Source organism: Psammomys obesus, unplaced genomic scaffold (assembly GCF_907164565.1).
Source record: "Psammomys obesus unplaced genomic scaffold, mPsaObe1.curated_primary_1811, whole genome shotgun sequence".
Lineage (NCBI taxonomy): Eukaryota > Metazoa > Chordata > Mammalia > Rodentia > Muridae > Psammomys > Psammomys obesus.
In genome coordinates this window covers 4,267-76,355 of record NW_026596117.1, presented here as the reverse complement: position 1 = coordinate 76,355, position 72,089 = coordinate 4,267, and the positions used below count along the sequence as shown (strand labels likewise).

The 72,089-nt window shown below is 39.8% G+C and overlaps 1 protein-coding gene across 2 annotated transcripts; it reads right to left on the bottom strand.

The window, feature by feature from the left end:
* Window positions 1-22,743: 22,743 nt before the first annotated feature.
* LOC129692795 (UDP-glucuronosyltransferase 2B17-like) lies at window positions 22,744-62,872 on the bottom strand. Of its 2 annotated transcripts, XM_055629286.1 has the most exons (7): window positions 62,790-62,872; window positions 34,522-35,307; window positions 33,475-33,623; window positions 32,080-32,211; window positions 28,339-28,426; window positions 27,695-27,914; window positions 22,744-23,387 (listed from the first exon to the last, which is right to left on the bottom strand). In XM_055629286.1, exons 2-7 carry the CDS (start codon window positions 35,303-35,305, stop codon window positions 23,108-23,110), a joined length of 1,653 nt encoding a protein of 550 aa, XP_055485261.1. In that variant the 5' UTR covers window positions 35,306-35,307; window positions 62,790-62,872; the 3' UTR covers window positions 22,744-23,107. The 2 variants fall into 2 exon arrangements, with proteins under 2 accessions (XP_055485261.1, XP_055485262.1); XM_055629287.1 differs by lacking the exons at window positions 27,695-27,914; window positions 28,339-28,426 and having other exon boundaries at window positions 23,314-23,387.
* Between the last annotated feature and the right edge of the window lie 9,217 nt (window positions 62,873-72,089).

The following is a 72,089-nucleotide window of genomic DNA, read 5'->3' as shown; positions in this document are numbered from 1 at the left end:
GGGAAGTTGTGATTCAACACACAAGATTTGTATGTTTCAAAACCAGACCAAATCCTAGCACAGTGTTGGGCATGAAAGTCCACCTGTAACCAAAGAACTATTGGTACCTCTTAGGTACTAGAAGAGGAAGGGTCAGTTGCCCCTTCCCTCACTCCCACCCAATCCCACCCTTCCTTCTTCACACATCTCCTCCCATGACCCTCCCCAAGTCCACTGATAGGGGAGGTCCTCCTCCCCTTCCATGTGACCCTAGCTTATCAGGTCTCTACAGGACTAGCTGTATTGTCCTCCTCTGTGTCCTTGTAAGGTTGTTTCTCCTCAGGGGAAGTGATCAAAGAGCCAGCCACTGAGTTCATGCCAGAGACAGTCCCTGTTCCTCTAAATAGAGAACCCACTTGGACAGTGAGCTGCCATGGGCTACATAAGAGTAGTGGTTCTAGGTTATATCCATGAATGGTCCTTGGTTGAATATCAGTCTCAAAAAAGACTCCTGTGCCCAGATTTTTTTGGTTTCTGTTGCTCTCTTTGTTCCTGTCCTCTCTAGGTCTTACCATCTCTCCGTTCTTTCATAACATTACCTGCATACTGTCCAAAGTTTGGTTATGAGTCTTTTTTTAATTTATTTTTCTCATTAGTTACATTTTGTTAATTCTGTATCCCTCATTCCCTCCCCAGTCCCACCCTCCCTCCCTCATCTCCTCCCTGCCCCTTTACAAGTCCACTGAGAGGGGAGGACCTCCTCCCCTTTCATATGACTCCGTTTTGTCCGGTATTTTCAGGACTAGCTGCAAAGTCCTCCTCTGTGGCCTAACAGTACTGCTCCTCCCTTGGGAGGTGGGGAGGTCAAAGAGCCAGTCATTGAGTTCCTGTTAGAAATAGTCCTTGTTCCCCTTACTATGGGAAACCAATTGATTACTGAGCTATCACGGGTCACATCCAAGCAGAGGTTCTAGGTTTTATCCTCTCATGGTCTTTGGTTGAGTATCCATCTCAGAAAAGACCCTATGCCCAGATATGTTTGCTCCTATCCTTTCCACATCAAACTCCCCTTCTTTCATATGATTCCCTGCACTCTGCCGAGGGTTTGGTTATGAGTCTTAGTATCTACTTTGGAACACTGCTAGGTAGAGTCTTTCAGATGCCTTCTGCGGTAGACTCCTGTCATACGTTCAATGCATATCCCATTTGTCTTTCTAAATGAGGATTGATTATCATACCCTGTGTCTGCTTTCTTGATTAACTTCTTCAGGTGTATAGATTTCATTATGTTTAACATATCTTTTAGGTCTATATAAGTGAGTATATTCCATGTTTGTCTTTCTCCTTCTGGGATACTTCACTCAGAATGATCTTTTCTAGATCCCACCATTTGCCTGCAAATTTCATGATTTCCTCTTTTTTGATTGCTGAGTAGTATTCCATTGTGTAAAAATACCACAATTTCTGTACCCATTCCTCCACCGATGAACATCTGGGTTGTTTCCAGGTTCTGGCTATTACAAATAAAGCTGTTGCAAACATGGTTGAGCAAATGTCCTTATTGTGTACTTGAGCAAATTTTGGGTATATGCCCAGCAGTGGTATAGCTGGTCTTGAGGAAGCACTATTCCTAGTTGTCTGAGAAAGCACCAGATTGACTTCCAAAGTGGTTGAACCAGTTTACATTCCCACCAGCAATGGAGGAGGGTTCCCCTTTCTCCACAACCTCTCCGGCATGTGTTGTCACTTGAGTTTTTCATCTTGGCCATTCTGATGGGTGTAAGGTGAAATCTCAGGGTCGTTTTGATTTGCATTTCCATGGTACCTAATGAGGTTGAGCATTTCTTTAAGTGTTTCTCTGCCATTCAATATTCCTCTACAGAGAGTTCTCTGTTTAGCTCTGTTCCCCATTTTTTAAGTGGATTACTTGGTTTGCTGCTTTTCAGCTTCTTTAGTTCTTTGTATATACTGGATATTATCCCTCTGTCAGATAAAGGGTTGGTGAAGATTCTTTCCCCATCTGTGGGCAGTTGTTTTGTTTTGATGAGGTGTCCTTTGCTTTACAGAAGCTTTTCAGTTTTATGAGGTCCCATTTATTGATTGTTGCTCTTAAAGCTTGTGCTGTTGGAGTTCTGTTCAGGAAGTTGTCTCCTGTGCCAATGAGTTCTAGGCTGTTCCCCACTTTTTCTTCTAACAGATTTAGCGTATCTGGTTTTATGTTGAGGTCTTTGATCCACTTAGACTTTAGTTTTGTGCAGGGTGATAAATGTGGATCTATTTTCATTTTTCTGCATGTAGACATCCAATTAGACCAGCACCATCTGTTGAAGATGCTATCTTTTTTCCATTGAATGGTTTTGGCTGCTTTGTCAAAAATCGAGTATTCATAGGTACATGGGTTTATTTCTGGGTCTTCTATTCGGTTCCATTGATCCTCCTTTCTATTTCTATGCCAATACCATGCAGTTTTTATTATTATTGCTCTGTAGTACAGCATGAGATCAGGGATGGAGATACCTCCAGATGATCTGTTGTTGTACAGGGTTGTTTTGGAGATTCTGGGTTTTTTGTTTCTCCATATGAAGCTGAGAATATTTTTTTCAAGGTCTGAAAAGAATTGAGTTAGTATTTTGATGGGAATTGCATTGAATCGGTAGATTGCTTTTGGCAGGATGGCCATTTTCACAATGTTAATCCTACCAATCCATGAGCATGCGAGATCTTTCCATCTTCTGAGATCTTCTTCAATTTCTTTCTTCAGAGACTTGAAGTTTTTCTCAAGTCTTTCACTTGCTTAGTTAGAGTCACCCCAAGGTACTTTATGTTATTAGTGGCTATTGTGAAGGGTGTTGTTTCCCTAATTTCTTTCTCAGCCCTTTTGTCTTTTGTGTACAGGAGTGCTTCTGATTTTTTTTGAGTTGATTTTGTACCCTGCCACTTTGCTGAAGGTGTTTATCAGCTGAAGGAGTTCTCTGGTTGAATTTTTGGGGTCACTCATGTATACTATCATATCATCTGCGAATAGTGACACTTTGACCTCTTTCTTTCCAATTTGTATCCCCTTGATCTCCTTTAGTTGTCTTATTGCTCTGGCTAGGACTTCAAGTACTATGTTGAAGAGATATGGAGAGAGTGGGCAGCTTTGTCTTGTCTCTGATTTCAGTGGGATTGATTTAAGTTTCTCTCCATTGAGTTTGATGTTGGCTGTAGGCTTGCTGTATATTGCCTTTACTATGTTTAAGTATGTGCCATGTATTCCTGATCTCTCCGAGACTTTAAACATGAATGGGTGTTGGACTTTGTCAAATGCTTTTTTGGCGTCCAAGGAGATGATCATGTGGTTTTTTTCCTTCAGTTTGTTTATGTGGTGGATTACATTGATGGATTTCCGTATGTTGAACCACCCTTGCATGCCTGGGATGAAGCCTACTTGGTCATGGTGGATGATATCTTTGATGTGTTCTTGGATTCGGTTTGCAAGTATTTTATTGAGTATTTTTGCATCAATATTCATAAAAGAGATAGGTCTGAAGTTCTCTTTTTTGTTGGGTCTTTGTGTGGTTTGGGTATCATAGAATGTGTGGCTTCATAGAATGAGTTTGGTAATGTTCCTTCTGTTTCTATTTTGTGGAATAGTTTGAGGAGAATTGGTATTAGCACTTCTTTGAAAGTCTGGTAGAATTCTGCACTGAAACCATCGGGCCCAGGGCTTTTTTTGGAGGGGAGACTGTTAATGACTGCTTCATTTTCCTTGGGGGATATAGGGTTATTCAGTCTTTCTACCTGATCTTGACTTGATGTTGTTAGATGGAATCTATCAAGAAAATTGTCCATTTCATTTAGATTTTCAAATTTTGTGGTGGATAGGCTTTTGTAGTATGACCTAATGAATGTTTGGATTTCTTCATTGTCTGTAGTTATGTCCCCCTTTTCATTTCTGATTTTGCTGATTTGGATAGATCCTCTCTGCTTTTTAGTTAGCTTGGCTAAGCGTTTGTCTATCTTGTTGATTTTCTCAAAGAACCAGCTTTTTGTTTCATTGATTCTTTGAATAGTTTTATTTGTTTCTAATTGATTGATTTCAGCCCTGAGTTTTATTATTTACAGCCTTCTCCTCCTGTTGGGTGTATCTGCTTCTTTTTTTTCTAGGGTTTTCAGTTGGGCCATTAAGTTACTTGTATGTGATGCCTTCTTCTTGAAGGCACTTAAATTTTTCTCTGAGCACTGCTTTCAATGTGTCCCATAAATTTGGGTATGTTGTGCCTTCATTTTCATTGAGTTCTAGGAAGACTTTAATTTCTTTCCTTATTTCTTCCTTAACCCAGCTGTCATTGAGTAATAAGTTGTTCAGTTTCCATGTGTGTGTAGGTTTTTGGTTATTTACATTGTTGTTGATGTCCAGCTTTATTCCATGGTGGTCCGAAAGAATACACGGGATTATCTCAATCTTTTTATATCTGTTGAGGCTTGCTTTGTGACCAACTATATGGTCTATTTTGGAGAAAGTTCCATGCGGTGCTGAAAAGAAGGTATACTCTTCTGAGTTTGGGTAGAATGATCTGTAGACATCTCTTAGGTCCATTTGATTTAGGGACTCTGTAAGTGCTTTTATTTCCCTATTTGGTTTCTGTCTAGTTGATCTGTCCCTTGGTGAGAGTGGGGTGTTGAAGTCACCCACTATTAGGGTATTGCGATCAATGTGTGGTTTAAGCTTTAATAATGTTTCATTTATGAATGTAGGTGCTCTTGTATTTGGGGCATAGATGTTTAGGATTGTGATGTCTTCTTGGTGAATTTTTCCTTTTATGAGAATGTAGTGCCCCTCTATGTCTTTTTTGATTAGTTTTTGTTGAAAATCTATTTTATTAGATATTAGGATAGCCACTCCTGCTTGTTTTTTGGGTCCATTTGCTTGAAAAACTGTATTCCAGCCTTTTACTCTGAGGTAATGTTTATCTTTGTTGCATAGGTGTGTTTCTTGGATGCAGCAGAATGTTGGTTCCTGTTTCCGCACCCATTCTGTTAGTCTGTGTCTTTTTATTTGAGAGTTGAGTCCATTGATGTTGATAGATAATAATGACCATTGCATGTTATTTCCTATTATTGTGGAGTTGGCGATGTTACTGTGAATCATTGCTTGTTTGCTTTTGATTTTTGTTGGGTATTATCTTTACCCTATGTTTTCTTGGGTGTATTTGTTTTCATTGGATTGGAATTTTCCTTCTAGTATCTTCTGTAGGGCTGGGTTGCTGTTCAAATATTGCTTAAATTTAGTTTTGTCGCGGAATATTTTATTTTCTCCATCTATGTTTATTGAAAGCTTTGCTGGGTAAAGTAGTTTAGGTTGACATCTGTGGTCCCTTAGGGCCTGCATGATATCTCCCCAGGCCCTTCTGGCTTTCATAGTTTCTGATGAGAAGTCCGGTTTGATTCTGATAGGTTTGCCTTTATATACTTGGCCTTTTTCCCTTGCTGCTTTTAGTATCTTTTCTTTGTTCTGTAGATTAAGTGTTTTGACTATGATGTGGCGTGAGGAGTTTCTTCTCTGGTCTAGTCTATTTGGTGTTCTGTAGGCCTCTTGTATGTTTGTGAACATCTTTCTTTAGTTTGGGAAAATTTTCTTCTATGATTTTCTTGAAAATATTTTCTGGACCTCGTAGCCTGGACTCCTCTTCTTCTTCAATTCCTATTATTCTTAGATTTTGCCTTTTCATGGCGTCCTTGATTTCTTGGATGGTTTGTGTTTGAGATTTTTCTGATTTTGTTTTTGCTTTGAGAGAAGTATCAATTTCTGTGAGTGTATCTTCAGCACCCAAGATTCTCTCTTCCGTCTCTTGTATTCTATTAGTGATGCTTACCTTTGTGATTCCTTCTCTTTTCTCTAAGTTCTTCAGTTCCAGGGTTTTCTCGGTTTGTGTTTTCTTTATTGATTCTAATTCTGTTTTCATGTCTTGCAACATTTCCTTTATCTGTTTGAGTGTGGATTCCTGTGTCTCCAAGATGGTCTCTATTTTTTTGTTTGTTTCCTCTCTTAGTGCCTGTGCTTCTGCCTCCAATTGTTTGGCTATATTTGCATGTATTTCTTTAAGAGCTTCTTCGTTCACTTCATTTTTCTTTGTTTCTATTTGGGAGGCCAAATCTTTAAGGGATTTTTTTGTATCCTCTTTAACTGTTTGAATCTCTATGACTATTTCTCTGGTTTCCTCTTTATGTGCCTCAATTAACTGAAAAATCACAGCTTTAAAATCATTTTCTTGTGTTTCTGCTGAGTTGGAGTGTCCAATAATTTTGGAGGTTGCCGGTGAAGCCATGATATCTTGATTTGCGTTGGTTGTGTTCTTTTGCCGACCTCTGGCCATTTGGTTATCCGTAGTGTTCACTGTCTGTTCCTGGATTCTGCAGGTCAGACTGGTTTTTCCCTGGCATCTGGAGAATTCTTCAGGAAAATGGGTGAGGTCTAGTGGTTTCAGTGTGTGCGTTGGTTATTCAGCTATACCTATAGAAGGAAAGTTCGCAGGCGCAGAAGGACAAATGCGGGATAGCATGTGTTTGAGCGTGTGCTTGTGGGTGTGTCCTAAGGGACAGGGTGTTGGTGAATGAAGAGGCCTTCAGTGTGTGAGAGGGGTGCCCTGCAGGCACTGAAGTTGTTGCAGATGCTAAGGGATTGCAGGCACTAAGGGATCGCAAGCACATTGAAGAATGTGCACACGTATTGATTTTACAAGTCTGCTGGTCTTTGGTGTCTATTCAGCTGGTTTTCTGCCACTGAGGGGTTGGATGGCCCATACAATCACTGGCTGGGCAGCTCTGTGTATTCTGTGCTGCCACTTGCAGACTTGGGGCCTGGGAAGGGTTGTACTGTGGATCTGAGTCTCTGTGGCTAACACTGTATTGGGCGTACGCTCTGGGGGGGTGGCGTTTTGGTGGTGCGTGCACTCCTGCAGAGCCGGGTGGTGGTGGTAGTGGGTGGGGGGGTGTTCCGAGGGTCAAGAGTTTGGCGAGAGGGCCCTAGGTGGTGTGTGTTCTGTTCTGAGTGGTGGCGTTCAGCAGGTCCTTACTACTCTCCGCTGCGGCTGCGGAATCTGGAGCCCTGCCTCCCTGCCTCCAACTGTCTTGGGTCCCAAACACTGAGCTTTGAGGCTTTGGTATCCAGGAAGAATTGTATTGTGGATCTGGGTCTCTGTGGTTAGCACTCAGTGGTTGGAGCTCTGTGAGGAGCCTGTGCTCCTCCTGTGAGAAGGTTTCTGGGGTTATTGCACTCTGGCCGCTTGGGACGTGAGCTCCACTGCACTTCCCGCTGCGGTCTAGCTTGTGGATTGCGTCAGCGGGATGGGGGAGGGGACACTCCGCGGGTCCGGAGGGCCCTGAGTGGGACGTGTGTCCAAGGAGGGGATGGGTGTTCAATGGGTGGTTACAGTAGCCCGCAGCTGTAAGGGGCTCGGAGCACTGTCTCTGCTGCCTTGATCTCCCGGATGTGAGCTTTGCACTCAGCTGCCTGGTGCTGTGTGCAGGTTTCCTCTCGGGAGGCCCGGACAAGGGAAGCGCCCTATCTCCTAGTCCGCGCCAGATCTAAATCTACTAGCATTCCACGCTTCTGTGGTGGCCCCTCTCCTTTAGAAAGCCCAAAAGTCCAAATTCTAGCTTCGATTGACTCTCCACTCACCAATTCCGGAGATTCATGTCTTCTGCCTCTCCAAAACGGTGCGCTCTGCTCGCCACCATCTTGGAGTCTTGGTTATGAGTCTTATCATCTGCTTTGATACACTGTTGGATGGAGTCTTTCAGAGTCCCTCTGTGTTAGGCTCCTGTCCTGTTCCCTGTTTTATCCTTTGTTCAATGTCCATCCCATTTGTCTTTCTGAGTGAGAAGAGGGTCCTCCTTCTTGCTTAGCTTCTTTAGGTGTACAGATTTTATTACATTTATCCTATAACCACTTATAAGTGAGTATATACCATGTGTGTCTTTCTGCTTCTGTAATACCTCAGTCAGGATGATCTTTTCTATATCCCACATTTGCCTGCAAATTTCATGATTTCCTCCACTGAGGGACATCTGGGTTATTTCCAGGTTCTGGATATAAAAAATAAAGCTGCTACAAACATGGTTCGTAAATGTCCCTGTTGTATACTTGAGCATATTTTGGATATATGCCTAGAAGTGCTATATTGGATCTTGAGGAAGTGCAATTCCTAATTTTCTGAGAAAGCGCCAGATTTATTTCCAAAGTGGTTGTATAAGTTTACATTTCCTCCAGCAATGGTGGAAGGTTCCCCTTTCTCCACATCCTCTCCAGCATGCATTGGCACTTGAGATTTTTATCTTAGCCATTCTGATGGGTGTAAGGTGAAATCTCAGGGTTGTTTTGATTTCTATTTTTGTTTATTGTTTTAAGAAATCCCCAGACTGGTTTCTATAGTGGATGCACTAATCTACTATTCCACTTAAAGGGTTCTTTTCCCCCCACTTTCTCACCATTTATTTTTAATTTTATTCCTGATGATATCCATTCTGACTGGAGTGAGATGAAATGCCCAAGTAACTTTAATCTCTTTTTTACTACAGAGGCTAAGCATGCTATTCACCATTGCTCATGTTCATTAGTTGGTTCTGTGGACTCCTCCAGTTTTTTCATTCCTTCCTCCATTATGTTTGCTTACATTGTGAACATAAACAACACAACTCTCATCAAAAGGGGACAAAACTTTATTCTGGAGCCAAATATTTGTGAAAATAGCCCAGGAACTCAGAGTTGTGTAGTTGGAATTTTATGTCCCAAAACTGTAACAGTTTCATGATAACAGGAATAATCAAATTACAAACCATCATGTTTTTCAAATAGAAAAAATATAACAATATGAGTGATTGCAACTGAGAAAATGCCACACAGAGAATACTATCAGAAGATTTGTATCTAAGGATTGTAGGCAGAAAAAAGAATCAAATTATGATATGAAAGTATTGTTTATGTTCTCACAGGGGAACACTCCTCTGTGAAAACAAAACTGACCTGAAAAGAAAAAGATGAATTTTAACTATTGAAAGTGCATTCACCAGTTGTGGGTGGTATAGTTAAATATGCAAATTTAAGAGGAACAGAAAGAATAATAAATAATTATAAACTTGGACTGGAGAGATGGCTTAGTGGTTAAGAGCACTTACTACTCTTGCAGGGGACTGAGTTTGATTCTCAGCTCCCATGTTAAGCTGCTCACAACTGCTTGTAACTGTGACTTCAGAGAACCTGATGTCTCTGGCCTCTGTGGGCACCTTCACTCACATGTACACACTAACCCAAACACATCATTAAAAATAAATAAATCTTAATGCAAAAGGATGAACAAGAGTATAGTAAGGAATATTAATTTTCTACCTCACTGAATCTCAACTTCAGAAACTCCCAAGAGCCAGCCACGTGCCTTGGAATTGGCAGTGAAAAGTCTCAAAGCATTGTTACCACCTTACATTAGGCCCCTTACATTAGGCCCATCCTCATCCTGACTTACAGAAAGAATCCTCTTTTTTCTGATTATTTTCTCAGTCATAGTCACCCATTTTATTTAAGTATTTGTGATTCACCATGTTTGTGTTCATTTTATCATAGCATTATCGTGCAAGCTGCATGTAGTTATGATTGACCTTTCTACCTAGAATTTCTAGTTAATTATCATCATTGATTGTTTCAGTTCTTTGTCAGCACTGAGTTACACTGATTATTGCAGGGGATTCTAGATATTTTAAGGTCACCAAACTAGACTTTAGCACAATCTGTCCACAAGAGGTCAGTGTAACCTGTGAAAAGGGGAAAGAAACAGTGCATCACAAACTTAAAAGATGACCAAGTGTAGTCAAGGTTTTTACTGATACATTAATGCTGTTAAAATAAAATTATGTGTTACATTTTCTTTCTTTACTTTACTTTTATGTTACCTTTCTTCATGGTGGGGTAAGTATGCACCACATATAAGTATAATCAGTTTAACAAAAATAATCACTGTGTATTTCTTCTCTGGCCATTATCATAGTACCATAACTAGTTTTATTGTCCATAATTTACAATTCATCACACATATGAATATATTCAAATGGATACCATTTTTAAAGGAACAATGGGCACTTAGTCTTATTGAACTTCTCAAATGAACAAGCTGGTGTTTTAATGAATTTAATGTTACGTGAAAATAACGTTCCTATGTCAGCCCTAAATAAACTATGAGTAAATACTTAATTAGAATTGTACATTTATTGAAAATATTTTCTTTTTTATGTTTTACAATTTATTTACTTTGTATCCAAATTGTAGCCCCCTCCCTCATCTCTTCCCAGTCCCACCCTCCTCCCTTACTCTTTCTCCCTACCCCTCTCCCCTAGTCCAATGGGGGAGGCCTACCATTTGACCCTAGCTTATTGAGAGTCATCATGACTGCATGGGTCCTCTTTCTCTGTGGCCTGGCAAGGCTGCCCCACCAGGGTGAAGTGATCAAAGAGCAGACAACCAAGTTCATGTCAGAGACAGCCCCTGCACCCCTCACTAGGGAACCCACGTTGAGACTGAGCTGCCTATCAGCTACATCTGAGCAGGGGGTCTAGGTTTTCTCCATACATGGTCCTTGGTTGGTGCATCACTGTCTGTAGGTTCCCCCTAGTACCAGATTTGTTGGCTTTATTGGTCTTCTCGTGGAGCTACTGTCCCCTCTGGGTCCTTTTATCCCCCTTCTTCCATAAGACTTTCTGCACTGTGTCCAAAGTTTGGCTGTGAGTCTCAGCACCTGCTTCAATCCCCTGCTGAGTGGAGAGGACATTTATGATAGCTCCCATCTTGTTTCCTCTCCTCTACCACTTACAGTGTCTATCCTGTTTACCCTTGTGAGTGAGAATTAAGCATCCTCCACCATAAAACAAGGACATCTGTTCAACTGCCACGGACCAGCCCAGTCAGGTTCCCTTCGTCCACGGGAGAATCAGGGTTTGGATATCAGGAAGGCACAGTTTCAGGCGAATGACAGTCAGAGACACCGAGATGGTTTTGACCCTGCTTTAATTTTACTGAAGTCAGGCTAACAATTTTATAGTGATTTCATAAGGAAGCACCTTAAAGTTGGCATGTTTTCCAGAACATTCAAACTTTTACCAAATATACAAAGTTTATGTTTTAACTCTCAAGTGTAGCAAGCGTAAAGCAGTGCCCACAAGAAATCTCAGCCTAGAAACTTTCTGATCAATGCAAACAAGAAACAAAAACCTCAAATTGTGGTTTCATTATCACTGACTAGTGAAGGGAAAAGTCAGGAGCTGTAATAGTCCTCCAAGCCAAGTCAAATACCTGCCAAAGTCTTTTTCTACATTAAAGTCTAAATACACCTTGGTCAACCATCCTCCCATATGTCTTGCTAAAGATTTATAACCTTCCTTAGAAACAAGACGCTAAAGGGAGGCATGCTCAAGCCTGCTGTACTTGCTTATGCTATTTTTTCCTAAAAAGAAGCCCATTATTTTTCACTATTCTTGTAATGCTTTCTAATAGTAAATCTGATTCATTACTTATTTTTCTTTTACTCTATTCTTGCTAAAGCTTTTATTAATCTATCAAAAATATATTTCCTTGAATAGTTAGTTGTGCTGTACCAGGAATCATAGAGAAAAATCAAAAGGCTCATTTAATCCTTCATCTGAAAAAGCAGGATTTTCAGAGTACATCTTTTTTGCATAGATGGCCTGGGGGAACATCCAGGGACTTCCAGGGAGCAGATTCCCGTAGGAAACGTGTCTCCTCGTTTTAGCAGCATAATTTTATGCTTATATAGCACATTTTTATGCTCATATAGACTCTTGAGTCAGAGTGGCACTCAACTATGTTCATAGCAGCTTTATTCATAATAGTTAGATCTGGAAACTACCCAGAAGTCCCTCAACCAAAGAATGGATACAGAAATTGTGGTATATTTACACAATGGAATACTGTTCAGCTGTTAAAAACAAGGAAATCATGAAATTTGTAGGCAAATGGATAGAACTAGAAAAGATCATCCTGAGTAAGGTTGCCCAGAAGCAGAAAGACACAAATGATATGTATTCATTTTAAGCAGATATTAGCCATGTAATACAGGATAGCCACACTAATAGGTTATTCCACTCTATATTATTTATCAGAATGTGTAATATGTGTGAAGACATACACTTCAAGGTTCAGTGTTTAAAAAGACCAATGTTTAGGTATTTTGGATATAAGTAACATTGTGAGAGACTTCACTTGATATTTAGCAAAGCAAAATTTTAAACAGAGAGAAAATTAAAAATTAAAGCAAATAGCATGATTTCAAAATTCTCATTCGGGGGAGATTCAATATGGCAGCAACTAGCATGCACCTTATCTGAGGGGCAAAGGACCTGAAATGCTGAAACTAGTGAAGGAGCTACTAAACCTAGAACAGAGTTATCTAGGCTTCCAGAGAGAAAGAGACTAACCATGAACTGAGTCCATCTAGAATCAGTTCACTGGCAGACTCCTCTGGGGACTTGATCTTTAAGCACTTCCCCGTATCCAACTCCCTATTCTTTCTGTGGAGGAGGCAGAGGAGGCAGCCAGCAGAATCCGCCACAGACCACACCGACCGTGCCCCAGAGACAGTGGCAGTCCATACCAAAGAAACCCTGGCTCAGGATCTGGATCTGAGAATACCCAACCCTTCCTGGCACTCCCCTGAGACTGCTACCATAAGCTTGCCCTGGTGGAGGTGAACAACAGAGAGGTGGTCCCCAGATTCCACCACAGTTCACAGCGCCTGCGCTCCAGTGCAGCCAGTGGCCCCTGGCTAAGAAACCCCAGACTTGGGACCTGGGACTGAGGTCACTCAACCTTTCCTGGCACTCCCCCAGGACCAGACACAATAAGTTCTAGCACTGGCAGCTCCTTGCAGAGAAACCCCGGTTCTGGATCTGAGACTGAGGACAATCTACCCTACCTGTTACTCCCCCTGGACTAGCCTCCATAAGCTCTAGTGCCAGGTGGCTTCTGGCAGAGATACCCGGGTCCAGGATCTCAGACTGAGGACACTCAACTCAACCCTTTCAGGTACTCAACTCAACCCTTTCAGGTATTCCCCCTGACCAGCTGCCATAAGTCTTCCCTGGTGGAGGGGAAGGACAGAGAGGTGGCCTGAAGATTCCACCACAGACCACAGTACCTGGACCCAAACCTCAGGATCTGGGACAGAGGAGATTCAGTCCCCACTCTCCCCACCTACCCCCATCCCAGCACTTCCTTAGAACCAGCCACCAAAATTATTCCTGGTGGAAGTGAAAGATACAGAAGGGGCCTGCAGAGTCTGCCACAGACCACACTGCCTGGGCCCCAGCATGGTCTGTGCCTAGCACAGCACACAGTGCAAGACCTGCTGCTACAGCACCACTGAGATGACTGTTAGCCTACAACAGCATTTGCACCAGAAGGATCAAATTGAAGAGTAGAGAGTAAGGGAAACCCCTGTGCTTTCCAACTCATCCTGCAAGGGAGTGAGTGTGCCTTCAAGGGAGTGTTTGAAGAGCCCCAAATCCAGGGCCCCTCTAAGAAAGTCACCAGACAACAGATCCTGAAGTACAGAATCTAGGAAGAAAGAGTGAGTGTTACAGATTAAGCAGATGGCCAGAGGCCAATGTAAGACACACCCAACAAAAATCAGGACATCATGGCTTCACCAGCAATCCCCCAAGTCAATGGACACTTCAATCCACTAGATATACAAGAAAACAACTTTAAAACTATGCTTTTCCAGCTATTAGAGGCTCATAAAGAGGAAATGAACAAATCTCTCAGAGAAATGGCCACATGAATTGAGGCAAACAAAGAGGAAATGAACAAAGTTCTCAAAGAAATAATCACACAAGTGGAGACAAAGAAAGAAGAAAGGAACAAAGCTCTCAAAGAAATACAGACAAATACAGTCAAACAAGTAGAGGCACACTTAGTGGCATATAGAGAGGAGTCAAACAAAAAAAAAAATAGAAGCCTTCATTGAAAAGCAGGATTCTACATTCAAACAGATGAAGGAAATGGTGCAAGACATGAAAACAGAATTAGAATCAATAAAGAATACACAAAAAGAGAAAAACCTGGAGCTGGAGAGCATAGAGAAAAGATTAGGAACTACAAAGGTAAGCATCACCAACAGAATACAAGAGATGGAGGAAAGAATCTCAGGTGCTGAGGATACATTTGCAGAAGTTGATACGTCTTTCAAAGAAAAAATAAAATGAGAAAAGTTCCAAATACAAAACATCCAAGAAATCAAAGACACCATGAAAAGAAAAAAGATCTAAGAATAATAGGAGTAAATGAAAAAGAAGACATCAGGTTCCAAGGTCCGGAAACTATTTTCAAAAAAAATCATAGAAGAAAATTTTCCCAACTTAAAGGAAGAGATGTCCATAAACATTCAAGAGGCCTACAAAACACTAAACAGACTAGACCAGAAAAGAAAATCCTGTCACATCATAGTCAAAACACTGCACCTATAGAACAAAGAAAAAATATTAAAAGCAGTAATGGAAAAAGGCCAAGTAACATATGAAGGCAGACCTATCAGAATCACACTAGATTTCTCAACAGAAACTATGAAAGCCAGAAGGGCCTGGGCAGAAGTCATGCAGACCTTAAGGGACCACAGATGCCAACCCAGACTACTATACCCAGCAAAACTTTCAATCATGTAGACAGAGAATTCAAAATATTCCATGACAAAACTAAATTTAAACAATATCTAGACAGTAACCCAGCCCTACAGAAGTTACTAGAAGAAAAATTCCAACCCAACAGAAACAACTACATTTAAGGAAACATAGAACATAGATAACCACACAACAAAAAAATCTAAAGAATACAAGCAATGAAACACAGCAACACTACCAACCCCACATCAAAAGAAAGTAACATTCATTGGTCACTAGTATCTATCAACAGCAATGGACTCAACTCTCCAATAAAAAGACACAAACTAACAGAATGGTTGTGGAAACAAGACTCAACATTCTGTTGCGTCCTAAAAAATACACCTATGCAACAAAGATAAACACTACCACAGATTAAAGGGCTGGAAAAATGATTTTCAAGCAAGTGGATCCAGAAAACAAGCTGGAGGAGCTATCCTAATAGCTAATAAAATAGATTTTTAACCAAAATTAATCAAAAAAGATGAGGAGGGGCACTACATTCTCATCAAAGGAAAAATCCATGAAGAGGACATCACAATTCTTGAACATCTATGACTGAAATACAAAAGTGCCTACATTCATAAATGAAACATTATTAAAGCTTAAATCACACATAGATCCTAATACCTTAATAGTTGGAGACTTCAACATCCCACACTCACCAAAGAACAAATCAACTAGATAGAAACCAAATAGGGAAATAAATGCATTTACAGAGTCTCTAAATCAAATCTTTTCACCCAAACTCAAGAGTATACCTTCTTTTCAGCACCTCATGGACCTTCTTCAAAATAGACCATATAGTTGGTCACAAAGCAAGCCTCAACAGATAAAAAAAGATTGAAATAATCCCTTATATTCTATCTGACCACCATGGACTAAAGCTGGACCTCAACAACAATGGAAGTAAAAGGCCTACACACACATGGAAACTGAACAACTTGCTACTCAATGACAGCTGGGTTAAGAAAAAAATAAAGAAATTAAAGTCTTCCTAGAATTCAATGAAAATGAAGGTACAACATACCATAATTTATGGGACACAATGAAAGCAGTGCTCAGAAGAAAATTCATAGCACCAAGTGCCTTCCAGAAGAAATTTGCAACATCACATACAAGCAACTTAATGGCCCACAATTGAAAACCCCAGAAAAAAAAAAAGAAGCAGATACATGAAAGAGGAGCAGACACCTGGAAATAATCAAACTCAGGGCTGAAATCAATCAATTAGAAACAAATAAAACTATTCAAAGAATCAATGAAACCAAGAGCTGTTTCTTTGAGAAAATCAACAAGATAGAAAGTCCCTTAGCTAAACTAACTAAAAGGCAGAGAGAATCTATCCAATTCAGTAAAATCAGAAATGAAGAGGCAGACATAACTACAGACACTGAGGAAATCCAAACAAGCATTAGGTTGTACTACAAAAGCCTATTTGCCACAAAATTTGAAAATCTAAATGAAATGGACAATTTTCTGGACAGAGTCCATCTACCAAAATTAAGTCAACTTGAGGTAGAAAGACTGAATATCCCCCAAGGAAATTGAAGCAGTCATGGACACTCTCCCCTCCAAAAAAAAAAAAGCCCTGGGCCCGATGGTTTCAGTGCCAAATTCTACCAGACCTTCAAAGAAGTGCTAATACCAATCCTCCTCAAATTATTCCACAAAATAGAAACAGAAGGAACATTACCAAACTCATTCTATGAAGCCACAATCACCTTGATACCTAAACCACACAAAGACCCAACAAAAAACAGAGATCTTCAGACCTATCTCTCTCATGAACATTAATGCAAAAATACTCAATAAAATACTTGCAAACCGAATCCAAGAACACATCAAAAATATCATCCACAATGATGAAGTAGGCTTTATCCCAAGCATGCAAGGGTGGTTCAATATATGGAAATCCATCAATGTAATCCACCGCATAAACAAACTGAAGGAGAAAAACCACATGATCATCTCCTTAGATGCCGAAAAAGCACTTAACAAAATCCAACACCCATTCATGTTTAAAGTCTTGGAGAGATCAGGGATACAAGGTAAATACCTAAGCATAGTAAAGATGATATACACCACGCCTATAGCCAACATCAACTCAATGGAGAGAAACTTAAATCAATCCCAGTGAAATCAGGGACAAGGCAAGGCTGACCAATCTCTCCATATCTCTTCAACATAGTACTTGAAGTCCTAGCTAGAGCAATAAGACAACTACAGAAAATCAAGGGGATACAAATCAGAAAGAAAGAAGTCAAAGTTTTACTATTCACAGATGATATGATAGGATACCTGAATGACCCAAAAATTCAACCAGAGAACTCCTTCAGCTGATAAACACCTTTAGCAAATTGGCTGGAGACAAAATCACCTCAAAAAAATCAGAAGCACTCCTGTATACCCAAGACAAAAGGGCCAAAAAAGAAATCAAGGAAACATCATCCTTTACAATAGCCACTAATAACTAATAAAGTACCTTGGTGTGATTCTAACCAGGAAGGCGAAAGACCTGTTTGAGAGAAACTTCAAGTCTCTGAAGAAAGAGTTTGAAGAAGTTATAGGAAGATGGAAAGATCTCCCGTGCTCATGGATCGGTAAGATTAACATAGTAAAAATGGCTATTCTGCTAAAAGCAATCTACAGATACAATGCAATTCCCATCAAAATACCAACACAATTCTTTAAAGACCTTGTAAGAAAAATTCTCAACTTCATATGGAGAAACAAAAAAACCGAGGATTTCCAAAACACTCCTGTATGACAACAGATTGTCTGGAGGCATCTCCATCCCTGATCTGAAACTGTACTACGAAGCAATAGTAATAACAACTGCATGGTATTGGCATAGAAACAGAAAGGTGGATCAATGGAACTGAATAGAAGACCCAGAAATAAACCCACACACCTATGAATACTTGATTTTTGACAAAGAAGCCAAAACCAAAGGAAAAAAGAGCATGTTCAACAAATGGTGCTGGTCCAGTTGGATGTCTACATGCAGAAAAATGCTAATAGATCCATATTTATCAGTCTGCACAAAACTAAAGTCCAAGTGGATCAAAGACCTCAATATAAAACCAGACACACTAAACATTTTAGAAGAAAAAGTGGGGAAGAGCCTATAACTCATTGGTACAGGAGACAACTTCCTGAACAGCACACCATCAGCACAGGTTCAGTCAATAAATGGGACCTCATGAAACTGAAAAGCTTCTGTAAAGCAAAGAACACTTTTTTTCAGAACAAAATGAGAGCTTACAGATGGGGAAAGGATATTCACCAACCCTACATCTGACAGAGGGATGATATCCAGTATATATAAAGAACTAAAGAAGTTAAAAAGGAACAAATCAAGCAATCTGATTAAAAAATGGGGTATGGAGCTAAACAGAGAATTCTCTGTAGAAGAATATAGAATGGCAGAGAAACACTTAAATAGATGCTAAACATCCTTAGCCATCAGAGAGATGCAAATCAAAACGACCCTGAGATTTCATCTTACACCCATCAGAATGGCTAAGATGAAAAACTCAAGTGACAACACATGCTGGAGAGGTTGTGGAGAAAGGGGAACCCTCCTCCATTGCTGGTGGGAAGGTAAACTTGTACAGCCACTTTGGAAATCAATCTGGTACTTTCTCGGACAATCAGGAATAGCGCTTCCTCAAGATCCAGCTATACCACTCCTAGGCATATATCCAAAAGATTCTCAAGTACACAATATGAACATTTGCTCAACCATGTTTGTTTGCTTTATTCGTAATAGCCAGAATCTGGAAACAACCCAGATGTCCATCAACAGAGGAATGGATACAAAAATTGTGATACATTTTTCTCCTACTGATCCATTTTTGTAGTACTTAAGATCTTTTTGTAATAGATTAATAAAACAAATGACTAAAAAATGCTACTGTGTGTGTGGAGAAGGGAGACCACGTACCGACTATGGATGGGAGTGTAAACTGCTACAGCCATCAGGGAAATCAGTATTCAGTTTCTGCAAATGGCGAGAAATAGCTCTACCATATGATCCAGCAAGGAGATCTTTCTTTTTTTATTATTAATTATACTTTATTCATTTTGTGTCCCCCCATAAGCCCCTCCCTCTTCCCCTCCTGACCCCATCCTACCTCTCCTTTTTTCATGTATGCTCCTCCCCACATCCACTGATAGGGGAGGTCCTCCTCTCCTTCCTTCTGATCTTAGTCTATCAGATCACATCAGGAATGGCTGCATTGTCTTCTTCTGTGGCCTGGTAAGGCTGCTCCCCCCTCAGGGGGAGGTGAACAAAGAGCAGGCCAATCAGTTTATGTCAGAGGCAGTCCCTCTTCCCATCACTATGTAAGCCACTTGGACACTAAACTGCCATGAGCTACATCTGCAGGGGTTCTAGGTTATCTCCATGAATAGTCCTTGGTTGGAGTATGAGTCATTGGGAAGTTCCCTGTGTTCAAATTTTCTTGTTCTGTTGCTCTCCTTGTGGAGTTCCTGTCCTCTCCAGCTCTTGCTATTTCCCACTTTTTACATAAAATTCCATTCACTCTGCCTACCAGTTAGCCATCAGGCTCAGCATCTGCTTTGATAGTCTGCAGGGCAGAGGCTTTCAGATGCCCTCTGTGGCAGGTTCCTAGGTTGTTTCCTGTTTTCTTCTTCTGGCTTTCAGAGGCCCTCTGTAGCAGGTTCCTAGGTTGTTTCCTGTTTTCTTCTTCTTCTGATGTCCATCCTCTTTGCGTTTCAGGATGGGGATTGAGCATTTTAGTTAGGGTCCTCTCTTTTGCTTAGTTTGTTTAGATGTACCGATTTTAGTAGGTTTATCCTATGTTGTATGTTTATATGAGTGAGTATATACCGTGTGTGTCTTTTTGCTTCTGGGACAACTCACTCAGGATGATCCTTTCCAGGTCCCACAATTTACCTGCAAATTTCATGATTTCCTTATTTTTCATTGCTGAGTAATACTCCATTGTATAGATGTACCACAGTTTCTGCATCCATTCTTCATGAGGGGCATCTGGGCTGTTTCTAGCTTCTGGCTAATACAAATAAAGCAGCTACAACCATGGTTGAGCAAATGTCCTTGTTGTGCCTCTTTTGGGTATATGCCACCCAGGGAAGTCCTGAGGACAGCTGCCCTGTTTCTGGGTTTCTTGCTGTAAATTTAATGATCAGCTGCTGTGACCCAGTTGGACATCTGGCACGCAGCAACTGTTTGTGCCTGTGTCTGGAGCACAGCTGAGTGATGGCGGCTCGGCCCCGCCAGTTTTTGCTAGACTTTTTCCAGGGAAGGATTGGGTGATTTAAGTCAGTACAGTTTCCTTCCTTCCCTGTGGGTTCTCTGGAGACAGGGACTCCCAGTCTCTCTTTTTGCCCTGGTGCACACTGCTCAGTCTCCACCAGCTGGCTGGCTGCAGAAACTGTGTCTGGAGCACAGCGGAGATGGCGGCTCAGTCTCTGCCAGCTGTCTGGTGCACAGAAACTGCCTGTGTCTGCCTTTCTGGCCTTTGGGAGCCTAGGTGTCTGCCTAAACTGGGTAATTTTCCCGAGACCTTTTCAGGGTGGGGGTGTCAGGTGAGTGCTCTGAGATCAGATCAGCCGTTTCCCTCCCTGTGTGTTTGCACCGGACAGTGAAACTCATTCGCTGGTTCCCTGGTGCCCACAGTTCTATCTCAGGCGGCGAATCAGGCGCGCAGGCAGGCAGGGCTCTGTGCCGGAGCCTTGGTCCTCTGCTCTGGCTCCGGGCTGGCTCCTGGGGCATCTGCGGAACCTGAGTCTTTTCCAGGGGATGTCTGGTGACCTAAGGTTGGTCCCAATCGTTTCCTGTACCGTGGAGTTATCTCTCGACTGAAAATTCCAGTCTCTGATAGTGTGGTGCGCATGGTTCAGTCTGGGACCGTGACCAGAGACACTGGCTTATGGCTCTGGGCTGGGGCTGGGGCGGCGGCCGGCAGCCAAGCGTCTGGCGGAACCGGGATCTCTTCTGCGGTTTAGCCGGGTGAGTTAAAAGCTGATTGAATCTGCCACCGTGGGGTATCCTCTCACCTGGGAAACACAATGACTGTGTTTTATGGCCGCAAGTTCTGATTGCTGGTCACTGTGCTAATCCTGCCGCTGCTGCTCAGAATGAGAGAACTCCCGGCGCTGCCATCTTGCCCCGCCTCTTTGATTGATCTTATTTGTTGGTTACTCTGTGCTTCTGTTATCATGACTCATGCTTTTAGTTTCAATTTTAAAAAAATTAGTGAAATTATCCTAATGTACCAATACAAAAACAAAGCCAACAAAAAAACTCCACAGAGCAGAGAAATAATACATACAGAAAGAAATCTGAGTGTACTATATGGATATAAAAGTGAATACTAAGATAAATAATTAGAGATTTGTTACATCAATGACATTTTAATTTAAACTTTAATGTTTGTATTCTCCTTAATGGAGGCACTAAGTAACTTTCTTTTCCAGTTCCTATTGTCAATTTATATAGAGGATAATATTTGATGGAACAAATAAGCCTTAAATAATTAACCTCTGTTTCCAATATTGAACTAACTACCAATGAAACATCATAGAATAAAGGACTGAAAGACTATAAGAGGGCCAAGATATCTGCTGTGAAGTTGCATCTTTGAGAAATATCAAGAAAGCTATGCTCATGTAGTCTCAACAGCATGGGCACCTAAACAGGCTTTGAATAAGGATGACACCAATAGTCATGCTAACATGGACAGGGGTAACTCTCATCCTGGCCCCAGCTCTACACAGAATTATGCTGAGAGTGGGAAACAGTCTTTTCCAGGGAAGTATCTCCCAATTGGAATTTCTTTAAATCAAAGAAAACTGATGGACACATTCATTGCTTCACTCTAATATGTTTTCACTATTTGAATTTATCCTAAAATATTAGGTTGTATATTTATACATACAACCATATACTTATTTTTATCTTCATATCTTTTGTATTTTGATGCTGAAAGATAACTGCCATAAATGTTACATAGCTCTCTTATAACAGTTCTCCAATCACAACAGATCCTCTCATGAATGACCACCAGTGTGGCTGCTAGTCAATATCCCTTGCTCATGTACTTCATTTCCAACATATATCAAGCTTCATGATCACAGTTAACTTACACTGAAGAAGTGCAAGTGTTCTGTGGTGCTGTGGTAGACTTACAGATAGAGTAACAGAATGCTAAGAACCTATGGGATGCTAAGAAATGAGACTTTTGAAACAGGGTTATTTCCTGTTACAATTTGAATAAAAAAATGTCTCTGATAAACTGATGTAGCTGAACCCCTTTTCCTAAATTGGTGGTGCTGTTTGAGGTTATAGAGTATTAAGGAATTTAAATCTTGCTGGAGGAATTGTATCACTCACTGGAAGAAGCTCTGCAAATTTGCAGCTTTAGCCCACTTTCTACTACTGTCTCTGCTGCTTATTTGTGATCAGGGAGAATCCTTCTGCTCCCTACAGCCTTGCCTTCCCACCTACCATGCATTCTAAGGACCTAACCAAAATTCAAAATAAACTGTTTTGTTTTTGCTGTGAGCTGCTTTTGATCAGTGTATTTTGTTACAGCAACAAAAGAGTAAATAATTCATTTTCCAACCCTGTTTTTACTTATTCTTTCAGCTTCAATTTTTTTCTTTGCAAACTGTTGAATAAAGGCCTTGAAATATTTCTTCTCCACCAGACTGCAGAACGTTGTTCTTTATCAACATTTGATAACTGGAGTGCATGTTTTAAAATGCTACAATTTCATAAGAAAATATGTGGAGAAAACCTTGTTTTAGTATGTCACAATAGTTTTTTATTTTAATAGTCAACACATTCTATATAGATATTAATTCAGAAAATATATAGTTAAGTCCACGAAATAGATGACTGAATTTTATATACTGTTTTTAGAATGAAATTTTGATCACTTGATTTTTGCTAATAATTTCTGTGGAACATACAGATTCCTACCATTTAAAATGTATTTGCAAAATAAACCACACTATCCCCAAGACTACAAAAATGAAGACTTTTACAGGAAAACCATATATATCTGTGAGTATTTAGAATTTAGTGTTTTTCTTTTTTATTTTAGAAATCTCCAGAGTCAGATGGAAGAATGAATCAAATGAACAGTATTCAAATGTTGGTAGGTTAATAGTTTCATTTTTAAGACTTTGTCAAGTACATTTTCAGTTTTCCTATGCATGACTGTTTTACATTACATAGTTTAGAAATTAAAAGAAATGATGGCATGGCATTCTTTGATCACATATCAGTAGTCACAGCTATATGTCTTCTTACGTGCTATAAAAATTACAAAGAATATATGCCTTGATAAAGTAATCAGTGAATGTCTGGAAGTTGGTTCATAAATTAGAAGGATGCTGAAATTCAGTTCATGTAGTGTGTTCTCAATGAGCTCTATTCATTCTTCTTTTTCTTTTCCTTCCTTACAAAGAATCGGTAAACAAGCAAGCAGCCCTTTACAGTAAGGGTAGCAATGGCTGCCACACAGGCAAGTAGGAATCCTATCACATCCAGAGAGTGGTACTGGTACCAGGTGAGATTAAAGGCGAGTGGTCTCAGGTGTTTGGCCCCTTTGTGGCGCATGACAAACTCAATCCAGAAGACAGCTCTGTCTAGAGGTTTCATCGGCTGGTCATGGTGAATGGTTGATAGCCACATAACATTCTCTTTATAGCTATAAGAGATAAAATAGGCATCAATTCACTGAATGAATTAAAATACAATTTACAAGATTTTTTTTTTGTGTGTGTAGGCAGTAAAGATGATTATACAAAATAGAAGGAAAATGATTTGTTTTACATTCATGCCTAGGAAAATGTTATCAGGAATCTCTGAGCTTCTTGAGTATACAAGAAGCATATGGAAGCATATACTCAGAAAGGCTGGAAAAGAGAAAATGTTCCCAAAGTTAAGTATACAGACAGTTGAAGGACCATGCATGGAGATAACCTAGAACTCCAGCACAGATGTAGCCCATGGCAGCTCAGTGTCCAAGTGTATAGCCTAGTAAGGGGAACAGAGGTTTGTCTTTGACATGAACTCAGTGGCTGGCTCTTTGTTCACCTTCTCCTGATGGGGGAGCAGCTTTACCAGGCCACAGGAAGCCAATGCAGCCAGACCTGATGGGACCTAATAGGCTAGGGTCAGAAGAATGGGGAAGAGGACCTCCCCTATCAGTGGACTGGGGGAGAGGCATAGGAGGAGAAGAGGGAGGGAGGGTAGGTTTGGGAGGAGATAAGGTAGGAGGCTATTGCTGGGATATAAAGTGAATAAATTGTAGTAAATAAAAATAAAATAAAAGTATTGTGATCCAGGAAAAAAAAAATTACAGAGTAACAAAATGAGGTATTATTTGAGTCTATGATACTTCAGTTATCCAGTGTCATAATATGGTCCCAGATCATGTGAGGAGATTCCTCAGTGCTTATGAGAAAACTCCAAGAAAACAAGATAAGAGTGTTATAACCTCAGTTTGTTAAAAAAAACATGGACTTGTTCACGGATTATGCTTTTGTGCGCCTCCCTTGTGTAGCAGATAGGAATGATTTTACTTGAGGTTTTTCATTACAAGTGGCTTTTGCTATTTGTTTATATGCATCTATGAATAAATGTACTTCTCTGGTAATGGCTTTTCCACACTGCTCATGTGAGTCCTCTTAACTCTCAGAGTGCCTGATGTCTAAAAAAAAGTAGGGTATTGCATGAGACTTTATTTTGTCTAATTTATCAGCCCTAATCTCCCAGGTCCTATTGCCATTCTAGAGTGATAAACAACCCAGTAAGCAATGAAAACCAACTTTTCATGAAAACTTTATACCAGAATCAGAATGTATGAGTTTACGTTCTCTCAAGTTCTCACAATGACACCTGTCTGTGTAATGGTGATAAGTGGTTGGATTTGAAAAGAAAATTTTACGGAATGACATATCAGTGATTAAAGAGTATAACTACAACAGTGTCCTGGTTCTTATTAATTAGACATAATGGTTGCTTTTTGTTATTTTTATGTATTTTCATGAAAGTTACTAATTATTCAGTGAAATTAATAGAAAGTCTAAATTTTCTATTACAATAACAGGGATTATTATTGCATTACATATATTATTCTTATTGTAAAATGTAATAAAAAACTTTTGCTATTATTCTTAAATGTGTGTATGTTTGTGTATGATATTTGAGGAGTTGGAGTTTTTGTATACCACCAGACATGGGCACTGGGAACTGAGCTGTGGTTCTCTGTTAGAGTAAACCTTGCTCTTACCTACTGAGCCATCCTTGAGCCTATTTCCTGTTATTATTTATTATCTTCTTTTTGGTTAGAAGTGTGATGTTAGAAATAAAGTGGTCAAAATTTCTCAATGAAGCATTACAAGTGCATTTGATTCTAGTGCTGAAATGACTATGAATGAATATGTAGAATGAAGGGTTACACTGAGACATGAGTCAACAACCCCAAATATCAGTTTGATGTAGCACAAGTAGTAATTGCAATGGTGGTAACATACCCTCTTACTATTTACAAGGATTGATTGGAAATTTGTGTATTGCTTTTTATTATATCATCCTCATTTCTTAGTATGCATATTACAGTATTTTAAATTTAGGATTCAACTTCTTTGATGGAAGAATGGGAAGAGTAGAGGCTCCTTAGAGAGGGGTAGGGAAGCAAATAAAGAAGAAGGTGTAAGAGGGTGAAGGGAAATGGCTGTATTCTGATAAATTCAGTAGTCTGATAAAGGAAATTGGAAGAGGAGTGGACCCTTTGGAAGGGGGAGCGAACTTAATACAGAAAGAGCAAAATGGATAAAATAACAATAAGGATGTCTAAAAAAGCCACTAATACATATATTAACTTATATCCAACTCTCTATTCTATATGCTATTCCATGTATAAGCATATATATAGTTTCTATAAGCTATTCTTTATTATTATCATTTATTACAATTTATTCAATTTGTATCCCAGCTGTGGCCACCTCCCTTGTCTCCTCCCAATCCTACCCTCCCTCCCTCTCTACCCCTATGTCTCTCCTCTAGTCCAATGATAGGGGAGGTCCTCCTTCTTTTCTATTTGACCCTAGCCTATCAGGTCTCATCAGGACTGGTTGCATTGTCTTCCTCTGTGGCTTGACAAGGCTGCATCCCCCCCACCCCCAGGGGGAGGTGATCAGAGAGTCTGTCTCTGAGTTCATGCCAGAGAAAGCCCCTGCTCTGCTTACTAGAGGCCCCACTTGGAGACTGCATCTCTGGACTACATCTGAGTTGGGGTTTTAAGTTTTCTTCATGCATTGTCCGAGTTTGGAGTATCAGTCTCTGCAGGTTATCCAAGGTTCAAGTGTTTTTTTGCCTGTTAGTCTCCTTGTGGAGATCCTGCTCCTCCAGGTCTTTCTATCTCCCCCTTCTTTCACACAATTCCCTGCACTCTGCCCAAAGTTTGGCTCTGGGTCTCAGCATCAGCTTTCGTACCTCAATCAGTAGCATCTTTCAGAGGCCGACTGTGGTAAACTCCTGTCCTGTTCCCTGTCTTCTCCTGCTTCCAATGTCTATGGCATTTGTCCTTCTGAATGAGGACTGAGCATCTTTCCTAGGTTCTTCCTTGTTGTTTAGCTTCTTTAGGAGTATAGATTTTAGTATATTTATTCTATAGTATATGTCTAATAACCACTTATGGGGGAGTATAAACCATGTGTATCTTTCTGCTTCTGGGATACCTCATTCAGGATGATTTTTTTTTCTAGTTCCCACCTTTTGCCTGTAAATTTCACGATTTCCTTGTAATAAACTATTCTTATCTGAAGTGAGGGTGCTCTTTCCAAGAGCCAAGGATGACCGAACATAAACCCCAATGCCAGACATGAGAAGCCCTGTTTTGAGATGTTGGCCAGGACTGTCAAACAGACTTACAGACTTACAAACATACAGACTTGATGTTGCCCTTGGTTATTCCCCAGAGGTAGAAAGTAAGTCTCTATTGATGAAAGAGCATGCACATCAGAAAATAAAGACCTCTGATCTGTAACTGACTTTAAATCACCTTACCTGAGAACTAGCTTTCATGATACAACATAGAATAGAGGATTGAAACATTATAAGAGCTGGAGGGCAAAGATAGCTGCTGTGAAATTACATCTTGAGGAAAGTTACACTCATGAAGTTTCAACAATATGGTTTCTTAACTAAGATCTTAATAAGGATGACATCAAGAGTCAAGCTAATATTAGAAAGTAATACATCTCAGCCTGAGCTCAATTCTGCACAAAATTATTATAGGTACATGAGGAATGATGACAGTGGGAGAGAAATAGTCTTTTCCAGGAAAGAACTTCCAAATTAGATTTTTTTAATTAAAGAAATGAATATGGACATATTCTTTGTTTTACTCTTATGTTTTCACTATTTGACATTTATCTTAAAACATTAGGTTGCATATTTAAACATCCAACCATACACTTTACTTTTATGTTAATATCTATTTTATTTCTATGCTGAATATTATAACTGCCATAAAAGTTACTTATCTCTTTTATAACACTCAAACTTGATTGTGGTAGTGTTATCCTATGGCCTCTGTGTGCAACAGATCTGATTGGTACCTGACATTTTATTTCACTTTGCTTATTTGCTATGTAAGTTCTGTACTATCCTTAAAATGCTAAACAATTAATTTCTAAAAGAATTGAAAAGAAAAATTTGTCAGTGCTGGTGGCATATGCCTGTTGGTCAAGCAGTCTGGAGGATGAAGCAGAAAAGTTTTACACTTTGGACCAGCCTGATACACGTTGCAAGGAAATATAAAGTAAAACATGGAAATAAAGAACAAGAAGAAAGAAGAAAAAAATCATGGCACTGAATCATGTTCTAATTTGTCTCTGCACCTATCATTATTTTTGCCTTCAAGATAATTCTTGCTTCTTTGGCCTTCCCTAAGAAGCACAATGAATAAAGAAGTAATGGATACACATTTTAGGAAGTTACACTCACGAAGGATTGTCGATGACTGTCTCCAGGGCATTGAGCAAATCTGACTTTGACATTGTTCTGATATTTAATGCAATGGCTGCTCCTTTGGCCACCATGTGGGCAATGTTATCATGTTGTTCTCCAAACAGAGGAATGCCAATCATGGGGACTCCATGGTGGATTGCCTCATAGACGCCATTGGCTCCACCATGAGTTATGAAGGCTTTGGTTTTGGGGTGTCCTAGAATAAGATGAATTCAGGTTAACATTAATTAGCTGTCTTAGACATAAGAAAAGAAATGAATACTATGAGGAGCTCAAAGGAGATTTTTCTACATGAAGATTTTTATACTCAAACCTCACTGAAATGTTTTCCTTTCTCAGAGTAAGAAGAAGTTAAATATACAGAGACCGTTTTGCAGATTTGAATGTGACTTGAGACTTGAACTATATAATAGTGAACACATAAAGTACATAGTTGAACACACACAGTACATAGTAGATAAGAGAAAATGAATGTTAACAAAAGACCAGATGTATAACAGAACTTGTTATCTTTAAATAAATAGTGCTTTCTCTAAGTGTAATATGAAGACTTTTGAAGTCAACCAGGATGGGTATAGAGAAAGTCAGTCATGACTCAGCATTGTTTTCCAGAGTCTTACCAAGAAGATCATTCTGGGGGAGCCACTTGTAGACTCGAGTATTGGGTCCTAAGTTGGCTGTTTTTTTGCCATCAAATCTCCAAAGAACCTGTTAAATATGAGATTATCTTGATTTCTGGAGCCAAATTTAACATTTTCCAGACTGAGCAAGTTATATTTAGGAATATAAATGCATGTATAGGTACTTTTATGTATGTACCAGCAGTTAATGAAAAAGATGCCATGAACTTGAAAGAGAGCAAGGGGCACGGTACAAGAGAGTTTGGAGAGAAGAGTGGGAAGGTAGAAATGATATAGGGAGCCTTGTAGAAGAATGCGGAGAAGGATAGAATGACCCAGAGGGAACAGGAGCTCTACAAGAGGAACAACAGTTCCAACTAACCTGCTCCCAACATGACTTGGGGAGACTGAAACACCAACCAAGGACCAGGCATGGACTAGACTTAGACACTCTACATGTATATACACAATGGTCAGCTTAGCCTCCATGTGTGTGCCCCAGAAAAGGGATGGGGGGTGTCTCTGACAAGGTCTTTGTTGCATGACTTTTGATCACTTCACCCTGGCATGGCTGTGTAACCAGGACACTGTGAAAGAGGAAATACACAGTCCTAATGAGACTGCGTGTGGTGAAGTGGGTTTGTGCGGGGAAGGCCTCCACTATTTTAGGGGCAGGAGAAGGAGAGAAAGGTGTGAGGGGAGGACAGGGAGGCGACAGGGAGCTATGATTCAGATTAATAGTAAACATCTAAACAAAAAATATAAAAATAAAACAAAACAAAAAGTAATTTCAAAAAATAACTTTAAATATGTAACTTTTATTTTAAACATAACATAGCTAAATACTTCCTCTGGTATTGATGAGGAAATCAAAATAGTTGAGTAATGAGATCCTTTAAAGATGGAGATGAAGAGTGTGTCAGCAGTTTCTCTGTTTATTTTTACATTCAGACTGGTTGAATGCAATCCTCATTTTCCAAGCAGGGTTATTTAGACAAATGAGATAGTTCATGACACATGAACATATATACTACATAGACATGGTGTCATAATTCAATTAAAGAAAGCAGTGGCCCATTACTAATAATTTATATTTTATATAATTTTGTCCCATCTTGGGCCAAATAAAGACCATAAGCACCAAGTCAGTCTATGAATCACACAGAGCCCTATGTCACCAGAGAATCTCTTTCTAGTGATTCTAGCTTCTTAGACCTGTGCATGTGTGGATACTCACACATCAAACGACCATTAGGTTTATTTACCTCTCAAGTGAAAACCACTCTAGAAATTCTTTATCTAAAATAATTACAAAGAGGGTGATATCAGGAATGAATTCACAGAAGAAGAATTCTTAGTGATTCTTAAGAACCACTCCAAGAAAATAGATAAGTCTTTTGACCTCAGTTTCTTCAAAACATGAGATTGTACTTGGAAGGTGTTTTCACTCTCCTCTCAGGTGTAGTGGATAGGAGTGGGTTTACTTTTGTTTAACCACTATTGTTTGTAGACAAATCTTGTAAAATGGAGAATGGTCCACATGTCTAACACAGACTTACTATGTGACTGATACTGGATCACAGCAAATAAACTAATGTAGATGATTATAGAGGGGTTTTTCCACTAGAAAATTTGTTATGTTCATAAATGTTCAAAGATTTAAATTTAATCTCCAGAAAATTACTTTATAGTGTGCTTTATGAAGTGAGCCATCTGAAACTGTTTTCATAGCAGGTTCTGTTAGACTCTTTCTTATTTTCATATTCCTTTCTTGAATCTTATGATTTTCATTCTCTCTAGTTATAAGCAAAGCTGGGTGTTTCATATTTTATGATACACAGAGGTTATTATAAGAGCAGTACTCACATCTGTCTTTCCTTTATGTATTTCTTCTACAACTATTTTGCAAGGCAGCCCTGAAACATTTTTTTAATTATCTTTTTTTAAGTTAATCAAAAGAGAACTTTTTTATATTAATTACAGTTTATTCACTTGTATCCCAGCTGCAGCCTCCTCCCTCATTTTCCCCCTATCACATATTACTCCCTCATCTCCCCCTATGCCCTTCTCCAAGTCCACTTGTAAGGGAGGTCGTCTTCCCCTTCCATCTGACCCTAGCTAGCCTTTCAGGTCTCATTAGGACTGGCTGCAATGTCTTCCTCTATGGCCTGGTAAGGCTGCTACCCGCTAAGGGGGATGTTATCAAAGAGCCAGCCACTGAGTTCATGTCAGACAATCCCTGTTCCCCTTACTAATTAACCCACTTGGAGACTGAACTGCCACAGGCTATATCTGTGCAGGGGTTCTAGGTTATCTCCATGCATGGTTCTTGGTTGGAGTATCAGTCCCCTTTTTTACTATGTTAATCCTGCCAAGCCTTGAGCATGGGAGATCTTTCCATCTTCTGATGTCTTCTTCTATTTCTCTCTTCAGAGACTAGAACTTTTTTTTATACAAGTCTTTGACTTGCTTATTTAGAGTCACACCAAGGTACTTTATGTCCTTTGTGGTTATTGTGAAGGGTGTTATTTCCCTAATTCTTTCTCAGCTCTTTTTTCTTTTGCATACAGGAGGGCTACTGATTTTTTTTAAATTAATTTTGTATCCATGCACTTTGCTGAAGGTGTTTATCTGCTGTAGAAGTTCTCTGGTAAAACTTTTGGGGTCATTCATGTACACTAACATATCATCTGCAAATAGTGATTCTTTGACTTCCTCCTTTCCAATTTGTATGCCCTTGATCTCCTTTACTTGTCTTATTCCTCTAGCAAGGACTTCAAGAACTATGATGAAGAAATGTAGAGAGAGTGGACAGCCTTACCCTGTCCATGATTTCACTGGGATTGCTTTAAGTTTCTCTCTGTTTTCTTTGATGTTGGCTATAGGCTTACTGTGTAATGCCTTTACTAGCATCAGTCTCAGAAAAGACGCCTGGGCCTTTTGAATGACAATTGAGAATTTAAATGGCCCTCTCAACTACACATTGAACAGGCCTGCTTCAAAATTAGGATGCAGAGCAGAGCCATGATACATTTCAGACAGTTTCAATACCTGCATAATATTATTCGGCTAGAAAATAAAATAAATGTGAATAATCCCACCAAAACTTTTATGTATGCATTGAGTTTAAATAATCAACAAATGTAACTAGTGACTCTGAAGAGCAAGGTCCTCTCACGCCAGCATTTCAGAATGTGCCCACAGAGATCACAATGTTTATATACAAGATATTCTAGGTCAAAAACAACTTCTGGAAAACTTGTAAAAATTGTAACGTTTGTTATGCATATCTGTTTCTAAATTGGGTAATGTAAATTACAGCTTACCTAAAACTTTACCTTTCACCAGTAATTTCTGTAATCAGACCCTTTTTTGTCATTTATTTTTTTAAAGAACTTTTTTATTTTAATTTTTATCAATTACACTTTATTCACTTTATATCACCCCATAAACCGCTCCCTCCTCCCCTCCCAATTTCACCTTCCCTCCCCCTTCTCTACACATGTCCCTCCCCAAGTCCACTGATAGGAGAGGTCTTCCTTTCCTTCCTTCTGATCCTAATCTATCAGATCTCATCAGGTGTGGCTGCATTGTCTTCCTCTATGGCCTGGTAAGGCTGCTCTCCTCTCAGGGGAAGGTGATCAAAGAGCAGGCCAATCAGTTCATGTCCCTGTTCCCACTGTAATCAGACCTTTGAAGGACATTTATAGAGTTGCCTCCAATGAGGGGACTTTATCTCACCTTTTGTGGAATCTGGGCAAGGGCCCATGCAATTGTGTTAGCCATTTCCTCTGTCATGTTACTGACCATGGACCCCAAAGAGAACAGCACAACCCCATGCTCTCCAGAGCTCTGGACAAAGTCTTCCATTTCCTGTTAAGAAAGAACCTGCTTCATCACAAAGTAACAACTGAAGAGAAATCACTTGTGTAAATTTTTATGAAAATAACTAGAATAAAAATTGAAGTGTTCCTAGGAAGTTTTAGAATACTGCTGTTAAAAATGCAGAAGACAAAAATAGCAAGGTCAAACACTTTGAACGTCACAGGCAGCAGTTCCAAGTGTACTCACACATAATTCAACCACCTACTAAATATTTTGGTCTGGCAAAATGAAAACGCAAAAGTAAAAGTATACTATGTATGATGTAGTCATTAAATTGTAGCTCATTTACATTTTCTCATTCTAAGTAGAGTGTATTTTTTCCTTAGTATTTTTTGTTCTCTATGATGGTTCATTTAATATTATTAACTAATGTTTGATGAAATAGTATCTTTATTGTAGTATATACATACGTGTAGTTAATAAAAATTTCCAACTATGATCAATAAAATGTTTTCTTTTGCAAAATATTCATAACTGCACTGAAAACATGTACCATTATGATTTTCTGATATTATGTATAAATAGGGCATTTTCAGAGATGACCTCCACAATCTACTGCTTAGAGCTGAAACTGTGTCTATATTGTTTCATTTGATATCAAACCATTACCTCTGATATACACTAGTCACCACTTTTGAATAAATGACAGTTTCTCATCCAGTTTAACTAACTGAATTTGTTTGTCTTTTGTGTGTCTATGCATGGACCTGTGTGTATGTTTTTGTAAGTGTGTTGAGAGGTGGTGGTATTGGAGAGAGTCCCTGTCTTTGTTTTTGCACATGGATCCAAAGGTCAAAATCGAGAGTCTTTCCCTATCAATCTTTAATATATATTTTTTATTCTGTCTCTAATTGAACATGAATCCCACCATTCTTAACAGGTTAATAGCCATCAAGCTGTTGGTCTTACCCTGTTTTTGCCATCTCAGGACTAAAGTCATACATACCATGCCAGGATACCCAACTTATTACATGGGTTTGGAGATTCAAACTCACATCCTCTGGGTTGCTTGGTAATAACCTTACCCGGTGACTAACCACCCAAGTACCTTACCTGACTTCGTTTAACTCAAATGATATGAACATTTCCTATGTCTCTCATGTTCTCTCTTGAGTTCACTGAGCTGCTAGTTAGCAGTGTGCTTGATTCCTATATAACTCTGTCACTGGGAGAAAATGTAGTGAAAGGTGTAGAATCACTTTCAGCACAAGTGAAATAAAAAAACAAAAGAAATTAAAAAATTGTACTTACCTCAGGCAAGGGTTTAGCAGGTTTGCAGTGGAGTCCTCCAACATAGTCAGCATTTGGTAAGGTCGGGTGAGGAAATTCCAAATCCCAGTAGGACCTAATGAGCCACATTTCTGCTTTGCTGACTGTTTCAGCTAAGGTGGTGGGCCTTCCTAGATGGAGAAGATGAGCAAATGAGAAGGGAAAAAGCTAACTGGATTGTCATCTGAATATAAAATATGTTTTCGTAGAGATGTTGGAAGAATTGGTGTTTGATGTAGAGCATGTGCATTTTAAACCCAATGTTTATTTATATGTAACATAATTTGCATGTGTAATAGATGTGAACCTTAGTTATATACATAAATGTCAGTTTGGTTTAATTTTAATGCAAAATATAACAATTACCTCATGTTTTCACAATAATTTGAAATGACTCACTAAACCACTGTAATAATAAGCACACGTTTTACTCCTATCTAAGCTTCAGAAGGACCAGTGCAAATGCAAATACACATTCCAGGTTCAAAACACAAACCATGCTATGTACCCTGGACAGATTTCATCAGGGACAGTGTAGTTTGTAACTAGTCCTTTTTCCTTGTTTTGCCAAGGCAGCAATAATTTTATTTTTCCAGACCCTACATTTTGGTTTTAAATAAAGCATAGCCCTATGCAAGAGAAAATAATTTCTTCAATGTTATATATGCATGTATATTCTATTGAATATATAATTTTTAATGCACACTAATGAAGATTTTGGTAACTAGCTAGTGAACTATTAAGATAGAGGGTAAATTACAGGAAAAGGAGTAAAGAATCACATAGAGAAAGTCTACTGTGTCTCTTTGCAATTGTATAGCTGACCAGAATGCCCTATATCAGGTCTCCTGCCTTCTTCTATTTGATCAATAAAATGAGCTTTAGCAGAATGTTTCAGAGTTTCTTAGCCAATATTGTATTATATTTGACCACCTAGAAAAGAAAACCTCACTTTTTATTTCATGGACAGATAGCTTTAAATGCATGTGAAAGTTAGGTCCTAGGCTATTGATGAGAAACATAACTTACCCAAAGTTTCACTGTAGAACTGATCCCATTTCTTCTCATCAAATGTCTGGAACCAAAAGTCAAAATAAAGCATACATATCATATTTTTCACCCTCTCTAAGAATGTCATTTGGCCACCTAGTCCTGACAAAATCATAGGTACATAAGAGGGAGGGAGCACAAATCCTCCATTGTACTTTTCCAATGTGTAGCCAGGAGTGAAACGAAGACTGTACAGAAAAGGAAGATGGAGCAGTTCAGCTATCAGTTCCCCACAGGGAGCAATCGCATCTGAGATCAGGACATCAAACTTGGATTTCTGCAGTTTTGCCATAAGCTGTTTGTTTGAAACTGTGTCTTTACAAAGACTTTGATAATAAGCAGAATATTCTGCAAACATATTTTGTAGCAAAGGAGAATATGATAAACATGTATCTCTTGGCAGCTCATAAGTCCACATATTCACAGCCTTTGCAAAAAAATTTTCCAGATCATCGTTACTGATAGTTGTAGAAAAAGTTTCAAACTTAAGGCCAGGCGATTTTTCGGGATCAAGAAAAATGGAAGCTGATGGTCTCAGAACAGTCACTTCATGACCCCTCTGTACAAGTTCATCCAATATTATCTTTAAATTCATCCAGTGACTGTACTCCATCGGCCACACCAACACCTTTCCACAGTTAGCAGATCTGAAGCAGCAACTCATCTGCAGCAGGAGCAGGGCAGAAATCCACCTCACAGGCATCCTGGGAGAGCACAGTCCTCTGTTCAGAGTGTCTTCCCTTCTGTCACTGTTTGCCCTCATGTCTAAACAGAAAAGAGCAATGAGTTAAAATGTAACCTGAGTTGTTTAAAGCAAATATACTCAATTAATTTGTAGGCTGAGGGAGGTAGTAAAAGAAAAATTTTAACTTTTTAATATTTGCATGTGCGTGTTTAATGTCACATGTTTTGTAATGAAGTAAAGTTAGGAGTCATGATCTGAGTGTGTAACTCTTACATTTGCAAAAGATTTGAAGAGTGGAAAGAACACTTGTTAGTGAGAGGTTAAGTCTGACTTTTATTTCAACTAGAACCCAAGGTGTAGTAACTACAGAGCTTGTCAGTGTTTGTGGATATCATTTTCAAGAACCTTTTTTGTAAGAATGTTGATTAATATCAGAGACAGTCCCTGTCCCCATTACTATGGACACTGAACTGCCATGGGCTACATCTGTGCAGGGGTTCTAGGTTATCTCCATGAATGGTCCTTGGCTGCAGTATCAGCATGAACTGATTGGGCTGCTCTTTGATCACCTCCCCCTAAGTGGGGAGCAGCCTTACCAGGATACAGAGGAAGATAATGCAGCCACTCCTGATGAGACCTGATAGACTAAGGTCAGAAGGAAGGGGAAGAAAACTTCCCCTATAGGTGGACTGGGGTAGGGGCATGGTAGAGAAGAAGGAGAAGTGGGGTCAGGAGGGGAAGAAGGAAGGAGCTACAGGGGAGATACAAAGTGAATAAATTGTAATTAATAAAAATTAAAATTAAAAAAAATTGAATATGATTTAAAAAAATAAAGATATGAAAGAGACATGCAAAAAAGAATGTTGATTCATGTATTCACTTACATACAATTTCTAAATAAGCTTGACAGTGTGTCTTCCTGATAGAAACCTTGGGTATGAGACAGATAAGAGTTTCTGCCAATCAGTGCTGCTAGGGAAACAGCCAAATAGACAGGCCTTAGTAGCATTTGTTGCTAAGCTTTGCAACCAATTCTATAGACTTAGATTTTTCAAATACCTAATTTACCTGATGCTCTTAAACACCTCTTCCTCCCTTCCCATACCCTGACCTTAGGTGGGAGATTAATAGGAAAAGGGAATCTTTACCTCTTTTACCTACATCCACCTGACCAGAATCCTTGGGCTCTTTGGGGATATAACAATCTCAGTAGTCAGGATATCAGCAGTCCAGACAAACAGCAAAGCAGCAAACCACAGCAGCAGCAGAGGTGGTACCACTCAGCCAAACAGTAAGACTCCACCTAAACTACATCAGTACACCAAAGTGGGAAAACTCCCTTGATTCAGATAGTTTCCACCTGACAAACATTGAATGCCTTTTCACAGGGGCAGTTTTCCACAGGGGAAAGACAGTCTCACATCCCACACTTGGAACCAAAACAAAATCTGTATTTACATGACACAACTGAATTTTCGAAGAAATGAGAAACTTCTACTTCACATTTTGTCCAACCTATCTATCTACGAGCCTTTCCTAGGCCCAGCTGGGTAGTTTATTCTCAAAATCTTAGTGCACAAATCCCCTGAGTAGATGAGTAGGTAAATCTGTATTCCCTCCTCTTCAGGAAACACAACACCTACCATTTCTGAGATTCCCAAATGTTTCTGTTTGCCTAAGAAGCCCTTGAATATTGACATGTGATCTACCTGGGCCTCCTTGTTTGCCCTCATGTTTTACTGAAATACAAACTTTCAAACCACTGTAGGATGCATCCTTTACAGAAATTCTTTGGTTTTAAAAGCAACCTACCTTAATTAACTTCTCACCACACTGACCAATTCCTTTGCCAAAACCAAATTTTGATATTACAGATGTATTTTATCCCATGATTTGAAGGAGTAGTTTCCAACCTGGCAAGCAAGGTCAGTACCAGTTTTTGTGATAATATCATGTGGCAGAGACACCACACACACACACACACACACACACACACACACACACACACCATAGAGAATGGAGAAGGCAATCCTTTCTGAAAATTTACTCACAGATATATTCAGATATTTATTTCAGTATTGCCTTTACCAGTCAAAGTAACAATGAAAAAACCACCAACTTACAAAAAAAATATGAGAAAAAAGGGAACAATATATATAAAAGAAAAAAGAAAATGAATGAATTACAGTGGGATAGCTTTAATTATAAATAATGAGCTTGGGTGTTAACAGGTGAAATTCCTTAATTAAAATATATACACTGCCTAAATCAACCAAACATCTAAACATGAGATTCTTACCTTATAAGAAAATTACTTCATAGGTAAAGAAACACTTGCATTGAAAATTGGAAAAATAGGAGAGGCGGGGCAAGATGGCGGCGCCGGGAGGACTCTTATTCTGAGGAGCAACACAGCAGGAGAGGCACAGTGACCAGCAATCAGAACTCGCGGCCATAAAACACAAGTGATTGTGTTTCACAGGTGAGAGGATACCCCACGGTGGGGGATTCAATCAGCTTTAACTCACCCGGCTAAACCGCGGAAGAGATTCCGGTTCCGCCAGGCGCTTGGTCGCCAGCCCCAGCTACCTGCCAGCGCAAACTGGTCACGGTCCCAGACTGAACTGTGGGCCCACAGCACCATAGACTGGATTTCCCAGTCGAGAGATAACCCCACGGAGCAGGAAACAATTGGGACCAACCTCAGGTTACCCAGACATCCCCTGGAAAAGACTCGGGTTCCGCAGGTGCCCCAGGAGCCAGCCCGGACCCAGAGCCGGGACACAGGCGCCTGCCTGTGCACCTGATTCGCCGCCTGAGATAGAACTGTGGGCACCAGGGAACCAGACTGCGTGTCTCTGGCAGGAGAAAACCCCCAGCGGAGGGGGTCAGCAGCTCTAACGCTTAGGACACCCAGCACCAAAACAATTCCTGGACTCACGCAGACTCTAGTGCAGGCAGAAGCGCTGTGCTCTGCCGCCATTATTGAGTTCCCCTGGGGCACTGGGACACACAGCTGCATCCTCAGACCTACAAAAGGCAGAGAGCCATTACAGCAGCCCTCAGATACTGTGCCAAGGATCAACCAGTTATCCGTAGCTAGACTGCCAAAACTGTGGGAATCCCTGGCCCTCCAAGAGGGCTGCACCCACAGCATCTGGACCAGAGCAGTGCCTGCAGCCGCCATTCCAGACAGAGACACACAGCTTCTGCTCCAGAGTGAGGCACCCAGCCTCCAGACCAGAGCAGTGCCCCCAGGCGCCAACTCAACCTAGGTGCACATTCTCCAGGTCCAGAGCAGAGCAATCAGCCTCTGGCCCAGAGACTTGCTGAGTGCACCTCTCACTTTCCTGGACAGAACTGTGTGCCCCAGGATAACAGACTGAGTTTCCCTGTTGGGAGAAAACCCCACAGCTAGGGAATCAGCAGGTTCTTCAAGAGGACTGTACATGGAAATTTAGTGAGCAGCAGCACACTAAATTTATAACAAGAAACCCAGCAGTGGGGCAGCTATCTTCAGAACTTCTATGGGTGAGATGAGAGCCCCCCCTGCCTAACATGGACCACAGCTACTACTCAGGGCTATAAACCTGAGGTGAGCAATGGCATCTCCTGAGAAACACTGGCCATACAGTGACCATAACCAAAAAGCATAGAAGGACTCCTTCAGGAAAAATCATCTGCCGGCCAAGGGGATACTCCCTACCTCAGGACTCCAGGAAGCACAGAAACTAACAGCCAACACCTAAATCAGCCCAATGGGTAGAGGTCAGCATAAAAGCTCAACCAACAAAAGACAGAGCAATATGGCATCTCCAGAACTCAGCCGTCCAGGGGCGAACAGCCCTGAACAATGCAGCATAATAGAAAATCAAGAAGATGACCTTACATCTATGTTGATGAAGAGGATAATAGAGGAAACAAATAAAATCCGTAAAAAATTAGAGGAAGATAAAACCAAACAGATCATGGCTATCCGTAAAGAAATGGAGGAAGATAAAGACAAGCAGATTAGGGCCATCCGTGAAGAAATACGGGAAGATGCAGCCAAACAGTTTGCAGCCTTCAGAGAAGAAATAATTAAATCACTGAAAGAAATAAAAGAAACAGAGTTGAAGGAACTAAAAGAAAAACAGGAAAATACAATCAGACAGGTGAAGGAAGTAAACAAAACAACTCAAGACCTGAAGATAGAACTAGAAAAATTAAAGAAAACACAAATGGAGGAAATAATGGAGAGGAAGAATTTAGGGAAGAAAACAGGAACTACAGAGGTAAGCATAACCAACAGAATACAAGAAATGGAAGAAAGAATCTCAGGTGTAGAAGATACAATGGAAGAAATCAACCTATCTGTCAAAGAAAATGTTAAATCCAAAAAATTCCTGACACAGACCATCCAAGAAATCCAAGACAATATGAAAATACAAAATTTAAGAATAATAGGTATAGAGGAAAAAGAAGACTCCCTTCTCCAAGGCCCAGAAAATATTTTCAACAAAATAATCGAAGAAAATTTCCCCCAGTTAAAGGAGAAGCCAATAAGGATACATGAGGCCTACAGAACACCCAACAAATTTGACCAGAATAGAAAATCCTCCCACCACATAATAATCAAAACAGTAAGTGTACAGAACAAAGAAAAAATACTAAAAGCTGCAAGGGAAAAAGGCCAAGTAACATATAATGGCAAACCCATTAGAATCACACCTGACTTTTCAACAGAAACTATGAAAGCCAGAAGGGCCTGGACAGATATCATGCAGACCCTAAGAGAACACAGATGTCAACCCAGGCTACTATACCTTGCAAAACTCTCAGTCCTCATAGACGGAGAAAACAAGATATCCAATGACAAAAACAAATTTCAACAATACCTACACACAAATCCAGCATTACAGAAGACACTGGAAGGGAAAATACAACCCAAGAAAATTAGCTTCTGTCAAGAAAACACAGGAAATAATTAACCTTACTACAGCAAAACAAAAAGCAACCAAGCACACAACCTTATGAACACAGCCAACATCAAAATCAAAGGATCTAACAGCCACTGGTCATTAATCTCTCTCAACATCAATGGACTCAACTCTCCAGTAAAAAGACACAGATTAACAGAATGGATACGTAAACAAAACCCAGCAATCTGTTGCATATAAGAAACACACCTAAGGCACAAAGATAGACATTACCTGAGGGTAAAGGGTTGGAAGACGACTTTCCAAGCAAATGGACCCAAGAAACAAGGAGGAGTAGCCATTCTAATATCTGATAAAATAGACTTTCAACCAAAATTAATAAAAAGAGACGAGGAAGGACACTTCATACTCATCAAGGGAAAATTCCACCAGGAAGACATCACAATCCTGAACATCTATGCCCCAAATACAAGAGCACCCACATTTGTAAAAGAAACATTGATAAAATTTAAACCACATATAGATCCCCACACATTAATAGTGGGTGACTTCAACACCCCACTCTCAACAAAGGACAGGTCAACAAAACAGAAATTAAACAAAGAAACAATATCTCTGACAGAGGTCATGAATCAAATGGACCTCAGAGACATTTACAGAACTTTACACCCAAACACAAAAGAATTTACCTTCTTCTCACACCTCATGGAACCTTCTCCAAAATACACCATATAGTTGGTCACAAAGCAAGCCTCAACAGATACAAGAAGACTGAAATAATCCCTTGTATCCTGTCTGATCACCATGGAATAAAGCTCGACTTCAACAACAACAGAAATAGCAAAAAGCCTACACACACATGGAAACTGAACAACTTGTTACTAAATGACAGCTGGGTCAGGGAAGAAATAAAGAAAGAAATTAAAGCCTTTCTAGAACTCAATGAAAATGAAGACACAACACACCCAAACTTGTGGGACACAATGAAAGCAGTGCTAAGAGGAAAGTTCATAGCACTAAGTGCCTTCAAGAAGAAATTTGAGACAGCTCATTCAAGCAACTTAATGGCCCACTTAAAAACCCTAGAAAAAGAAGAAGCAGACACACCAAAAAGGAGTAGACGGCTGGAAATAATCAAACTCAGGGCTGAAATCAATCAATTAGAAACAAATGAAACAATTCAAAGAATCAATGAAACCAAGAGCTGGTTCTTTGAGAAAATCAACAAGATCGACAAACCCTTAGCCAAGCTAACTAAAAGGCAGAGAGACACCACCCAAATCAACAAAATCAGAAATGAAAAGGGGGACATAACTACAGACACTGAGGAAATCCAAACAATCCTTAGGACTTACTTCAAAAGCCTATACTGAACAAAATTTGAAAACCTAAATGAAATGGACAATTTTCTTGATCGATTTGACTTACCAAAGCTGAATCAGGACCAGGTAAATCAATTAAATAGTCCTATATTCCCCAAAGAAATAGAAGCGGTCATCAAAAGTCTCCCATCCAAAAAAAGCCCAGGACCAGATGGCTTCAGTGCAGAATTCTACCAGACCTTCAAAGAAGAGCTAACTCCAATTCTCTTCAAACTATTCCACAAAATAGAAACAGAAGGAACATTACCAAACTCATTCTATGAAGCCACAATCACCTTGGTACCTAAACCTCACAAAGACTCAACAAAGAAAGAGAATTTCAGGCCAATCTCCCTTATGAACATTGATGCAAAAATACTTAACAAAATACTTGCAAACCGAATCCAAGAACACATCAAAGATATTATCCACTCTGACCAAGTAGGCTTCATGCCAGGTATGCAGGGGTGGTTCAATATACGGAAATCCATCAATGTGATCCACCATATTAACAAAGTGAAAGAAAAAAACCACATGATAATCTCCCTAGATGCTGAAAAACCATTTGACAAAATCCAACATCCATTCATGTTTAAAGTACTGGAGAGATCAGGGATACAAGGCACATATCTAAACATAGTAAAGGTGATTTACAGTAAGCCCATAGCCAACATCAAACTGAACGGAGAGAAACTTAAAGCAATCCCACTGAAATCATGGACAAGACAAGGCTGCCCAGTCTCTCCATATCTCTTCAACATAGTGCTGGAAGTCCTTGCTAGAGCAATAAGACAGTTGAAGGAAATCAAGGGGATACAGATGGGAAAGGAAGAAGTCAAATTATCACTATTTGCAGATGATATGATAGTATATATGAGTGACCCCAAAAACTCTACCAGGGAACTCCTACAGCTGATAAACACCTTCAGCAAAGTGGCCAGATACAAAATTAACTCAAAAAAATCAGTAGCACTCCTGTATACAAAAGACAAAAGGGCTGAGAAAGAAATTAGAGAAACAACACCCTTCACAATAGCCACAAATGACATAAAGTACCTTGGTGTAACCCTAACCAAGGAAGTCAAAGACTTGTATGAAAAAAATTTCAAGTCTCTGAAGAAAGAATTAGAGGAAGATATGAGAACATGGAAAGATCTCCCATGCTCATGTCTTGGCAGGATTAACATAGTAAAAATGGCCATCTTACCAAAAGCAATCTACAGATTTAATGCAATTCCCATCAAATTGCCAACACAATTCTTTACAGACCTGGAAAGAAAAATTCTCAACTCCGTATGGAATAACAATAAACCGAGAATTGCTAAAACAATCCTCTACAATAAAAGATCTTCTGGAAGTATCTCCATTTCTGATGTCAAGCTGTACTATAGAGCAACAGTTATAAAAACTGCATGGTACTGGCATAGAAACAGAATGGTGGATCAATGGAATCGAACAGAAGACCCAGAAATAAACCCATACACTTACGGACACCTGATTTTTGACAAAGATGCCAAAACCATACAATGGAAAAAAGATAGCATCTTCAACAAATGGTGCTGGTCCAACTGGATGTCTACATGTAGAAAAATGAAAGTAGATCCATACTCATCACCCTGCACAAAACTGAAGTCCAAGTGGATCAAAGACCTCAACATAAAATCAGACACATTAAATCGGCTAGAAAAAAAAGTGGGAAATACCCTAGAACTCATTGGTACAGGAGAAAATTTCCTGAACAGAACACCAACAGCACAGGCTCTAAGAGCAACAATCAATAAATGGGACCTCATGAAATTGAAAAGCTTCTGTAAAGCAAAGGACACCGTCATCAAAACAAAGCGACTGCCTACAGATTGGGAAAGAATCTTCACCAACCCTTTATCTGACAGAGGACTCATATCCAATATATATACAGAACTAAACAAGCTGAAAAGCAATAAACCAAGTAATCCACTTAAAAAATGGGGAACAGAGCTAAAGAGAGAATTCTCTGTAGAGGAATATCGTATGGCAGAGAAGCACTTAAAGAAATGCTCAACCTCATTAGCCATTAGGGAAATGTAAATCAAAACAATCCTGAGATTTCACCTTACACCCATCAGAATGGCCAAGATGAAAAACTCAAGGGACAACACATGCTGGAGAGGTTGTGGAGAAAGGGGAACCCTTCTCTACTGCTGGTGGGAATGTAAACTGGTACAACCACTCTGGAAATCAATCTGGCCCTTTCTCAGACAACTAGGAATAGCGCTTCCTCAAGATCCAGCCGTACCACTCCTAGGCATATACCCAAAAGAGGCACAAGTACACAAAAAGGACATTTGCTCAACCATGTTTGTAGCAGGTTTCTTTGTAATAGCCAGAAGCTGGAAACAGCCCAGATGCCCCTCAACTGAAGAATGGATGCAGAAATTGTGGTACATCTATACAATGGAGTATTACTCAGCAATGAAAAATAAGGAAATCATGAAATTTGCAGGTAAATGGTGGGACCTGGAAAGCATCATCCTGAGTGAGTTGTCCCAGAAGCAAAAAGACACGCATGGTATATACTCACTCATATAAACATACAATATAGAATAAACCCACTAAAATCTGTACATCTAAACAAACTAAGCAAAAGAGAGGACCCTAACTAAAATGTTCAATCCCCATCCTGAAAGGCAAAGAGGATGGACATCAGAGGAAAATGAAAGTAGGAAACAACCTCGGAACCTGCTACAAAGGGCCTCTGAAAGCCAGAAGAAAACAGGAAACAACCTTGAAACCTGCCACAGAGGGCCTCTGAAAGCTTCTGCAGTATAGACCGTCAAAGCAGATGCTGAGCCTGATGGCCAACTGATGGGCAGAGTGAATGGAATTCTATGTAAGAAGTGGGAAATAGTAAGAGCTGGAGGGGACGGGAACTCCACAAGGAGAGCAACAGAACAAGAAAATTTGAACACAGGGAACTTCCCAGAGACTCATACTCCAACCAAGGACTATTCGTGGAGATGACCTGGAACCCCTGCACAGGTGTAGCCCATGGCAGTTCAGTGTCCAAGTGGGTTACATAGTAATGGGAAGAGGGACTGCCTCTGATATAATCTGATTGGCCTGCTTGTTGATCACTTCCCCCTGAGGGGGGAGCAGCCTTATCAGGCCACAGTAGAGGACAATGCAGCCACTTTTGATGGGAACTGATAGACTAAGATCAGAAAGAAGAGGAGACCTCCCCTATCAGTGGACTTGGGGAGTGGCATGCATGCAGAAAGGGGAGGGATGGTGGTATTGGGAGGGGAGAAGGGAGGGGCTTATGGGGGGGATACAAAATGAATAAAGTGTAATTAATTAAAAAATTAAAAAAAATTGGAAAAATAAATATTTTACATAAGCTAACTGCAAGTGTACTGTATTAAACATACCTATAAGTACAAGAATATAATTAAGTCATAGAGTGTATATTGTGACCTGTAAAGTCACTAAATATTTTTAAAAACATCAGTTTGACAAAACGAAATATTAGTTGCAATAATATATTTCAAATCATATACAATAAGACATTTCTAATCATTTTCAGCAAACATCCGATGTGCTTTATTCATAATAGAAACTGGATGTTCGTAGCAGCTTTATTTGTAACAGCCAGAGCTAGCAACAACCCAGATGTCCCTCAGCTGAGGAATGGATATAGACATTGTGGTACATTTACACAATGGACTACTACTCAGCAATTAAAAAGAAGGAAATCATGAAATTTGCAGGCAAATGGTAGGAAAAGATCATCCTGAGTGAGGTATCCCAGAAGCAGAAAGACACACGTGGTATAAACTCACTTATAAGTGGATATTAGAGATATAATATAGGATAATCACACTAAAGTCTGTATATTTAAAGAAGCTAAACAAGAAAGAGGACCCCGTGTAAGATAATCAATCCTCATTCAGAAAGGCAAATGGCATGGACATTGGAAGAAGGAGAAAACAGGGAACAGGACAGGAGCCTACCACAGAGGGCCTCTGAAAGACTCTACCCAGCAAGGTATCAAAGCAGATGCTGAGATTCATAGCCAAACTTTGGGTAGAATGCAAGGGAATCTTATGAAAGAAGGGGGAGATAGAAACACCTGGAGGGGGGATGAGATCTACAAGGAGAAAAAAAGAAATGTGGGCACAGGGAACTTTTATGAGACTGATACTCCAACCAAGCACAATTCATGGAGATAACCTAGAACCCTGAACAGATGTAGACCATGGCAGCTCAGTCTCCAAGTGGGTTCTTTAATACTGGGAATAGGGACTGTCTCTGTTCTGAACTCAATGGCCTGCTCTTTGATCACCTCCGCTGAGAGGGGTGTAGCCTTACCAGGCCACAGAGGAAGACAATGAAGCCAGTCCTGCTGAGACCTGATAGAACAGGATCAGGTGGTAGGGGAGGAGGACATCCCATATCAGTGGACTTAGGGAGGGGCTATGGTGTAGAAGAGGGAGGGAGTGTGGGATTGGGAGGAGAAAAAGGAGAAGGCTACAGTTGGGATATAAAGTGAATAAACTATAATTAATAAAAAATTATAAATTTAAAATTAAAAAGGAAACTGGAGACAACTTAGATGTCCCTCAACTGAAGAATTGAAGAAGAAAATGTGGTACCTTTACACAATGGAATACTACTCACTATTTAAAACAAAAGCATGACGCAACTTGTAGGCAAATGGATGAAACTTGAAAAGATGTTCCTGAATGAGGTAAGCCAGACTCAGAAAGACGCACATGGATGTACTCTCTTGTAATTGGGTATTAGTCATAAAGTACAGGATAACTATGCTACAATCAACAGACCCAGAGAAGCCAAGGAGGCCAAGGGAGGACATTTGAATCTCACTCAGAAGGGGAAATAAAATAGACATCCAAAGTATACGGAGGGAGGGATCTGGGTGAGAGATGGGTAGGGCAGATAATGGGGGAGGGGATCAGGTGTGGAGAGAGCAGGAGGGTGAGTGTGGGAGTGGCAGGTTCTGGTGAGAAAATGAAAACTGTTGGGTTGGGGAGTATCTGAGACATAGGAAGCTCCCTGGAGTCTGTGGGGTTGATCCTCGCTGAGACTCCTAAGGGATATAGAACCTGAAGTCACAACTTTGTTTAGCCAGATTGGGCTTCCAGAGGAAGGAGGGGGACACCAAACCACTCATAAAACTTTCACCCCAAAATGTGTCTCACCTACAAGAAGTGAAGCCATAAAGATGGAGCAGAGATTGAGGGAATGGGAAAACCATGACTGGCCCAACACCCTGTGGGACAGAACAAGCCTCCAACATTATTAATGACACTCTGCTGTGCTTGCAGACAGGAGCCTAGCATAACTGTCTTCTGAGAGGCTTCATCTAGCAGCTGATGGAAACAGATGCAGAGACTCACAACAAAACAATTGGAGAGTTAGGGGGAAGAGAGTGAGAAATGACTGAGGGAGCCAGCAGGGTCAAGGACACCACAAGATGAGCTACAGAGTAAACTAATCTGGGCCTATGCTGGCTCACAGATACTGAACCATCAACCAAAGTGCATGCATGAGCTGGACCCAGGCCCCCTATACAAGTATGTAGCAGGTGTGCAGCATGGTCAACGTGTGGGTTTCCTAACAATGGAAGAAGGGCTGTCTCTGACTCTGTCGCCTGTCTTTGCATCAGTTTCCCCTAGCTGAGTTGCCTTGTCTGGCCTTAGTGGAAGTCTGTCCTTACTCCTGGTACAACTTAAGATACCAGGGTGGGTTGGTACCCCTTGAGGGCCTCCCCTTCTCTAAGAAGGACAGAGGGGAGCATGAGGAGGAAGCATGAGGATGGGACTGGGATGAGAGGAGGAAGGGGGCTGGGATCAGCCTGTAAAGTGATTAAATTTTAAAAATAAATAAAAATTTAAAAATAGACTCAACCCTATGAGAGCTGGAGTTCTGAAAACCTCACTTCAATCCATGAGAAAATCACTGAGGCAAAAATTCAGCATTGGGAGTTTAGTACTAATTCAACTGGCTAAACAGATAAATACAGAAAATTTCATTCAACAGGTGCACTATAGGGCACATTCCTAAAATTTACCACGAGTAGGGATGCAAAATAATTCTCAATAAGATCACAAAAATTAAAAACATAATTTTTGACCACAGCATAATAAAACCACAATTTAACAATAGAAACATTTTAAGTTGTACAAATACACAAAATTTCTAAACATTATTTTGTATGTCCATTGAGTCAGGGAAGAAGCCAAAAAGGAAATAAAACAGTTTCTTGAAATCAGTGAAGAATGAGAACACGCCCTACTAAATCTTAAGAGATATGGAAGCTCAAGATAAAAGACCGCATGCCTACATAAAACTAGAAAATATTGAAATAAACTAAAATTGTTTGACTCAGGTCCCTGAGAAAGCAAAAATATTGAAATCCAAAACTAAACATAAGAAAGAAAGACTATCACCATGACAAAAGAGAATGAAATACACACTAAAAAGAACACAGATGAGTAAACTGAAAAGCTTTTTTAAAGATGTAAAAACAAACAAAAAAGGAAATTCGTTAGTATTCTGTTTCTTTGGCTCTGATAAAAAACAGACCCAAAGCAAGCTGGGGAGGAAAGGATTTGTTTGATTTACACATCCTAACCAAGCTTCACCATAAAGCAAAGTGGGGGCAGGATCTCAGTGTGGGACCTGAAGGCAGGAACTGAAGCAGAAACCATGGAGCAGTACTGCTTATTGAGTACTCGGCTTGCTGTCTTCTATAACACAGGATCCACTGCTCAGGTTTGCCATCTCACAGGGTGGGCTGGACACCTTCACACCAGTCATTAATCTAGAGAACACCAGCACAACCTTGCCTAGAGACCAATTTGATGGAGGCATTTGCTCAGTTCCTTAACCGTAGTCCCTTCTTCCAACAGGACCCTAGCTGTGTCAAGCTGACAAAAACTAACCATGATAGTTAGACTAGATAGCAAAAATTTAAAAATAAAAATAAAAAAAGAAAAATAAAATTAGAGCTCCACCAGTAGAGCAGCAGATCCAAAAGGCCTGGGCACAGGGGTCTTTTCTGAGACTGATAACTCCAGGCAAGGACCACTCATGGAGATGGCCTGGAACTCTTGCACAGAGGTATCCCATGGCAGTTCAGTGTCCAAGTAGGTTCCATAGTAATGGGAACAGGGACTGTCTCTGATATTAAGTGATTGGCCTGCTCTTTGATCACCTCCCCCTAAGGGGGGAGCAACCTTACCAGACCACAAAGGAAGACAATGCAGCCACTCCTGATGAGACCTAATAGACTAGGATCAGAAGAAAGGAAAGGAAGACCTCCCCTATCACTGGACTGGGGGAGGGGCACAGATGGGGAAAAGGGAGGGAGGGTGTGATTGGGAGGGGAGAAGGGAGGGATACAAAGTGAATAAACTATAATTAACAAAGATAAAAATAATTTAAAAAAGAATAACAGAAATGATAGAAAGTACTAGAAATTAAAAAGAAATAAAAATAATACAAAGAAAGATAAAGACTTCTTAATAAAGATGGTAACAGAAAATATTTTTTCGGTAGTGATTGTTTTAAAAACAACTGAATCTGTCAATGTATTTTCCAGTATCCTGAGACACATTGTATACCATTTTGAAAGAAATGAATGCATAAGTTTATCTTTAGAAGAGAATAGGCATTTATATTTCTTGTCATATTGAAGATTATATGCCATCTAAGTTTACAATTCGGTCATTATATATGCTTTAAATATTTGAAAATAAGAAAGCATAAATCATATGAATATTTGTGTAATGCTACAAAAAAGAGAACCTTAGTTAGGGAAATAAACATGTCTTTGAAGATATTTTAATAATATCGGTAGCAGAGTGGCAGAGCAAAATGGCTATATTTCTAATTCCATATATACTTAAGAAAGAAATAGTTTAGCTGGAAGAACCAAAAGTCTCCTCTTGTCTTTCAAGGAAAAAAACCATGGTACTGAGTTGGTGTCCATGTTGATTTCAGGTATTCTTTCCTAAAACTAATATTGAATATGTAAATCTTGTTTTCAAGTATTCATGATATAGTTTATAAAATAGACCTACATGCTAGTTAAAGATGTCCAAAAATTTTAATAAGATTCCACAAAATAAATTAGATTCAAATGACATAAAGTAAAATAAAAATTGAAAAAATAAAATAAAACACCTATTCCAAAATACATTCATTTTTGAATTTCTGACACTGCAATGTATAGAAAGTACAGGTGGTTCACATCTGTAATCCCAGCATTAGGGCAGCAGAGGCAGACAGATCTCTGTGAGTTCAAGGCCAGGCTGGTCTACAAAGCAAGTCCAGAAAAACTAAGGCTACACAGAGAAACCCTTTTCTACAAAAACAAACAAACAGACAGACAGACAAACAAACAAAAACCAAAAAAAATTTCTTTAAAAGAAAAAAGTGATAAAATATATACTCATTCTCAGGATACAAATCCAGAACAAAAGCAACAAAACATCCAGCAAAATATGTAAACAAAAAGGACAAACACACACACACACACACACACACACACACACACACACATAATTTTTATATAATGGAATTCCATGAACACATGCTTGTTAAGAGCTGTAAAACATGACATTTGATTGGAATACAAATAAGATCCAGTTTATATTTTAAAACACAGCAGCTTTCTTCCTAAGCATTATAAAAAATTGTAATAGACCTAGAAATTGACATACAATATATAAGGGGTGAAAAATTGAATCTAAAGAGATGTTGTCAAATGTAGATGATGACAAGAAATTGGAGTCATCACTTCTTGTTGAAGATTCATTCATAAAACTACATGGGGAAATTGTCCATGTGAAATAGAAGAGTTTACATGCCAGTTTTGTATTAACAAGTAGAGCTAAAACTAAAAACGGGGTGTTAGAGTAAACATGTTGCAGATACCCAGAGATGAGTGAATTGGTAATTGAAGACAAAAATGTTAAAAAGAGAGAAAATGGATATAAAGCAAAGACTGAATAAATTCTAAAAACATGAACATCCCATTTTATATGTAAATGTTAAATATAATTAAATACGAAATATTTGCAAAAGAGTAAATAAAAGGATCTGCTGTCTTGACCTGTCTTTGACCTGTAAAAAGGTGTTTACTAACTTTTCCAGAAGTTGCCAGTAAACCAAATAGAAGTGAAACTTCTTAATACTTATCATGAGTGTCTTTTTGTTCTTGAATTTTACCTTAAAATTCTCTTCAATTTATACTTATTAAGCATAACTATATTTTAATTGATCCAATGTTGTCTCAATTTCTCCTTTTGTTCTAGCATACCCCATAGCTCTACTCATTACAATATATCAGATTTTTTAAATTGCATCTTATCAGACCCAGAATTTATTTTATTTTTTTTAATTATTTTATTTTTTAATAAATTACAGTTTATTTACTTTGTATCCCACCTGTAGCCCCCTCCTTCATCCCTCCCAATCCCACCCTCCTCTTGTATCTTGTCCCATGCCCCTCCCTAAGTCCACTGATAAGGGAGGACCATACATGGAGATAACCTAGAACCCCTGCCTAGATAAAGCCCAGGGGAACAGGGACTGTCTCTGACATGAACTCAGTGGCTGACCTTCACACAGAGGAAGACAGTGGCAGCCAAACCTGATGAGACCTCGTATGCTATGGTCAGAGGGAAGGGGAGGAAGACCTCCCCTATCAGTGGGCTTAGGGAGGGGCATGAGAGGAGATGAGGAAGGAAGGGTAGCTTTGGGAGGGAATGTGGGAAGGGGTTACAGGTGGGATGCAAAGTGAATAAACTGTAATTAATAAAAAAATTAAAAAAACTAAAAAAGAAAAATACCCTTTATGTACCTAAAAGATATTAATATAAAACTTCAAGAGAAGATAGGTATAGTATATATATGCTATTTAGATATAAGTGCATTAACAAATGAAACTTAAATAGAGCACACCCTTAGGGTTGTGATCAAATATATTGTTAGAGATTTGCTACTTCAAGTGATGAAATATTTTCTTATACTTTGAACTAATAAGAGTAGGTATTTGCCATAATTATAGCACCAAGTAACTACCTTTTCTGTTTTCAGTTTGCCAGATGTAAACATGGAATGATGGTATTTAATGAAAACTAGTGTGCCTAAGAATTTTGACTCTGTGTCCAACATTGATCTAACCACTGTAGAAGGAGATTCCAAGTTATTAACATGTCAGTTATCATGCACATGTGATGGCAGGTGAATGACCACAGCTGTGACTGCAGACTAGAGTCCAGTTCTAATCTTACCTTTGTGGGAATTTCTTGATGGTCTTTTGCTCAAGCATTTTATTTCCAAAAGAACACCACGCCTCTCATTTATGGCTATCTATTTTTTAATTTTTTATTTAACTTTTATTAATTACACTTTATTCATTTTGTATCTCCCCATAAGCCCCTCCCTCTTCCCTTCCTGGTCCCACCCTCTCCCCCACCTTTCTGCATGCATGCTCCTCCTCAAGTCCACGATAGGAGAGGTCCTCCTCTCCTTCTTTCTGATCTTAGTCTATCAGTTCTCATCAAAAGTGGCTGCATTGTCAGGGTTCTAGGTTATCTCCATGAATAGTCCTTGGTTGGAGTATGAGTCTCTGGGAAGTTCCCTGTGTTCAAATTTTCTTGTTCTGTTGCTCTCCTTGTGGAGTTCCTGTCCTCTCCAGCTCTTACTATTTCCCACTTCTTATATAAAATTCCATTCACTCTGTCTGTCAGTTGGCCATCAGGCTCAGCATCTGCTTTGACAGTCTGCACTGCAGAGGCTTTCAGAGGCCCTCTCTGGTAGGTTCCTAGTTTGATTCCTGTTTTCTTCTTCTGGCTTTCACAGGCCCTCTGTAGCAGGTTCCTAGGTTGTTTCCTGTTTTCTTCTTCTTCTGATGTCCATCCTCTTTGCCTTTCAGGATGGGGATTGAACATTTTAGTTGGGCTCCTCTTTTTTGCTTAGTTTCTTTAGATGTACAGATTTTAGTGGGTTTATCCTATGTTGTATGTTTATATGAGTGAGTATATACCGTGTGTGTCTTTTTGCTTCTGGGACAATTCACTCAGGATGATGCTTTCCAGGTCCCACCATTTACCTTGAAATTTCATAATTTCCTTATTTTTCATCGCTGAGTAATACTCCATTGTACAGATGTACCACAATTTCTGCATCCATTCTTCAGTTGAGGGGCATCTGGGCTGTTTCCAGCTTCTGGCTATTACAAATAAAGCTGCTACAAACATGGTTGAGCAAATGTCCTTTTTGTGTACTTGAGCCTCTTTTGGATATATGACTAGGAGTGGTATGGCTGGATCTTGAGGAAGCACTATTCCTAGTTGTCTGAGAAAGCACCAGATTGATTTCCAGAGTGGTTGTACAAGTTTACATTCCCACCAGCAGTGGAGAAGGGTTCCCCTTTCTCCACAACCTCTCCAGCATGTGTTGTCACTTGAGTTTTTCATCTTGGCCATTCTCATGGGTGTAAGGTGAAATCTCACAGTTTTCATTTGCATTTCCCTGATAGGCTAATGAGGTTGAGCATTTCATTTCTTTCATAAACAGAGCAGTGTTTCTCTGCCATTCGATATTCCTCTACAGAGAGTTCTCTGTTTAGCTCTGTTCCCCATTTTTTAAGTGGATTACTTGGTTTGCTGCTTTTCAGCTTGTTTAGTTCTTTATATATACTGGATATGAGTCCTCTGTCAGATAAAGGGTTGGTGATGATTCTTTCCCAATCTTTATGGCTATCTTAACAGGGGAAATATGCACAAAGCACAGGGGTACTGAGTGCCAACATTTGGGATGCAAACAAATGAGAATTTTGAAATCATGCTATTTGCTTTCATTTTTTTAATTTTCTCTCTGTTTAAAATATTGCTTTGCTAAATATCAAGTAAAGTCTCTCACAATGTTAATTACATCCCAAATAGCTAAACATTGGTCTTTTTAAACTCTGAAACTTGAAGTGTATGTTTTCATATATTATACATTCTAATTAATAATGTAGAATGGAATAACCTATTGGTATGGTTATCCTGTATTATGTGGCTAATACCTGCTTAAAATGAATACATACCATGTGTGTCTTTTTGTTTCTGGGCTCCCTTACTCAGATGATCTTTTCTAGTTCTATCCATTTGGCTACAAATTTCCTGATTTCCTTGTTTTTAACAGCTGAATAGTATTCCATTGTGTAAATATACCACAAGTTCTGTATCCATTCTTTGGTTGAGGGACTTCTGGGTAGTTTCCAGATCTAGCTATTATAAATAAAGTTGCTATGAACATAGTTGAGCAGATGTCCTTGTTTTATGGTAGAGGATGCTTAATTTTCACTCACAAGGAAAATTCAACAACTCAAAGGATAGACACTGGAAGCAGTAGAGGAGAGGAAACAAGATGGGAGCCTACCATAAAAGTCCTCTTCACTCAGCAGGGGATTGAAGCAGGTGCTGAGACTCACAGCCAAACTTTGGACACAGTGCAGAAAGTCTTATGGAAGAAGGGGGATAAAAGGACCCAGAGGGGACAGTAGCTCCACGAGAAGACCAATAAAGCCAACAAATCTGGTACTAGGGGGAACCTACAGACAGTGATGCACCAACCAAGGACCATGTATGGAGAAAACCTAGACCCCCTGCTCAGATGTAGCTGATAGGCAGCTCAGTCTCAACGTGGGTTCCCTAGTGAGGGGTGCAGGGGCTGTCTCTGACATGAACTTGGTTGTCTGCTCTTTGATCACTTCACCCTGGTGGGGCAGCCTTGCCAGGCCACAGAGAAAGAGGACCCATGCAGTCATGATGACTCTCAATAAGCTAGGGTCAAATGGTAGGCCTCCCCCAGTGGACTAGGGGAGAGGGGTAGGGAGAAAGAGTGAGGGAGGGTGGGACTGGGAAGAGATGAGGGAGGGGGCTACAATTTGGATACAAAGTAAATAAATTGTAAAACATAAAAAATAAAATATTTTCAATAAATGTACAATTCTAATTAAATATTTACTCGTGACAAAGCCAAGATGGCGATGCCAGGAGAGCACTGTGTCTGATAAGCGGGACAGCACTCTCCATGCAGCGACCAGGAGACCGAACTCTGGGCCCTAAAACCACAGCGATCGTGTCTCCCAGGTGAGGGGAGGCTCCCACAGCGTGGGAATCTGTCGGGTCCACTCTCAGCTGCCCAGCCAGAACCCGGAAGAGATCCCGGGTAACTCGGGCTTTGGGTCTCAGGCCAGAGCTGCACACCTGTGTGTCCCGATCACTTTCCCAGGCTGATTGGTGGGCACAAGGGTGCCAGAGAATGGGAGTCCCAGTCGCAAGAAAACCCTCCAGGGAAGGAAAGTTTCGAGACTGATCACGGGTCACCCAGTCTTTCCCTGGAAGGTCTCACAGACCGCGGGTACCTGCCGCCATCACAACTGAGCTCCGGCTGCGCATCCAGCTCACCGGTACAGACAGCTGCGCTCCCCAGTGCAACAGAGACTGAGAATCGGCCCCACAGGGAAGGAAGAAATCCTGCTGCTTCGGTCACCTAGGCTTTGCCTGGGGAAAGCCTCGCAGACCACAGATCGCAAACAGGCGAGTACACCCAGCCATCACAGATCCGGGCCCAAGCAGGGAGCACAGAGTTATTGGGAACCCAGCTCCCGCAGACTAGCAGGCAGGCACACAGTCCACCAGCCCAGAGGCCTGCTTTGTACCAACTACTCCTTATAGACAGAACTGTGTGCCCCAAGACACCACAGTCTTAGAGTCACTGTCTGGAGAAACCCTCACAAGGAACAAGGAATGAAGCAAAGGGGACAGACTTAGGCAACTCAGTATATCCCCAGAAAAGGTCCCACAGACTGACCCAACCCAGGGAACTGCTGTGCCCCAGATAGCCTGCTGTAACCAGGAGAGCAGTACTCACCCGCCACAGATTACCTCTTGGGTTCTGGGGCACAGAGCCCCAACCTCAGACCTACAAAAGACCAGGAACCCTGAGATCAACCCCCAGATACTGCTCCAAGGGGCAACCAATTATCCCTAACAAAACTGACCAAACCACGGGACACACAGGATACAGCAGCTGATCACTAAATTTACAGCAAGAAACCCAGAAGGAGGGCAGCTGTCTCCAGGAGTTCTCCAGGTGAGAGGAGAGCCCTCTGGACTAATCAGGACCATAGTTACCACCCAGGTCTCTATGCCTGAGGTGAGCTGTAGCAACTCCTGAAAAACACCGGTCATCCAGTGACTATACCCAAAAAGCTGAGAAGGCTTCCTTCAGGAAAAACCATCTTCCTGCCAAAGGGATTCTCTCCACCATAGGATTCCAGGAACAACCAGAAACTGACTTCAAACACCTAAGATAGCCGAATGGGTAGAGGACAGCGTAAAAGTTCAACCAACAAAAGCCAGAGCAATATGGCATCTCCAGAACCTAGTTATCCAGGGGCAAATAGCCCTAGAAACCCCAGCATAATTGAAATTCAAGAAGATGACCTAACATCTATGCTCATGAAGAAGATAACAGAGGAAACAAATAAAATACAAAAAGAAATAGAGGAAGCTGCAGCCAAACAGTTTGTGGCCTTTAGAGAGGAAATGCTTAAATCACTGAATGAAATAAAAGAAATAGAGGATTGTTTAAACAAACAGCTGAAGGAATTGATGGAAAAACATAAAAATACAGTCAGACAGGTGAAGGAAACCAAAAAAGTGGCTCAAGACCTGAAGATAGAATTGGAAAAAAAAAAAAAAAAACAAATGGAAGAAATTGTGGAGAGAAAGAACTTAGCGAAGAAAGCAGGAACTATAGAGGTTAGCATAACCAATAGGCTACAAGAAATGGAAGAAAGAATCTCAGGTGTGGAAGATACAATGGAAGAAATAGATGTATCTGTCAAAGAAAATGTTAAATCCAAAAAATTTCTGACACAGACCGTCCAAGAAATTTAAGATAACATAAAAGACAAAACCTAAGAATATTAATAGGAATAGAGGAAAAAGAAGATTCCCTGCACCATGCCCAGAAAATATTTTCAACAAAATCATTGAAGAAAATTTCCCCATCTTAAAGGAGAAGCCAATAAGAATACAAGAGGCCTACAGAACACCCAATAAATTAGACCAGAAAAGAAAATCCTCCTGCCACATAATAATCAAAACCGTAAGTATATAGAACAAAGAAAAAATACTAAAACCTGCAAGAGAAAAAGGCCAAGTAACATATAATGGCAAACCCATTAGAATCACACACTTGAAAATCTAAATGAAATGGACAATTTTCTTGACTGATTCCACTTACCAAAGCTAAATCAGGACCAGGTAAATCAATTAAATAGTCTTATATCCCCCAAAGAAATAGAAGCAGTCATCAAAATCTCCCATCCAAAAAAAGCCCAGGACCTGATGGTTTCAGTGAAGAATTCTACCAGACATTCAAAAAGAAGCTAACTCTAGTTCTCTTCAAACTATTCCCCAAAATAGAAACAGAAGGAACATTACCAAACTCATTCTATGAAGCCACATTCACCTTGGTACCTAAACCTCACAAAGACTCAACAAAGAAAGAGAACTTCAGGCCAATCTCCCTCATGAACACTGATGCAAAAATACTCAACAAGGGGAGGGAGGGTGGGATCAGCAGGGGAGGAGGGAGGGGCTTATGGGGGGATACAAAATGAATAAAGTGTAATTAATAAAAAAAAAAACAAAAAAAAATACTCAACAAAATACTCGCAAACCGAATACAAGAACACATCAAAGATATCCTCCACAATGACCAAGTAGGCTTCATCCCAGGTATGCAGGGGTGGTTCAATATATGGAAATCCATCAATGTGATCCACCGTATTAACAAACTGAAAGAAAAAAAACCACATGACAATCTCCCTAGATGCTGAAAAACCATTTGACGAAATCCAACATCCATTCATGTTTAAAGTCTTGGAGAGATCAGGGATACAAGGTACATATCTAAACATAGTAAAGGTGATATACAGCAGGCCTATAGCCAAAATCAAACTGAATGAAGAAAAATTTAAAGCAATCCCACTGAAATCAGGGACAAGACAAGGCTGCCCACTGTCTCCATATCTCTTCAACATAGTGTTGGAAGTCCTTGCTAGAGCAATAAGACAGTTGAAGGAGATCAAGGGGATACAGATTGGAAAGGACGAAGTCATATTATCACTATTTGCAGATGATATGATAGTATACATGAGTGATTCAAAAAACTCTACCAGGGAACTCCTACAGCTGATAAACACCTTCAGCAGAGTGGCCGGATACAAAATTAACTCAAAAAAATCAGTAGCACTCCTGCATACAAAAGACAAAAGGGCTGAGAAAGAAATTAGAGAAACAACACCCTTCACAATAGCCACAAATGACATAAAGTACCTTGGTGTAACCCTAACCAAGGAAGTCAAAGACTTGTATGAAAAAAATTTCAAGTCTCTGAAGAAAGAATTAGAGGAAGATATGAGAACATGGAAAGATCTCCCATGCTCATGTCTTGGCAGGATTAACATAGTAAAAATGGCCATCTTACCAAAAGCAATCTACAGATTCAATGCAATTCCCATCAAATTACCAACACAATTCTTGGCAGAATTTGAAAAAACAATTCTCAACTTCATATGGAATAACAAGAAACCCAGAATTGCTAAAACAATCCTCTACAATAAAAGATCTTCTGGAGATCTCCATCCCTGATCTCAAGCTGTACTATAGAGCAACAGTTATAAAAACTGCATGGTACTGGCATAGAAACAGAATGGTGGATCAATGGAATTGAACAGAAGACACAGAAATAAACCCACACACTTACGGACACCTGATTTTTGACAAAGATGCCAAAACCATACAATGGAAAAAAAGATAGCATCTTCAACAAATGGTGCTGGTCCAACTGGATGTCTACATGTAGAAAAATGAAAATAGATCCATACTTATCACCCTGCACAAAACTGAAGTCCAAGTGGATCAAAGACCTCAACATAAAACCAGACACATTAAATCGGCTAGAAAAAAAAGTGGGGAATACGCTAGAACTCATTGGTACAGGAGAAAACTTCCTGAACAGAACACCAACAGCACAGGCTCTAAAAGCAACAATCAATAAATGGGACCTCATGAAATTGAAAAGCTTCTGTAAAGCAAAGGACACCGTTATCAAAACAAAGTGACTGCCTACAGATTGGGAAAGAATCTTCACCAACCCTTTATCTGACAGAGGACTCATATCCAATATATATACAGAACTAAACAAGCTGAAAAGCAATAAACCAAGTAATCCACTTAAAAAATGGGGAACAGAGCTAAAGAGAGAATTCTCTGTAGAGGAATATCGTATGGCAGAGAAGCTCTTAAAGAAATGCCCAACCTCATTAGCCATTAGGGAAATGCAAATCAAAACAACCCTGAGATTTCACCTTACACCCATCAGAATGGCCAAGATGAAAAACTCAAGTGACAACACATGCTGGAGAGGTTGTGGAGAAAAGGGAACCCTTTTCCACTGCTGGTGGGAATGTAAACTGGTACAACCACTCTGGAAATCAATCTGGCGCTTTCTCAGACAACTAGGAATAGCGCTTCCTCAAGATCCAGCCATACCATTCCTAGGCATATACCCAAATGAAGCGCAAGTACACAAAAAGGACATTTGCTCAACCATGTTTGTAGAAGCTTTATTTGTAATAGCCAGAAGCTGGAAACAACCCAGATGCCCCTCAACTGAAGAATGGATGCAGAAACTGTGGCACATCTATATAATGGAGTATTACTCAGCAATGAAAAATAAGGAAATCATGAAATTCGCAGGTAAATGGTGGGACCTGGAAAGCATCATCCTGAGTGAGTTGTCCCAGAAGCAAAAAGACATGCATGGTATATACTCACTAATATAAACATACAACATAGAATAAACCCACTAAAATCTGTACATCTAAACAAACTAATCAAGAGACAGGACCCTAACTAAAATGTTCAATCCCCATCCTGAAAGGCAAAGAGGATGGACATCAGAAGAAAAAGAAAATAAGAAACAACCTCGGAACCTGCTACAGAGGGCCTCTGAAAGCCAGAAGAAAACAGGAAACAACCTTGGACCCTGCCACAGAGGGCCTTTGAAAGCTTCTGCAGTATAGACTGTCAAAGCAGATGCTGAGCCTGATGGCCAACTGATGGGCATAGTGAATGGAATTTTATGTAAGAAGTGGGAAATAATAAGAGCTGGAGGGGACGGGAACTCCACAAGGAGAGCAACAGTACAAGATAATTTGAACACAGGGAACTTCTCAGATAATCATACTCCAATCAAGGACTATTCGTGGAGATGACCTGGAACCCCTGCACAGGTGTAGCCCATGGCAGTTCAGTGTCCAAGTGGGTTACATAGTAATGGGAAGAGGGACTGCCTCTGACATAATCTGATTGGCCTGCTCTTTGATCACCTCCCCCTGAGGGGGGAGCAGCCTTACCAGGCCACAGTAGAGGACAATGCAGCCACTTTTGATGAGAACTGATAGGCTAAGATCAGAAAGAAGAGGAGAACCTCCCCTATCAGTGGACTTGGGGAGTGGCATGCATGCAGAAAGGGAAGGGAGGGTGGGATCGGCAGGGGAGGAGAGAGGGGTTTATGGGGGAATACAAAATGAATAAAGTGTAATTAATAAAAAATTTAAAAAAAAGAAGAAAAAAAAATAAACAAAAATGCAAATCAAAGAACCCTGAGATTTCACCTTACACCCACCAAAATGGTGAAGATCAAAACCTCAAGTGATAATGCATGCTGGAGAAGATGTGTATAAAGGGGAACCCTCCTCCATTGCTGGTGGGAATGTAAACTTACACAAACACTTTGGAAATAAATCTGGAGCTTTCTCAGACAATTAGGAATAGTGCTACCTCAAGATCCAGCTATACCACTCCTAGGCATATATCCAAAAGAGGCTCAAGTAATAAGGACATTTATTCAAACATGTTAGTAGCAGCTTTATTTGTTATATCCAGCACCTGGAAACAACCCAGATGTCCCTCAGTGGAGGAAATCATGAAATTTGCAGGCAAATGGTGGGATCTAGAAAAGATCATACTGAGTAAGGTATCGCAGTAGAAGACACACATGGTATATACTCACTTATAAGTGGATATTATAACATAGGATAAACGTAATAAAATCTATACACCTAAAGAAGCTACGCAAGAAAGAGGACCCTGGGTAAGATGATCAATCCTCACTCAGAAAGACAAATGGTATGGACATTGGAAAAAGGATAAATCAGGGAACAGGACAGGAGCCTAACACAGAGGGACTCTGAAAGACTCCATCCAACAGTGTATCAAAGCAGATGCTGATACTCATACCCAAACTTTGGGCAGAGTTCAGGGAATGTTATGAAAGAAGGTGGAGATTGTAAGACCTAGAAAGGACAGGAGCTCCACAAGGAGAGCAACAGAATTAAAAAATCTGGGCACAGGATTCTTTTCTGAGACTGATACTCCAACCAGGGACGATTCATGGATATAACCTAGAACCCTTACTCATATGTAGCTCATGGCAGCTCAGTCTCCAAGTGGGTTTTCTAGTTAGAAGAACAGGGAATGTCTCTGACATGAACTCAGTGGCTGGCTCTTTGATCACCTCCCCCTGAGGGCAAACAACCTTACCAGGACACAGAAGAGGACAATGCAGCCAGTCCTGTAGAGACCTGATAAGCTAGGGTCACATTGAAGGGGAGGAGAACCTCCCCTATCAGTGGACTTGGAGAAGGGCATGGGAGGAGATGAGGAAGGGAGGGTGGGGATAGGAGGGGATGAGGGAGGGGGATAGAGCCAGGATATAAAGTGAATAAACTTTAATGAATATTTAAAAAATAAAGAAAATGACCATATGATCCAGATGCACTAATCTCGAGCATACACCCAAAGCACTCTGTGTGCTACTACGGAGCTAGTTTTCCAAACACACTCATTGTTGCTCTGCACACAACAGCCAGCAAATGCAACTGCACTAGATGTTTATCCTCAGAAGAATGGATGATGAAATCATGATATAGCTAGATGATCCATAGGGAGAGAGAGAGCACAGAATTTCATTCGGCTGTAAAGAAAAATGAAATTTGCAGGAAAGTGGATGAACTAGAAAACATATTTAATTCATAGTGTCTGTAGAGACTAGGAAACTAAAATGGGGCAAAGAGATAGGGCAGGAATCCTGAAGTGAGGTTGAGATTGTGGAACACAGGGAATATGAAAACAGAGAGGGGGAGGAGATGTTTCGACAAGTAGGACAAAGATAGAGAAGAAAAGGATTGGGGAGAGAAGATCAAAGAAAATTAAGTATATATAAAGAAATCATACTGAAACCTACTACTGTACAAACTTCATGTGAAATATCTAAATGAAGGTTCCCTGCCTGACTGCATAAAGCAGCTCTTGAAAGCTGTGTGATCCAGGCTGCCCTTGTTCATTATGCTATGATGTACCCAGAAGACCGCTGTCCCACCAGATGGTAGTGCCATGCTGTTTGATCTTGCCACACACCATCATCATGAGCCACAGATATTTTTATAGCGATCGAAAATATAGTAAAACAAGAGAAATACAAGGGGTGTTTGCAATCCTATAGAAAGAATTTTTGGCTTAAATTCATGTAACAAATTATGTTATTTGTGTTTTTATCATCAAAGTTTACAATAGCACAATTACTGACAGTTATTTAATAACTATTGATACTCGCCTTTATGTTTTTATATACTAATATGCAATGCAGGTCAGACATATGGGCTTCCAGAGTATACAGTTTTTGACACTGCTCTAAAAATGCCACACAATATTTGTAATCGAAAAATGCAAAGTCATTCCCTCTTGAGGGGAAGATAGCACTTATAAAACTGAAAGAGATGCAAAATGAACTTTTAGGACTTTGGGGTCATCTAAGTTCTGTTTGACAAACTACACTCTACACCATCAGATGCTGCCAGTGAATGGTGGACTTGGAACTGGAGGAGGGACACATTAACTTCTTGTTTGATTTATTGTTGCATATCACCATGAGTTAGCAAAGTGTTGTAAGCAACTATTAATATTTACTATTGGTTTATCTTCTTGTAATGCTTGCTGTTAATTTTAAACAGCTGTATAACCAAATCACACAGAGACCGGGCTTTTAGTTAACCTAGAACACAATGCTGGGCAATATTTACTCCCTCCTAAACCTCCAAGCCCTCAGTTTCCTAACATTGATTTCCCACATTATACTTGCTTTTTGTGAAATCTTAGGTCTGGTTCATGCTCCAAGTCCTCCAAGATCTCTCTTCCAGCTCAGCTCTCCTTGCTCTCCTCTAGCTCTCCTTCTCCTCCCACTTATCTTCTGCCTTTTGGCTCCTCCCCTCTTTCCTGTCCTCTGGCTCCTCCCTACTCAGCATTGTGTCTAGTTGCTTTTATTTTGTTCCTGTTTACACAACAGTTGAGACAGGATGCTTAGAATGAGTATCACAATGCAATATCCAGATTGAAACCAGAGAGTTGGGGGTGGGGAAATCATCATTTGAATTAACAACGGTAAGGCATATACATTTTAAAAGAACATTATATCAACAGCAAGGACAGCCAATGTGAAAGCAGCCTTTGCATTGCACCCAGATACCTACAAAACTTACCTGGGTCCATCTACTGATGCCGGTGGGTGATGTCTGACTTTAACCCAGGAAGTTGAGTAAACATGCTGATGTGGCCATGGATTACAGCCATCGGATCACTATCAGCAAACTCTGCATGAACTTGTACTGAGATCCTGAGGTGAAATCAGTTCTTACTGACCCCAGCAAACAGGACTCCTTTAATTTGAGATTTTCTCTGTGTATTTGATGAAACAGGAATTTGAAGATTGCATCACTACAAAATGGGTCTTAAGTAAGTACATGAGTATTAAAAGTAATGATTTCAGAAATAGTATTCACAATTCTCAAAGGACTTTGCAGAGTAATTAAATATTCTGAGCAGCATTGCAGACACTCATGACCAAGCCATCAGATTCAAACGTTGACATTATTCTTGAAGGTGCCACTAGTCAGTGTTTTGAGTTCATGGCTGAGACATTTAAAATACTTTTTTAATGTATACTTTCTGTGAGTCTTTCCTAATTATATGGTGGGGAAGCACAGTGGACGACTCCCTCTCCATCTTTTGTGCTGTTGTTCTGTCAGAGTTAAGTGAGTAGATGATATTCATATAGAGAGTAAAAGTACAGTTTATGTGTTCTGTTTTTGGTTTTTGGTTCCAATACTTGATGAGAAGAGATGAAAATAATTTTGTAGTGAAGTTCTAGGTAAACTTTAGATGGGTGATATATAATCTTAATATTTCTGTTCCTGTGAAGGTGAACTTTATGTTGTTCTTTTAATCAAAATTCTGGATTTTTGTAGAACAATCAGGGAATCTGCTGTGAAATTGTATCTCCTAGCAACATAAGAACTTATATCCATAAAAGTGATCACCAACATGAACTCCTAAACATGAGTTGAAAAAGGAGAACAACAACAGACATGCCCCACTCCATACACAACACACAAAAGATCAACCCTACAGCTGCAGGAAACTAAGGAATGCTGAGTGTGGGAGAATTGTCTTCCCCAGGTCAGAACACACCAATTGGTTATGTAATACCAAATGGTCATCCCTGAAAACATACATACATACAAGACTTAGCTGGTTATATTTAGGAGTGTGAGAGAGATGAAAAGCAAGGAAGACAGAGGAAAAAAGAGAGAAGAGAGAGATCATGCATATAACATTTAAAATCTACATAAGAGAGGAAACATGTAATACTCTCTTTCTTAGCTTAGCTAATTACTCTAATATAATGAACTTGTTTTGTCCATTTTCCGGAAAAGGACATGACTTCATTTATTAAGGCTGAAACACTCTTACGTATATAAAGTACTTTTCCTTTGTTCTCTGTGCTAAAACCTAAGCTGTTTCCACAACTTAACTAATGTGAAGAGGGTTAAAACATTGATGTGCTTACATCTCTGTGATGTGCAACCTTGGAATCACAGAAGTTCATGTCCAGGAATGGTAAAGTTAGGTCACAGATAGTCTAATTTAGCTGTGTTCCATTATTTGCTTGTTTTGGTTTTTTTTTTTGTATGTTTGTATGTCGTGTGTGTGTGTGTGTGTGTGTGTGTGTGTGTGTGTGTGTGTAAACAAATATGAAATACAACCTGCTTGGTCTAAGGGAATTTTATGAAAGAGGGAGTAGAAAGATGGTAAGATTCATATTGCCAGGAAGTCTGTTGTTAAACAGTCTCTCCTAGAGACGCTGCATAAACAGGACAGAAACAATGGTTAAGATCGTTGGACATGTTAACATGAAAGGGTAAATCTCAAGAGGTCCCTCTACTAGACAAAGAACTACAAACAACTATTGACTTTTGGGAGGAAGAGACTTAGCATCTCCCAGGAATGAGTCCCTTTGTTGGTTGTCCTGATCAGAGTGGTCAGCACTGAAACCATGAGCACACAACCAGAAAAATACGGTCTTCTGAGAACAGTGTGTTCCCATCCTTTGCCCTTTTACTAATTACGCCACCTCTTAATTTTAGTGTTAAGTTTGTGCACTCAGTGTATTCTGTGCATCAGTCCTCTGTCAGGAATGCAGCCGGCAGGGTTTTCTCTCCTTTCTTGGCTGTGTTTTGTCTTCATGGTAGCATTTGCTGTGTAGAAGCTTTTTAATTTCAGGCAATCCCACTTGTCAGTTCCTGACTTCATTTCTTACCTATGAGAGTTCTTTTCAGAAAGTCCTTGCCTAACACCATGTCTTGAAATATTCCTCTTCTTTCCTGTACTAGTTTCTAAGTTTAAGTCTAACATTAAGGTTTTTAGTCCATTTTGAAGACCTTTGTGTTCAGGGTGAGAAATACAAATCTAGGATCAACCTTACACATGTGGGTGTAATTTTTCTAGCACCATTTATCGCAAAATTTTCATCCAGTGTATGATTTTCTCATCTCTTTTCTAAAAGTGATGCTGGTGGGAGCTGTGCGTGTTCGTTGAGTCTAGTCTCTTGTCTCTAGTCTCTAGAACTACATCTCCATTTTGTGCTAGTATCATGTCACTGTAGTTACTACGACTATGCAGTGTAATTTCAAATTAGACACGGTGATACTTACTGCATTTTTTTTCCTCAGGACGACATTGGCTATTTGGGATCTTCTGATCTTTCATGTGAGTTTTGGGATGTTTTCTACTTCTGTGAAAAGTATCATCTTTTTGTTGATAAGAATTGGGCAGAATCTTTACAGTGGTTTTGTTAGTAAAGTAATTTGTACAATATTAATTGTCATAAAAAGAAAGGCCTTTCCATTTTATAGTGCCCTTTCAATTTTTTCCTTCAGTGTTGTAAATTTTGCACTATATTGGTCTTTCCCCTTATCCTTTTGGTGAGGTAATTCTTATGTTATATTTCAGTGGTAGTGATGGTGTTTCATTGCAAAGCTGTTTTGAATAGAATTTTTTTTCAATTTCATCTTCAGAATGCGCATTATTGACTTAAATTACACCTCCTGTTTTCTCATGTGTGGTTTTGTGTGTGCTTTGCTATGTATACTCATATGTGCATTGTGTGTGTGTAGCACATGTATGTGTATGTGTGGAGGTCTGGGGTTGATACTATGAGTCTTCCTCAATCACTCTCCATGTCTTTTATTAAGTCAAAGTACATCATTTGAACACAGACCTCACCGACATGGACTAGTCTAGCTAGCTGACTTCATCTGCAGTTTCCCTGTCTCCATCTCCTGAACAATGACATACAGGTGGATGTCCACATGCATCTGGGTTTACTCTATTTCTTATGCTTGATTGACAAGTGCTTTCACTGCTGAGTCATCTGCTGATATTTTTATATTGATTTTGTGTAAAATCACTGCTGAAAGTTCATTGCTTCTAAGAGTTGGATAATGGATTATTAGGGTCTTTTACATAGATGATCATACAATATGCAAATAGCAGAAAACATTTTTATTTCCTACTTTAATCCATTTTATTTCTTCCTCTTGTATTTTTGCTCTAGCTAAGTTTTTTATAATTTTTATTTTATTTTTTTTCTTTACAATTTATTCATTATATATCCCAATTGAAGCCCCATCCCTCGACTTCTCCCAGTCCCACCCTGCCTCCCTCTTCCCCCATCTCCTTCCCCTAGTCCATTTAAAGGGGGAGTTCTTCACTATTGCCAACTGCCCATAGCTTCTTAAGTCTCATCAGGACTATGTGGATCCTCCTTCTCCTTGGCCCGGCAAGGCCGCATCATCAGAGGCAAAGTGATCAAAGAGCAGTCAGCTGAGTTCATGATAGAGGCAGTCCCTGCTCTCCTCACTCAGAGATCCACGTGCAGACTGAGCTGCCAATCTGTCACATCTGAGCAGGGGGTCTAGTTCCTCTTTATGCATGGTCCTCCATTGGTGCATCAGTCTCTGTAGGAATCACTGGGTTTGAATCTTTATCTAGCTAAGATTTTAAGGACACTATATTAAGTACACATGGACAAATTGGCCCATGTCTTATGCCTGATCTCAGTGGTAATACTTGTGTTTCAATCGTTTAGTATATATTATCTACACATTAAATATATATGTATATATATCTCCTTTTTATAGTCCTTTAACTCACAATTTCTTGAGGGCTTTCATGGTGAAAGAATTTTGGATTTTCTAAAGGATATTTCCCATCACTTGAGAAAATATTCCCAGCAGCAATGGAGGAGGGTTCCACTTTCTCCACAACCTCTCCAGCATGTGTTGTCACTTGAGTTAGTCATCTTAGCCATTCTGATGGGTATAAGTTTAAATCTCAGGGTCATTTTGATTTGCGTCTCCCTGATGGCTAAGGATGTTGAGTGTTTCTCTGTCATTCTATATTCCTCTATAGAGAATTCTCTGTTTAGCTCCGTAGCCCATTTTTTAATTGGATTACTTGATTTATTGCTTTTTAACTTCTTTAATTGTTTTTATTTGCTGGATATCAGCCCTCTGTCAGATATAGGGTTGGTGAAGATCCTTTTCCAGTCTGTAGGCTGTCGTTTTATTCTGACAACAGTATCTTTTGCTTTACAGAAGCTTTTCAGTTTAATGAGGTCCCATTTAATCCTCACTTGGAAAGACAAATGGGAGGTGCATTGGAAGTAGGAGAAAACAAGTAACAGGACAGGAGCCTACCTCAGAGGTCCCCTGAAAGACTCTACCTAGCAGTGTATCAAAGCAGATACTAAGACTCATAACCAAACCTTCAGGAGAGTGCAGGGAATTATATGAAAGAAGAGGGAGTTAGTATGACATGGAAAAGATAGGAGCTCCACAAAGACCAAATATATCTGGGCACAGGTGTCTTTTCTGAGACTGACACTGTACCAAGGACCATGTATGGATATAACCTAGAACCTCTGCTCAGATGTAGCCCATGGTAGTTCAGTAACCAATTGGTTTCCCATGGTAAGGGGAACAAGGACTATTTCTGACAGGAACTCAATGGCAGGCTTTTTGACCTCCCCACCCCCCAAGGGAGGAGAAGTCCTGCTAGGCCACAGAGGAGGACTTTGCAGCCAGTCCTGAAGATACCTGATAAAACAGGGTCAGATGAAAGGGGAGGAGGTCCTCCCCAATTAGTGGTCTTGGAAAGGGGCAGGGAGGACATGAGGGAGGGAGGGAAGTTTTGGGAGGGAATGAGAGAGTGGGATACAGCTGGGATACAGAGTTAATAAAATGTAACTAACAATAAACTAACTAACTAACTAACTAACTAACTAACTAACTAACTAACTAACTAATTAACTAACTAAATAAATAAATAAATAAGAGAAAATATAAAACTTTTTGTGACTCTCCAACAATGGACCTTACATCCATTCTCAAATTTCATTTCTATTGTTCCATTTAATGGACTTAAAATTACTCATTATCATTTTAACTGTAGAAAAAAAAAGTTGTGTTACTTCCTGATATCTCATTTTCACTTTGGAAAATATTTTCCCATGAGAAGATTCTAGTTGTAAACTAATGAATACATGGAGATGAAATCAAAACTTCATCACTTGGATGACAAAGCTGTGACATTTTTTAATTTTTATTGTTGAAACCGTCCCATATGTTGAGCCCAGCTCTCCTTCAAACATGATCTCCTTTTTCCAACAATTCTTATTGCATGCATTAATGTATTTGTGCACACATATTTACTACTAAATATAATATGTTTAGTCCATATACTGTTACTCATATGTATGTTTTCATGGCTGAGTATTTGGCACTGAACAACCAATTGGTGTGCTCTTTCCTGAGAAGGACATCTTGTCTAACTCCCAGCTGTCTTGGTTGCCTATAGTTCTTTATGTAGGGTTGAGGATTGTCAGCTTTTCTCCATCCAGTTTGGCATGTTTTTTGTTGTCCTCCTTTTGCATCTCGTGTTTGGGCAGTCATGTTGTTGAGACTTTGGGGGGTGCTTAGCTTCTGACATTCCTAGCAGATAGCCTCACAGAAAACTCCATGATCCTCTGGCTCTTACAATCTTTCTGCTCCCTTTTCTACAATGTTTCCTGAGCTTTCCATGCAGTATTGTTTTGTAAATGTTTCACCAGGACTGTGTTCCACAACTCTGCAATTTAATTGGTGTGGTTTTCTGTAGTGCTCTCTAAAAATTGTCAGGAGACCTTTCTTTGATGAAGGGTAAATATTCACCTGGGGGCATATGGATAACAAGAGGAAAACTATGCCTGGCTCTGAAAACCTAGCTAACTACAAAGCACTAGCAAAGTCCTGATTATTGGAGGAAAATCTACAATCATTAATTTGCTATCACATTCATTTTTAATCAGCTGTTGAGTACTTTTGATTTTTTAAATTGGTTTGGTGTACTGTCAAATTAACTTCCTTTCCTGTTAAAGTGTTTTTTTTTTTTTTTTTTTTTTTTTTTTTCTGAGATAGAAAGGAGATGTTATGGTGTTATTGAGAATCCACCATGATCAGCCAGTAAATCCCCTGGAAGGTGTGATTATCTGGATAGTTTGTCATGATCAGCCAGTAAATCTCCTTGATCAGGTGACCATGTGGATAGTTTGCCATGAGCAATAAAGAAACTATGGTGGCAGCCCTTATCTGCAGCAATTTCAGTGCTATGCCTGGTTGAGCTTAGGTTCCTGATAGCATGTGTAATGACTGTGACACTCATTATCACAGAATATTACCTAGTTTGTTGAAACTGAAAAGAAAAATTAAAAAGCTTATATCACATAATCATGTTCATGTTGGCAAGACTTTTAATACCTGATTTGCTTTTCCTGAGACAAAATACTTTAAAAATGAACTTGTCAAATCTTTGCAAGATATTCACTACCTGTCCTAAGAGAGCACAATATTTGTTACTCAAGAAAAGTTATTTTTAAAATAAATATAGAAATATCTATATTGGTTTGTTTGTTTTTATTAGTTCTTTGAAATTTTTGAAACATTTTGATCATAGTAAGTCTCCCTCCCCCAAATATTGCAAGATCTATCCATGTCCTTCCCTTCCAACTTTCTGTGTTCCCATCCTTATCAAGGCCATGTGCTACACAAATTTTCTTAGGTTCATGGCCGTCTACTAGAGCATGGATGAGTTCTCAGGGGCTTTAGGGGAAACTGACCCTTTCCCTTCCAGTACTTAAGAGCTACCAATAGTTCTTTGGTTACAGGTGGACTTTCATGCCCCAAACTGTCACTGTGCTAGGATTTGGTCTGGTTTGGAAACACAACTCTTGTATGTTGAATCACAACTTCTCTGAATTCATATGTGCAACTTTCCTGCTGTATCCATATTACATTCTTTCCTTGTAGTTACCTACTGCTCTTATGTTCTTTCCTCCTCCACCATGATCCTTGAGCCTTTACTGGGAAGAATCAGTACATGTGTTCTGTTCAGGGCTGTACAATCTGTGGTCTCTTGTTCTCTGTACCTTGGCCAGTTGTAGCTCTAGTTATTGATTATCTATTGTAACCAGAAGCTTGTCTGAGAAGATGCCTTAATCTGGGAGTATACTGGTAAATAAATATAAAATGGTTTACAAGTATGTCCATTTAGCAGAATAATATTCTCTGCTAGGATCTATGATTTGTCTAACTGTAGGTGTTTGGTCTAATAATGGTGCCAGATACAGCTTTATATTGTGTAACAAGCCTCAAATCCAATCATAAAATGACTGAGTACTCTCCTGGATCTTGTGCTACTATTGCTTCATTGGGTATGTCTGTCTGTCAGGCCGGTTGTTATTGTAGCTCATGGGGTTCACAGGTCAGTGCCAACATGATTTCTCTGTTTCTCTGTGTTCTGTGATTGAAATATGTGGTGTTTTCAGCAATAGGCACAGCGTACACAGGTGTTCCTTTTCTGCCACATCCACACCAACCTTTATCAGCACTTTTTTTTATCTTAGCCATTCTGTTAGGGTAAGATGAAATGAAATTTCAGTGTATTTTTAATTCGCAGTTCCCTCATGTCTAGGGATATTGAAAATTTTTAGATATTTTTCAGCAGTTAGTATTCTTTTTATTTTTGAGAATTCTATTTTATCCCAGCTGCATTTTTATTGAAGATAAAATTTTTATACAATACATTATCTTCCTTCATCTCCCTATAGATCATCCCCCCCTTTACACCGAGCTATCTCCATGCCTTCTTTCTCTCTTTTTAGAAGACAAACACACAATTTTTTTTACAAAAATATACGCCACAAGAAAAATAAAATCATAAAGACATACACCCATGTACACACACACACACACATACACACAGTCAAAAAATTCCATAAAACACAAAATCAGAAACCATAATAGACAAGCAGAAGAGCAATCCAATATGAGGGGGAAGATCTTCATAAACACTATTGAGTTTACTCTGTGTGGACTATCTACTGCTGGGCTTGGGGCCTCCTCTTAAGTGTGGTCTGTATACACAGAGAAACCCTGTTCAATGTCTCAATTTTTAACTTTGTTGAAATGTGTGGTTGTAACTCACAAGTTATCCACCATGCTAATTACTAAGATTGGCCATATTTCACAAACTGCTCATAAAACCTTTGAAAAATCCATGCATCACATGAATTGGTTCTATAAGTAGTCAGCGTATTTAAATATCATTTTAGTATAGAATTTCAGTTTTTGATATTTTTTCATGTAATAAAAATATATTTAAGTTTATCTGATGGTGAATCATATCCAGGATGTCAGGCTTGGTTAGCAAGTATTGCTGAAAACTGAGCAGCACCCCAATCATTTTTTTCCCAATATTTTTAAAAAAATTTTTATTAATTACACTTTATTCACTTTGTATCCCCCTGTAGCTCCCTCCTTCCTCCTCCCCCCAATCCCTCCCTTCCTCTCCCTTCTCTGCATATGCTCCTCTCCAAGTCCACTGATAGGGGAGGACTTCTTTTCCTTCCTTCGGTTCCTAGTCAATTAGGTCTCATCAGGAGTGGCTGCATTGTCTTCCTCTGTGGTCTGGTAAGGCTGCTCCCCACTCAGGTGATCAAAGAGCAGAA

What these genes read in the sequence shown, in the direction of transcription:
- LOC129692795 (XM_055629286.1), bottom strand. Translation starts at nt 35,305, where the DNA reads ATGAGGGCAAACAGTGACAGAAGGGAAGACACTCTGAACAGAGGACTG. An exon ending in TTGCCCAGATTCCACAAAAG is followed by an intron (nt 28,427 to 32,079) that starts GTGAGATAAAGT and finishes CATATTTAACAG; the next exon opens with GTTCTTTGGAGATTTGATGG. An exon ending in ACAGTCATCGACAATCCTTC is followed by an intron (nt 23,388 to 27,694) that starts GTGAGTGTAACT and finishes TATCTCTTATAG; the next exon opens with CTATAAAGAGAATGTTATGT.